Here is a 61,316-nt window from a genome sequence, read left to right as displayed (position 1 = left end):
TGTGTGCCGTGTGCTGTGTGTGCCGTGTGTGCCGTGTGTGCTGTGTGTGCCGTGTGTGCTGTGTGTGCCATGTGTGCTGTGCTGTGTGTGCCATGTGTGCTGTGTGTGCTGTGTGTGCCGTGTGCTGTGTGTGCCGTGTGTGCTGTGCTGTGTGTGCCGTGTGTGCCATGTGCTGTGTGTGCCGTGTGTGCCGTGTGCTGTGTGTGCCGTGTGTGCTGTGCTGTGTGTGCTGTGCTGTGTGTGCCGTGTGTGCTGTGCCATGTGTGCCGTGTGTGCCGTGTGCTTGCTGTGTGTGCTGTGTGTGCCGTGTGTGCTTGCTGTGTGTGCTGTGTGCTGTGTGTGCCGTGTGTGCCATGTGTGCCGTGTGCTGTGTGTGCCGTGTGCCGTGTGTGCCGTGTGTGCCGTGTGTGCCGTGTGTGCTGTGTGTGCCGTGTGCTGTGTGTGCCGTGTGCTGTGTGTGCCGTGTGTGCTGTGCTGTGTGTGCCGTGTGTGCTGTGTGTGCCGTGTGTGCTGTGCTGTGTGTGCCGTGTGTGCTGTGCCGTGTGTGCCGTGTGTGCCGTGTGTGCTTGCTGTGTGTGCTGTGTGTGCCGTGTGTGCTTGCTGTGTGTGCTGTGTGCTGTGTGTGCCGTGTGTGCTGTGTGTGCCGTGTGTGCCCTGTGCTGTGTGTGCCGTGTGCCGTGTGTGCCGTGTGTGCTGTGTGTGCCGTGTGCTGTGTGTGCCGTGTGTGCTGTGTGTGCTGTGTGTGCTGTGTGCTGTGCTGTGTGTGCCGTGTGCTGTGTGTGCCGTGTGTGCTGTGTGTGCCGTGTGTGCTGTGCTGTGTGTGCTGTGCTGTGTGTGCCATGTGTGCCGTGTGCTGTGTGTGCCGTGTGTGCTTGCTGTGTGTGCTGTGTGCTTGCTGTGTGTGCTGTGTGCTGTGTGTGCCGTGTGTGCTGTGTGTGCCGTGTGTGCCGTGTGTTGTGTGTGCCGTGTGCTGTGCTGTGTGTGCCGTGTGTGCTGTGCCGTGTGTGCCGTGTGTGCTTGCTGTGTGCTGTGTGTGCCGTGTGTGCTTGCTGTGTGTGCTGTGTGCTGTGTGTGCCGTGTGTGCTGTGTGTGCCGTGTGTGCCGTGTGCTGTGTGTGCCGTGTGCTGTGCTGTGTGTGCCGTGTGCTGTGTGTGCCGTGTGTGCTGTGTGTGCCGTGTGTGCTGTGCTGTGTGTGCCGTGTGTGCCGTGTGCTGTGTGTGCCGTGTGTGCCGTGTGTGCTTGCTGTGTGTGCTGTGTGCTGTGTGTGCCGTGTGTGCCGTGTGTGCCGTGTGTGCCGTGTGCTGTGTGTGCCGTGTGCTGTGCTGTGTGTGCCGTGTGCTGTGTGTGCCGTGTGCCGTGTGCTGTGTGCCGTGTGTGCCGTGTGTGCTGTGCTGTGTGTGCCGTGTGTGCTGTGTGTGCCGTGTGTGCTGTGCTGTGTGTGCCATGTGTGCTGTGTGTGCCGTGTGCTGTGTGTGCCGTGTGTGCTGTGTGTGCCGTGTGTGCTGTGCTGTGTGTGCCGTGTGTGCTGTGCTGTGTGTGCCGTATGTGCTGTGCTGTGTGTGCCGTGTGCTGTGTGTGCTGTGTGTGCCGTGTGTGCTGTGTGTGCCGTATGTGCTGTGCTGTGTGTGCCGTGTGCTGTGTGTGCTGTGTGTGCCATGTGTGCTGTGCTGTGTGTGCCGTGTGTGCCGTATGTGCTGTGCTGTGTGTGCCGTGTGCTGTGTGTACCATGTGTGCTGTGTGTGCCCTGTGTGCTGTGTGTGCCATGTGTGCTGTGCTGTGTGTGCTGTGCTGTGTGTGCCATGTGTGCTGTGCTGTGTGTGCCCTGTGTGCTGTGTGTGCCGTGTGTGCTGTGCTGTGTGTGCCGTGTGCTGTGTGTGCCGTATGTGCTGTGCTGTGTGTGCCGTGTGCCGTGTGTGCTGTGCTGTGTGTGCCGTGTGTGCTGTGTGTGTCGTGTGTGCTGTGTGTGCCGTGTGCCGTGTGTGCTGTGCCGTGTGTGCTGTGTGTGCCGTGTGTGCTGTGCTGTGTGCCGTGTGTGCCGTATGTGCTGTGCTGTGTGTACCATGTGTGCTGTGTGTGCCCTGTGTGCTGTGTGTGCCATGTGTGCTGTGCTGTGTGTGCTGTGCCGTGTGTGCTGTGCTGTGTGTGCCCTGTGTGCTGTGTGTGCTGTGCTGTGTGTGCCCTGTGTGCTGTGTGTGCTGTGCTGTGTGTGCCGTGTGTGCTGTGTGTGCCGTGTGTGCCGTATGTGCTGTGCTGTGTGTGCTGTGTGCCGTGTGTGCCGTGTGTGCTGTGCTGTGTGTGCCGTGTGTGCTGTGTGTGCCGTGTGTGCTGTGTGTGCTGTGGTGTGAGTTCCCCGCTCCTCTCAGCCTTGACCCACCTTTTCCTTTGTATATCCAGACACTCTTGTTTTCCAGGACCCCTGGGCGGGGACACTTCCTCTTTCCTCTAGGTCTCCCCTAAACTGGCCCTTAGGGTGTTCAGAGGCAGCTGCCAGGTCCACATTCCCCAGGCAGGCCCAAGGGGGCCACAATCCTCAACCTCATCTTGGCAGACGAGGGTATTGCCACCCAGAGAGACCGGGGACTCCGCACAGACAGGCGGCGCGTGGGCAGGGCCAAGGTCAGCCCAGGGCTGGGCGACTCCAGCTCCAGCAAGTGGAGGAGTTGGGTGGGCCAGAGAGGCTGTGGGAGCCACAGAGGGTGTGGGGGCCAGAGAGGCTGTGGGAGCCACAGAGGGTGTGTGGGCCAGAGAGGCTGTGGGAGCCACAGAGGGTGTGGGGGCCAGAGAGGCTGTGGGAGCCACAGAGGGTGTGTGGGCCAGAGAGGCTGTGGGAGCCACAGAGGGTGTGGGGGCCAGAGAGGCTGTGGGAGCCACAGAGGGTGCGGCCCTACCGTGAGCCGCAGGCCTGAGGACAGTGAGGAGCAGAGCTGTTCCCCTCCAGGGCTGCCTCTGTGGGTCTGGCAGGGAGGGTCCTGGGGGAGGGCATCAGGCAGCACCAACCCAGTAAGGTGGGCAATGCCCGGTATAGGCAGGTGGGAGGGCGGGGCCCCCAGGGTCAGGGTCCTTAAGAAGGGGGTGATTCAGGAAGGGGAGGGCTCATCCACATGGGCACTTGTACCAGCCCACGGCTCCTAAGGGTGAATAATTGAAGGGCAGGTCACACGAGCCTGCCCGTCACAGGATGCCTTCCCCGCCAGGTCCGGTTACGCCCCAGATCGCATTCTGACATCCCCAGCTGGTGAATAATTAAGCTGCCACCTCCTCTGAGGCAGGCCTCCATCTCCAGGTCCCACTCTGCAGCTTCCTCATCGCTGGCCAAGCCGTGGGCGCCTGAGAGACCACCCACCACTGCTCCCAGCTGGGCCATCGCCACCTAGCTCCCAGCCTCCTGCTCAGACCAGGCGACAGCTGTCCCATGGCCCCCGAGATGGACCAGTTCTATAGGTCCACCATGGCCATCTACAAGGTGAGCACATGGCAGCTGAGCCAGGGCCCCAGCCCCTCCTCTTAGGGCGCAGAAGTCAGGCCTGCTCTGGAGGACGGAGGGCCAGCCGGGGCTGCAGGTGTCCTTGGAAGGGAAGCCTAGAGCCAGGCTGGGCCAGGGGTGGGTATGGGGGTGAGGATCCCTAAGAGCACTCAGCAGGAATTCCCAACTCCCAGGTGCTGGACAAGGCAGGAGGGGGCCCAGGAACCCATGGCGGGGATTGTTGAGAGTCCCGATGAGAAGGGCCCGGCCGCCGGGCCTGAGAATAAAGACTCTTTCTTTCTCTCACTTCTGAGCCCCTCACTCAGACTTCCTGCTTACCCCAGGGGGTTGCTGGTCTCCACAGACAGTTGTTGAGCACCTCCTGTGTGCACCTGTAAGCCTCACACCACCCACCTGTGAAGTAGAAAATGATCACCCTGTTTGATAGACGAGAAAACTGAGACCAAAGAGGTTAAACAGCTCATTCAAGGTCATGAAGGGAGGAAGAGTTGCTGCTGGGATTTGAACCAAGACCCAAGTCCAAGTCCAAGCCATAGTCCAGGACGGTCTCCACTATCCAGGGAGCCCTCCACTGGCCCCCGCCCGGGGTGGCCCACACTCATCCAGCCACAGTCATGCCCATGGTGGGGTCTTCTTGGAGGAGGGCGAGAGCTGCCCTTGCCGCTGGGGCAACTGTTGGCAGCCCCATGTGTCTGGCTCAGCAAAGCCTGGACCCAGGGTAGGGCTGAGCCGTGCTCAGTGGGGACCATAGCTGGTGGGCCTGCTTCAGCCCAGCGGGAGGAGGGGAACCTTCCTGGTGCATTATCTCAGGAGGCACCTCGGTCCCGCCAGAGCAGGTGTGAGCAGGAGCTGGCTGCGAGGGGACCATAGCTTGGAACAGGACCCCAAAAATGGGATCTGAGGCCCCTGCAGCTGAGAGCCAGGATTCTGGATGAGCCTAGGTTTGTAGGTGGGCTCCCCAAAGTCTGAGGGCTTCTCACTGGGCTGGGGGTGCCCTGCCCCTGATGCCCAGTGACTTGGTTCTGTCCATGGTTTTGTCTCCCTCCCCCATCTCCACCCCTTTTCCCTCCTGGCCCCCGCCTTCCAGAGCATCATGGAGCAGTTTAACCCCGCCCTGGAGAACCTGGTGTACCTGGGCAACAACTACCTGCGTGCCTTCCATGGTGAGTGCCTGCCCGGGCCACCCAGCACCAGCCCTCAGCCGCTGCTGTCCCTACCCCTCCCAGGACCCTCTGTAACCCCAACCCAGAGTCTCTGCACCCCACACCTGTTCGTACTCAGCCCTACACCCTCCTACCCACCACCCCCACCCTCACGCCCCTGCAGCCAGAGAGGCCTTATGCACCCCCACTCTCCTGTGCCCATGCATTCCTGTCCACTCCCAGCACCCCTCATTGCCCCCTCCTTCAGGTGCCCCCAGACACTCCCACGATACAGTACCAGGCCCTGCAGGCCCACACACCCCAGGGCATCCCCTGACGGTGCATACATTTCTAGGTGTCACCTCGATGCCCCCTACTGAACCCACCCCTTATACCAGTCCCACCTCTACACCCAGGCTCACACAGCAGCTGGCTTCCTCACTCTGACTGGCCACCATCCACACACCCTGCAGCTGGCCTTGACACTGCCTCGACCCCCATGCACACCCTTGTACCTGTCCACTGTGCCCACCCATACCTGCCAACGGCAGCCCCCTACCCACCAGCCCTGGTCAACCCTGAAGCTCAGGGCCACCCACCCCCCTGCTTCTTAGACGCCCTCCACGCCACCTCCCTGCCCCAGCCCTCACCCTCTGCCCCTGCACCCGAGCTCCACAGCACAACTGGCCACACCCTCAGGGGCACACACAGATGCCCACACCCCACCCACGACAGACACGGTCCCCTCCAGATGAAAGCAGCCTCCATGAGGGTAAGGCAGATGCAGGGTTGGACTGGACCTGTCCCTTCTGGTCCACAGCCCTGTCTGAGGCAGCCGAGGTCTACTTCAACGCCATCCAGAAGATTGGGGAGCGTGCCCTGCAGAGTCCCACCTCCCAGATTCTGGGTGAGGCTCCCTCTCCATGGCAGACCCCATTCTCGGGCCCTCCTTTGGCACCCTTGCCTTTCCAGGATGTCCTGTGTCCCTGACACAGGCCTTGCAGCCCAGGACCCACAGCCAGACTCTGGGGTCCAGGCTTCCCCTCACCACTCCCTGCCGGGTTGCCCCTGGGCTGGGACACACATGGTGTGGCTCCCAGAGGGCCATATGGGAGGTTCTCGGACTTTGGTCCTGAAACCGAGCCTCGGGCAGGCCCTCTGTTGGTTTCCAGCGGAAGAGGTGGCGGGCGGGCGGGCGGGGCTCCCGGATACCATAGCCACAGCTCCATCCATGCCTCCAGGGGAGATCTTGGTGCAGATGTCTGACACCCAGCGGCACTTGAACTCCGACCTGGAGGTGGTGGTGAGTATGAGACCCCAGGGCCTGGAAACAGGCTGGGTTCCAAGGAGAGGGCCCAGCCTACCAGATGCCCGTCCCAGGGAGGATGGCCAGCCCCGAGCTGGTCCTTAGCACAGCAGTGGCAGCCCTTCCCAGCACCTGGCTTTGTGGGGCACAGTTCCCTGCAATAGTCATTCAAGCTTCTAGCAGCCCTAGGAGGCTGGTGGCGTCTCTGTCATGATTTTACAGAGGAAGAAATGGAGTCTCAAAAAGCCAGTCATTGTCCGGGCGCGGTGGCTCACACCTATAATCCCAGCGCCTTGGGAGGCTGAGGTGGGCAGATCACCTGAGGTCAGGAGCTCGGGACCATCCTGGCCAATATGGTGAAACCCCATCTCTACTAAAATACAAAGATTAGCTGGACATCGTGGTGCGTGCAAGCTACTCAGGAGGCTGAGGCAGGAGAATCGCTTGAACCAGGGAGTTGGAGATTGCAGTGAGCCGAAATCGCACCACTGTACTCCAGCCTGGGCAACAGAGCGAGACTCCATCTCAAAAAAAAAAAAAAAAGCTAGTCATTGCCTGAGATGCCAGAGTGAGTGGAGGCCCAAGGAAGAGAAAGGACCGCTGCCCCCTCCCTGCCCCACAGCCCTGCCCTCCTCCCTGCAGCCTCCCAGGGAGCAGCCACTCAGACCTGACCATGTCATGCCTATGAGGAGAACCCTTCCACGTCCCCACTGCCCGCAGAACTGAACACAGACTCCTCAGTGAGGGGTCCTAGGCCCTGCCAATCCAGCAGCTTCTCCCAACACCCCCAACACAGCCCAACCCCCCCCCCAAAGAGTGGGCCCTCTGCTGGTGTCCCCACTGTGGGGCTGCTGCCCTGCTGGCCTCTAAACCTAGAGCCACCTGTCCCTCCCATTGCTGTCCAATGCAGCTGTTCCCTCCTCCCCAAAGCCTCCTCTGACCCCCTGGGGCAGGTTCAGTCTCCACTCCCCCTGGACTCTAGCAGGTCTTTCTATCCGTCCTTAGCTCGTGGTGGATTCAAAGCTCAGCTTCACCAGTGATTAGTTTTGTGACCTTGGACTCTGTGCCTCTGTTTACCTATCTGAGAAATGGAGATAATCATAATAACTGCCTCCCAGGACTCTTGAGAGGATGAAGTGAATTAATAAGCACAATCCGTCTGCTCTGGCCCCTGCAAGGCCCCTGGGTACCTTAGCTATGATAACTAGAAGTTAGCTCGCCTGCCCCTATCCCTCCCGAGACTGGGAGATCTACAAAGGCCTCCTCTCCATAGCTCCAGGGCCTGGCGCCAGTAGGGCTTCTGTGACTGCAGGGGGAAAGAAAAGAGCTGAGGGGGTGGGCTTGGCTAGATGGAGAGAAGAGAGGGCTTTCCAAGGGAGCCTGGCAGCGGGCAGCGGGCAGATGGGAGCCAGGGCTTGGGGGCAGGGGCTGAGTGGGAGAGGTGGGTGGGGTCTGGTGGCGAGGCGTCTCAGAAGGTTGGGAAGGAAATTTCAACTGTTTTCTCTCCAGCGTGTGAAGGGGAACTGCTGGAAGTCAGGGTGCTCTTTGCAGGGGAACACCATAAAATACTGATCAGTTGGGCATAGGGAACAATCTTTTTTTTTTTTTGAGATGGAGTCTTGCTCTGTCACCAGGCTGGAGTGCCGTGGTGCGATCTCAGCTCACTGCAACCTCTGCCTCCCAGGTTCGAGCGATTCTCCTGCCTCAGCCTCCTGAGTGGCTGGGACTACAGGTGCCTGCCACCATGCCTGGCTAATTTTTGTATTTTTAGTAGAGATGGGATTTCACCATGTTAACCAGGATGGTTTCAATCTCTTGACCTCATGATCTGCCCACCTCAGCCTCCCAAAGTGCTGGGATTACAGGCGTGAGCCACCGCGCTCAGCAAAAATAAAGTTCTTAAGTATCTTAAGTGTTCAGCTCAACAGATATTGGCAGTTGTGTGTCCTATGTGGCCACCGTGTTAAACAGGATTTATTTAGAATGTTTCCATCAACCCAGAAAGTTCTCTTAAGTCCCTTTTGTCAATCTTGCGCTCTAGGGGCAAACACTTTCTGACTTATTTCTCTTATATCTTCATTTGATTTGAATTGTACACTATATATTCATTTGTGTCTAGCTTCTTGCACTCAGCATAGTCTATAAGATTATTTCATGTTGTTGCATTGTATGAATCTGTTTGTGTCACTATCAAGGAATACCTGAGACTGGATAATTTATAAGGAAAAGAGGTAGATTCTGGCTCATGGTTCTCCAGGCTGTACAAGCATGGCACCAACATCGGCTCAGCTTCCCATGAGGGCCTCAGGAAGCTCCCAATCATGGCGAAAGGCGAAGGGGGGATAACAGGTGCATCACATGGCAAGAGACAAGAAAGCTCTTTTGATTGATTGATTGATTTTTTGAGACGGAATTTTGCTCTCGTTGTCCAGGCTGGAGTGCAGTGGCATGATCTTGGCTCACTGCAACATCTATCTCCCAGGTTCAAGCAATTCTCCTGCCTCAGCCTCCCAAGTAGCTGAGATTACAGGCACCCACCACCATGCCTGACTAATTTTTTTTATTTTTAGTAGAGACATGGTTTCATCACATTGGACAGGCTGGTCTCGAACACCTGACCTCAGGCGATCCACCTGCCTTGGCCTCCCAAAGTGCTGAGATTACAGGCGTGTGCTACCGCGCCCGGACGCCAGGCTCTTTTTCAACAGCCAGATATTGCATTAACTCATTACTACAGGGAGGCCGCCAAGCCATCCATGAGGGATCCGCCCCCATGACGCAAACACCTCCCACCAGGCCCCACCTCCTACACTGGGGCTTACATTTCCACATGAGATTGGAGGGGACACAGACCCAATCCGTATCATGTATATATCAATGCTTTTTTTCCCTGTTTTATCTCTTAGTATTCCATTGTGTGAATATCCCACAATGTGTCTATCCATTCTTCTGTCGAGAGTCATGTGGGTCATTTCCAGTTGAAGACTATCATGGAACTATTATGTATTCCTAATGGAACTATTAGGAACATTCTTGTACAAGTCTTTTTATGGATATATGTTTTCATTTCTGTTGGGCACATATCTAGGGGTGGAATTTGCAGGGCATGGGGTTGCCATATTTTTTTTAGAGTTCTCTGGCATTCCTGTGCTATTCTGCATTCCTGCCAGCAATGAATGAAAATTGCTGTTGTTCTAAATTCTTGCCACCGTTCAGCATCATCAGTCTTTTTTATTTTAGTCATTCTCGTGGGTATGGAGTGGCGTCTCCCTGTGGCTTTGATTAGATGACCCTGATGACTAATGACTTTTAATGTGCTTGCTGGACATTTTTACAGCTTCTTCCTTCAGATATTGGTTTAGCCTTTTACTCATTTTTTATTGGAGTATACTTATTGTTGAATTCTTTGTATAGTTAAGATGTGAGTCCTTTGTCAGTAGATGTATGGGGAAATTTTTTTTCAATCTGTAGCTTGCCTATTCATTTTCTTAATACTGTGTCTTTAATGAACATTAATTATAATTTTTTTTGAGACAGAGTCTTGCTCTGTTGCCCAGGCTGGAGTGCAATGGCATGATCTCAGCTCACTGCAACCTCCACCTCCGGGGTTCAAGTGATTTGCCCTGCCTCAGCCTCCTAAATAGCTGGGATTATGGCGCCCTCCATCACGCCCACCTAAGTTTTTGTATTTTTAGTAGAGGTGGTTTTTCACCATGTTGGCCAGGCAGGTCTCGAACTCCTGACCTCAGGTGATCCACCCGCCTCAGCCTCCCACCTGTAAAGGTGTGAGCCACCGTGCCCGGCCAAATTATAAATTTTTATAGCCAGAAATGGCACTGCACACCTATAGTCCTAGCTCCTTGGGAGACTGAGGTGGGAGGGTCACTTGAGCTTAGGAGTGCAAGCTTCTGATCTTCCCACTGCACTCCATTGTGGGCGACAGAGCACGACACTGTCCCTAAAGATAGAAATAAATACATACATACATGTTTATGAAGCCCCGTTTTGCAATTTTTGTGCTTTTATTTTTGGCAATGGTTTGTGCTGTGTCCCATCTAAGCAATCTCTTCCTGCCCCATGGCAAATATATTCTCCTAAGTTTTATTCTCGAAACTCCATTTTATGGACTTTCCATTCCTTTCTATGATTTGTCTTAAATTTATTTTTGTGTATGAAGTGAGATGGAGTCAGAGTTTAATTTTCCCTGGATGAGTATTCAGTTGTTCCCACATCATTTTAAAAAACACTTCCCTTGACTCACTGAAATGACTTGATATCTTGGTCAAAAGTTGATTTTGGGTGGATCACCTGAGATCAGGAGTTCAAGACCAGCCTGATCAACATGGTGAAACCCCATCTCTACTAAAAATACAAAGTTAGCCGAGTGTGAAGGTGTGCGCCGGTAGTCCCAGCTACTCAGGAGGTTGAGACAGGAGAATCCGGGAGGCAGAGGTTACAGTGAGCTGAGATCGTGCCACTGACTCCCGCCTGGGCAACAGAGCAAGACTCTATCTAAAACAAAAATTGATTTTGCATATATGTCTGTGTTTATTTCTGGACTCTTGTTCCATTGGTATGTGTGTCTAACCTTATGCTGATATCACACTGTGTTAATTACTATAGCTTTATAGTAAGTACTGAAATCAAGTAGGCTAAGTACTTTTTCTTTTTCAAAATTATTTTTCCTATTCAACATTCTTTGCATTTTATCTAAATTATGGAATCCATCATCTTGTCAATTTCTTTAAGAAAGGCTTTTGGAATTTTGATAGAGTTGCATTAATCTATAAATCAATGGTATCTTAACAATATTGGGTCTTCCAGACCCATGAATATGGTGTATTTCTCCATTTATTTTTCTTAGCAATGCTTTGTCATTTTTAGCAAGTGACATTTGCAGAGGTGGCAAAAGGATTCCCCAAGAGTTACTGGAGGCTGGACACAGTGGTTCATGCCTGTAATCCCAGCACTTTGGGAAGACAAGGTGAGCCGATGGCTTGAGGTCAGGAGTTCAAGACCAGCCTGGCCAACAGGGAGAAACCCTGTCCCTACTAAAAATACAGAAATTAGCCAGACGTGGTGGTGCACATCTGTAATTCCAGCTCCTCCGGTGGCTGAGGTGTGAGAATCATTTGAACCCAGGAGGCAGAGGTTTCAGTGAGCTGAGATAGCACCACTGCCACTCCAGCTCTGACGACAGAGCAAGACTGTCTCAAAAAAAAAAAAAAGTTACTGGAGTCCCTCTGTCCATAGAGCTTTCGGTGCATGGTCTCAACCACGGCATCCGCTGTCAGCTTCCTGCACTTCTGTACCGAGGTATTCCCAGGACCCTGTAATGAAGTGTGGGCCCCAGGGAGTGGAGATGGGGAGGGCAATCTCTGTCTGATCCATGGGGAATTCCTCAGCCTGCTCCGGGGTTGGTGACTTCCTCTGTCAGAAGCCACCTGCTCACAGACTGTTATCTGCCTGTAATGGACACAGCAAGAGCTCAAAGTTCGCTTCCATTGTCAACCTCTTTTTTTTTTTTGAGATGGAGTCTCACTCTGTTGCCCAGGCTGGAGTGCAGTGCCGTGATCTTGGCTCACTGCAACCTCTGCCTCAGTGGCTCAGTCTTGGCTCACTACAACCTCCACCTCCTGGGTTCAAGGGATTCTCCTGCCTCAGCCTCCTGAGTTTACAGGCATGAACCACCTGGGATTACAGGAATGAACCACCACACCTGGCTGATTTTTGTATTTTTAGTAGAGACAGGGTTTTGCCATGTTGGCCAGGCTGGTCTTGAACTCCTGATCTCAAGTGATCCTCCCACCTCGGCCTCCCAAAGTGCAGGGACTACAGGCGTGAGCCATTATGGCTGGCCCACTGTCAACCTCTTGGTGGACGCATTTCTCCAGGAGCTTGGCAACCTTTCCATTAACCCAGTGATGCCTGGGACCTACCAGCTGGGGGCATCCTGGGTCCGTGTCCTCTGCTTCATTGGTGATCACAGCCAAACCAGGACAACAGGAAGAGCTATGATATGGCTGTTCGCTGAGGCACACATTGCCACCACATGCCTTCGTGCATGCGTGACTGGAAGCAGAAGCAACACGATTGCACAGCACAGGACTCAGCTTGTTCCTAAGTGATTTTTCCTGGGCAAGAGGAGGGCAATGGGCAAAGAGAGTTAGCAGGAAAGGAAAGAGCCCCAGCTTGTCTGCTGAGCTGCCAGCAAGGGCCCTTCAGGCTGTATTTGAAGGGTACCTTATGAGAGCTCCTACACCCAGACCTTCTGGGAAGGGCCCTCCCCATCTCCCAGGGCTCTCAGGGTGGGTGGTGACAGCCCCACTGGCTTGGATCTGCTTCCTCTGGCATCATCCCCATCCCTGTTGCCTCTGCAGGCCGGCCCTGCTGTAACCAAGTATTCTCTGCAGGTCTGTACTTTGAGTTTGTGCATTTAAAATTCATTCTGTGACTTTGGGGTGGTTCAAGTCAGTCTCTCCGGGTGCCACTCACCACCTTTATGAGTGCTCTGGTTACAAGGCTGCCTGGGTTTTGAGGGTCTGCCCCACGCCCTGTGTTTCTATTGTTTATTTTGTTTACCTTGTTATATTGTTTATATAGTGTATATATTTTTGCAGAAGGTGGGGGTTTTCTGGAACATGTGGATTGTGATCCACAGAAATCTTAACTGTCTCTTTATTTTTTATTTTTAAAAATTATTTTATTTTATTATTATTTTTTTGAGACAGAGTCTTGCACTGTTGCCAGGTGCTGGGCTGCAGTGCAGTGGCGCAATCTCAGCTCACTGCAACCTCTGCTCCTGGGTTCAAGCAATTCTCCTGCCTCAGCCTCCCGAGTAGCTGGGACTACAGGTGTACGCCACCACGCCCAGCTATTTTTGTATTTTTTAGTGTAGATGGGGCTTCACCATGTTGGCCAGGATGGTCTCCATCTCTTGACCTCGTGATCCAACCACCTCGGCCTCTCAAAGTGCTGGGATTACAGGCGTGAGCCACCACACCTGGCCTGGTCAAGCCTTTCTTGTTACAGGTGGGGCACCTAAGGCCCAGAGAGAGGTGGCAACTTGTGTAAAGTCACAAAGCAAGTAGGAGGCAGAACCAGAATGAGGACAAAGCTTCTGAGCCTGAGCCCAGCGTCCTTTCCTGTCCTGCCCTGGTGGCCGGACACCCACTGGTCATGGGAACCTGTTCTCTCCCAGGCCAATCTGAGACCTCAACAGCTTCTGAGTGTTTTTGCTGGGCCGTGCCCTGCCCATGGTGCTGAAGACAGAGGCGAGCTATGCCTATAGCAGATCCAAGGGACTATGCATGGGGGCCTGGCCATCAATTCTGTAAACAACTGGAGGAACGAACAACAGAAGAACGAATGGGCGCACATCCCAGAAACAAAACAAGGGAGCAATGGATTCTGCCTGGGGAAATCAGGAAGGCTTCCCAGTGGAGGGGTCACAGAAACTGGCATTGGAAGAAGGGGGGAAATCCCGGGCAGAGGCACAGACTAAGAATAAGACAAAAAATAAGAACCAGAAGACTTTGCCACACTTATCGAGGGTTTGTTTCCAGGTAGTACCACACTAAGTACTGTGAGTGTTTAACCGTTTCTTTTCTTTATTTTTATTTTTGAGACAGACTCTTACTCATGTTGCCCAGGCTGGAGTGCAGTGTTGCGATCTCGGCTCACTGCAACCTCCACCTTCCCAGTTCAAGCAATTCTCCTGCCTCAGCCTCCTGAGTAGCTGGGATTACAGGCGCGCACCACCATGCCCAGCTCATTTTTGTATTTTTAGTAGAGAGGGGGTTTCACCATGTTGGCCTGGCTGGTCTCAAACTCCTGACTTCTTGATCCGCCCCCCTTGGTCTCTCAAAGTGCTGGGATTACCGGAGTGAGCCATTGCACCCGGCCTGAGTATTTCATCTACCCTCCAACCAGGGGCTCTTCTTGTCTCCGTGTCTCAGACAGGTGGGCAGGTGTCTGTATGCGAGGAGCATGGTGGGAAGTCTCTTACAGCAGAAAGTATAAGGGGGTGCTAGGGCCTGGGAACAGTAGGGGGGCCTTGATCACCCTCACCCTGCACTCCACGCAGGTGCAGACATTCCATGGAGACCTGCTGCAGCACATGGAGAAGAACACCAAGCTGGACATGCAGTTCATCAAAGTGAGTCTGACCTCCCCAGTCAGCCTCCAGCCCCTTGCAGGACCTGGGGACCATCTCTCCCGTTTGACAGGTGGGCACACAGAGGCCAGTGCTGAGCGTTGACTGGCCCCAGATTATCCAGGTTCCCAGCTGAGCTCCAGGTCTCCAAACTTCCGGGGCCCTGATCTCTGGAAGGGGTGTCTTGACCTCTCTGATGTAGGGGGATTCTTCCTTCCCCACTCCACCCTCCCCCAGGACAGCCGCCAGCACTATGAGATCGAGTACCGTCACCGAGCGGCCAACCTGGAGAAGTGCATGTCTGAGCTGTGGCGCATGGAGCGCAAGAGGGACAAGAACGTGCGGGAGATGAAGGTGCCAGGGCCGGAAGGGGGAAGGAGGGTGGGCCAGGAAGCCGAGGAGGGCTGGGAAGGGCAGTGGGCAGACCTCGGGGTGAGACCAGGATCTGGGAACCCGGAATGCCCCCCTGAGCTCCCCCACTGAGCACCACCCCAACTGTGAGGAGCATGGTGGGGAGGGCAGCCAGCTCCTGGTGGGGTGGGCATCACTAGCTCCCAGGGCCACACCCAGCACCGCTCCTTGCCCCGTGGCTTCCTGGCCTTCTCCAGAATCCCTCAACCTCTCCTGCAACCCCATCCCACCTCCCCCTTCTCCTATTTCATCGAGAAAATTGCTCGCCTGTGCATGGTGACAAAGGTGTCATCTACCAGCTGCCCACCCTCCTCCCCTCCCTCCTACCAGGCAGAGGTATCCCACCCGGCTAAGGCCATTACCCACTCCAGAGACTGGGGCCCCATCCCTGGCCTCTGTCTTCAAGATCCAAACCTATGGATTAACCTTCTACCTCCCTTCGGGTCTCCTCTCCTGGATCCTAGCTCCTTTAAGTAAGCTCATGTCTCCCTCCTCTGAACCTTCCCCCCAGGTAGGGGCTATTAATCTACTCATCCATATTCTCATTAAACCTGTCCCCCTCCATCCCCCTGCCCACCAATCCCATATCTGGGCTTGTCCTGGGTGCCAGGGACAGAGCGATGGCTCAGACACCCTCAGATGCGTCCAGCCCTGCCTGTGACAAGCACCCAGGCAAGGAGGACGCAGGGCCCAGACTCATAAGGACAAGGATGCCCATGATGGAGCAGGCTCAGGAGCTAGGATGGGCTGGGTGATGGGGGGTGGACTTGGGGAGGGGGCAGTCAGGAAGGGCAGGAGGCTTGAACAGCAGGTGCCTGTGGGGGAGGGGGAGAATGAGACACTCACCCACTGCCCCCAGCCAGAACTCCCGTTCCCCCCAGGAGAGTGTGAACCGGCTGCACGCCCAGATGCAGGCCTTCGTGTCTGAGAGTCAGCGGGCAGCTGAGCTGGAAGAAAAGCGGCGCTACCGCTTCCTGGCGGAGAAGCACCTGCTACTTTCCAACACCTTCCTGCAGTTCTTCGGCCGGGTGAGCTGCACTGGGGCAGCAAGCGGGGCGCTTCTGGGAGCTGCACCTGCGCTGCTGTACGCAGAGATTTCCCTTCCTCCTTCCCTCTTCCCTCCCTTCCTGCCTGTCTGTAGGAATTCATGTTATTTTGCCCTCTCCATGCATTTCTTCCTTTGTTTCTGGCCTTGCTTGTATCACGGTGTATTCACTCATGTATTCACTCATGATTTTGTTTTTTAATGCGTTCACTAATTCACGCATTTATTCACGTGCAGACCATTTTGTAACACCTGCTTGTATATTCTCACAATTCATAAATTCATTAATTGATAGGTTGGTTCAGTTATTGTCTATTAATTTTATTATATTATTTATTTATTTTTGAGACAAAGTTTCGTTCTTGTTGCCCAGGCTGGAGTGCAATGGCATGATCTCGGCTCACTGCAACCTCTGCCTCCCAGTTCAAGCAATTCTCCTGCCTCAGCCTCTCCAGTGGCTGGGACTACAGGCACGCGCCACTATGCCTGGCTAATGTTTGTACTTTTAGTAGAGACAGGGTTTTGCCATGTTGGCCAGGCTGGTCTCAAACTCCTGACCTCAAACAATCTGCCTGCCTTGACCTCCCAAAGTGCTGGGATTACAGGCATCAGCCATCAATCCTATTATTAAACCCGCTACGCTCTTGCTTTGTCCTTCTGCTACATTAGTCAGACCCTGTCCTATTTCATTGTATTTCTAATAGATTCCGCTTTCTGGATTGAGCTGCTATGTTGTTTGGTGCACTTTTGGTTGTGACTATTCTACCTTCTTTGTAAACATTGCCATTTACGTCCTTAATGTCTCTCTTAGTCAAGTTTGATGCTTTTAATTCCGCCTTGTCTGATATTAATACTGCTCTTTCTAGTTTCCCTCCTCTTTGCTTAACTCTTCATGTGTTAAGTGTATCTTCTATTACTAACGTATAGCTGACTTTTTTCCCTGCATTTTCCCAATGTCATTCGTTAGTTGGTTTAGTAAACAGATTTTTTTTGGAGACAGAGTCTCACTCTGTCACCCAGGCTGGAATGCAGTAGTGCAATCTCAGCTCACTGCAATCTCTGCCTCCCAAGTTCGAACAATTCTCCTGCCTCAGCTGCCTGAGTAGCCGGGATTACAGGCTTGCGCCGCCACACCTGGCCAATTATCGTGTTTTTATAAGAGACGGGGTTTGCTGGAAGTTTCACTCTTGTTGTCCAGGCTGGAGTGCAGTGGCTCTATCTCAGCTCACTGCAACCTCTGACTCCCTGGTTCAAGCCATTCTCCTGACTCAGCCTCCCGAGTAGCTGAGTTTACAGGCACACACCACCACACCCAGCTAGTTTTTGTATTTTTTTTTTTCAGTAGAGATGGGGTTTCACCATGTTGGCTAGGATGGTCTCGATCTCCTGACCTTGTGATCACCTGCCTCAGCCTCCCATAGTGCTGGGATTACAGGCGTGAGCCCCCAGGCCAGCCTGTTGCTGTCTTTCTGATGGCAGCCATCCCAGCAGGCGTGAATCGGCATCTCGCTGCATTATGGATTTGCGGTTTTGAGGTGACTACTGACATTGAGCATCTTTTCCTGTGTCTCTTGGCTATTGATATATCTCCTTTGGAAGGAAACTCTTTTTTAACCTGTGTTAAACTCCTTTCTGCCTGTTAAACAGTTAACCACCAACATTAAGAGGAGAGCTGAGCCCCTCCGTGACTGCTTCGGGGTGGGTGAGGCCCTTCAGGAGGGAGCTGCGGCTTGAACATTTTCCCCTACACAAGGGCTTCATCATCGTGCATTGCTTTAAAGGAATGCCTGAGGCTGGGTAACTTATTTTAAAAAGAGGCTTATTTGGCTCTCCGTTCTGCAGGCTGTACAGCAAGTGCATTGCCAGCTCTGCTCCTGCTGAAGCCTCTGGAAGCTTAAAATCATGGCGGAAGGCAAAGGGAAGCTCATAGCCAGAGAAGGAGCCGGTGGGGGTGGGGGTGGGGGTGCCACACTCTTCTTTTGAGATGGAGTTTTGCTCTTATCTCCCAGGCTGGATTCCAATGGCATGATCTTGGCTCACTGCAACCTCTGCCTCCTGGGTTCAAGCAATTCTCCTGCCTCAGCCTCCCACGTAGGTGGGATTACAGGCATGCACCACCACACCCAGATACTTTTTGTATTTTTACTAGACACGAGATTTCACCATGTTGGCCAGGCTGGTCTTGAACCCCCAACCTCAGGTGATCCACCCACCTCAGCCTCCCAAAGTGCTGGGATTACAGGTTGAGCCACCACGACCGGCTGCCACACTCTTTTAAACAAGGAGATCTTCCATGAACTCATACCACTCATTACCGTGGTATAGAGCACCAAGCCATTTAGGAGGGAGCCGCCCCCATGACCCAACACCTCCCCCTAGGTCCTACCTCCGACACTGGGGTTCACATTTCAAGATGAGATTTGGAGAGGACAGATATCCAAACCATATCACATAGTGAGCAAGTAACTTGTCTCAACCAGATATACTTTAGAACATCCAATATATAACTCTTAAGAGAGCTAAGCAAATATATTTACTTACTGTTTTATTTATAAGTAGAAGGCACACTTAGGGCCGGGTGCGGTGGCTCACACCTGTAATCCCAGCACTTTGGGAGGCCAAGGTGAGCAGATCACAAGGTCAGGAGTTCGAGACCAGCCTGGCCAACATAGTGAAACCCTATCTCTACTAAAAACACAAAAATTAGCCGGGCATCGTGGTGGGTACCTGTAATCTCAGCTACTCAGGAGGCCGAGGCACAAGAATGGCTTGAACCCAGAAGGCGGAGGTTGCAGTGAGCTGAGATCGTGCCACTGCACTCCAGCCTGGGTGACAGAGTGAGACTGTGTCTCAAAAAAAAAGAAGGCACACTTAGAATAAGATTTAAAGAACTCTAGGTGCCTGGGCACAGTAAGTTGAACGAGAAATGTCTTTCTTATTCATCTTCAATAATTAGTCTTAGTCCAAGTCTAGTCAATAACATGCCTTCCTACCTTACCCTTAGCTTCTCCAGTTTTTTATATTGTTTTGAGACCGAGTTTCACTCTTGTCGCCCAGGCTGGAGTGCAATGGCACAATCTTGGCTCACTGCAACCTCCACCTCCGGGGTTCAAGCGATTCTCCTGCCTCAGCCTCCCGAGTGGCTGGGACTACAGGCGCCCGCCACCATGCCTGGCTAATTTTTTGTATTTTTAGTAGAGACGGGGTTTCACCATGTTGGCCAGGCTGGTTATAAACTCTTGACCTCGGGTGAACCACCTGCCTCAGCCTCCCAAAGTGCTGGGATTACAGATGTGAGCCACCACGCCCGGCCACTTCTCTGGTTTGCTGCAACTGTGCAAATGTATCTCCAGGATAAATTCCTGGAAGTGGAGTTGATGAGCCCAAGAACATGGTCATTGGTTGCACCAATTTATGCTTCCATCAGTACCGTGTGAGTTTCTGTGCTTCCGTAGCCCTGGACAGCAGTGTGTGAGCAAACTTTCTGATCTCTGCTAATCGGAAAGGTAGAAATCACATTTCAGTGCAGCTTTACCCCATACTTGTCTTAAAGGCGAGCTTGACATCTCCTGTTTCAAAGCCGTGTGGTTTTCTGTGCTGTGACATGTCAGTGTCTTTTCGTCCACTTTTCTTATTAATCTGTAGGAGCTCTTGATATGTTACTAAACCAGCTTTTGCTTGGTGATGAGTTGCAAATATAATAACCAGTTTGCCATTTATCATTTGCCTGTGTTACGGTTGGTTTTGCCGTACAAAAACATTATTTATTTATCTTTTGAGACAGAGTTTCGCTCTTGTGGCCCAGGCTTGAGTGCAGTGGCGATCTCGGCTCACTGCAACCTCCACCTCGCAGGTTCAAGCGATTCTCCTGCCTCAGCCTCCCAAGTAGCTGGGACTACAGGCGTGCACCACCACGCCTGACTGACTTTTTGCGTTTAGTAGATACGGGGTTTCACCATGTTGGTCAGGGTGTTCTCCAACTCCTGACCTGTACCTCAACCTCCCAAAGTGCTGGCATTACAGGCGTGAGCCACCGTGCCCAGCAAAAACATTATTTTTATTTAGTAAAATGTATCAGTCTTTTCTTTTTGAGTTTGTGGGTTTGGTGTCATACTTAGAATGGCTTTTCCACCTCGTATGTATATTTTTAAATTTTTCCCCATGGCATCCTTTATTGGTTTTGAAATTCTATGCAGTGTTTCTTCTCACCTGCCATTTATTTTAATTTTTGTGGTTACATAGTGGGTGTATATATTTATGGGGTACACATTTGATAGGTGTTTCAGTGCAGGCATATAACGTTAGTAATCACGTGCTGGAGAATAGGACGTCCATTCCCTCAAACATTTATCCTTCGTGTTACAAACAATCCAGTGATACTCTCTCAGACCCCTTTTAAAATACAATATGCCGGCCGGGCGCAGTGGCTCAAGCCTGTAATCCCAGCACTTTGGGAGGCCGAGGCGGGTGGATCACGAGGTCAAGAGATCGAGACCATCCTGGTCAACATGGTGAAACCCCGTCTCTACTAAAAAATACAAGAAATTAGCTGGGCATGGTGGCGCGTGCCTGTAATCCCAGCTACTCACGAGACTGAGGCAGGAGAATTGCCTCAACCCAGGAGGCAGAAGCTGCGGTGAGCCAAGATCGCACCATTGCACTCCAGCCTGGGTAACAAGAGCGAAACTCCGTCTCAAAAAAAAAAAAAAAAAATACAATATGCCGAGCCTAATGCTCTCACTTTGCTTATGCCTCTGAAACCTGGGAATGAAGGCCTTTGGGTTTTGTCTTTGTGCTCTTCTGCTAATTGGTTACCGCAAGGAAGCAGAGGGGCTGTCCACTTAGTGACCAGCGAGGTTAGCTGCTCCCATGATGGGAAGCACCGAGCCTTCCCATTATTGCTGCCTGAATTTGATGTGAGGTTGTCGGACATGGGGCCAGGTTCAAGGCAGAAATCACTGAAAGGTGTAATCAGAGGGCGCATCTTCCAGGAAGGACTGAGACAGAGCACTTCGCTGCTTACTGAGTGTGAGACCTCGAGCCAGTCACCTCACTTCTCTGACCCTCAACATCTTTTATAAACTGGAGATAATAATTGCACCTACCATCAGGGCTATTGTGAGAATCAAGTGAGATAATGCAGATAAAGCATTTAAAGCGGGGCCTGGCACAGTCACTGCTCCACAAGGGAAGCTTTTCTTTTTTCTTTTTTTTTGAGACAGAGGTTTGCTCTAGTTGCCCCGCCTGGAGTGCCGTGGTGCAGGATCAGCTCACTGCAACCTCCACCTCCGGGGTTCAAGTGATTCTCCTACCTCAGCCTCCTGAGTATCTGGGATTACAGGCATGCATCACCACACCCGGCTAATTTTTTTTTTTTTTGAGATGGAGTTTCGCTCTTGTTACCCAGACTGGAATGCAATGGCATGATCTCGGCTCACCGCAACCTCCGCCTCCTGGATTCAGGCAATTCTCCTGCCTCAGCCTCCTGAGTAGCTGGGATTACAGGCACATGCCACCATGCCCAGCTAATTTTTTTGTGTTTTTAGTAGAGATGGGGTTTCACCATGTTGACCAGGATGGTCTCGATCTCTTGACCTCGTGATCCACCCGCCTCGGCCTCCCAAAGTGCTGGGATTACAGGCTTGAGCCACCGCACCCAGCCAGGGGGAGCTTTTCTTAAGGTGACAGTCTTGAGCCAGGCCTTCAGGGAGAGGGATTTTGAAAAGAGGAGGGAGAGATCTTTATAGCTGGAGAACAATTCTGATTGTACCTGGGATTTAATTTACGGAGGTGACTGAATGACAACACAGAAAGGTCAACATCACTGACAGAAGTTTTAGGTCATGCGCTGTGGCTCATGCGCCTGTAATCCCAGCACTTCTGGAGGCTGAGGGCAGGAGTTCCAGACCAGCCTGGCCAACATGGTGAAACCCCATCTCTACTAAAAACACAAAAATTAGCTGGGCGTGGTGGCACATGCCTGTGGTTCCAGCTACTCGGGAGGCTGAGGCAAGAGAATCTCTTGAATCCGGGAGGTGGAGGTTGCAGTGAGCTGAGATCCCACCACTGCACTCCAGCCTGGGCAACAGAGCCAGACTCCCTCTCAAAAAAAAAAAAAAAAAAAAAAGCATTTTCCGGTGTGTTACAGGGTAAGTAATGGGACTGGGTTCTTTGGTCGCAGTTTCTGGCTAAGAGCCATCCCTGACCCCATCATTGCAGACAGGAGGATGGGGCCATTGAGTGGCCAGGCCCCGGTGCTCCCCCAGCCCTGAGCTGGGCAGTGAGGACAGCCGCACTCAAAACACTGAGGCGCAGAGGTGGGGGGTCAGGGGAAGCTCTTCAAGGAAAATGGAGGCGCCTTTGCCAAAAATGGAGGGTGCGGGGTATATGGTGAGCTGACCCCAAGTGACACCACAGCGGTCTTCTGGCTCTGTCCAGCTAGAAAATCTGGTCGTCCAGAGCTGGCAGGGACCGAGCTCTCAGGCCGAGGGTGTCATTTTGGGTCCCTAGGATTCAGGGAGCCTGCCGGACCTGGCTGACCCCCGGTGTCCCCACTCGGCCAGGCCCGGGGGATGCTCCAGAACCGCGTGCTGCTGTGGAAGGAGCAGTCGGAGGCCAGCCGCAGCCCGTCGCGCGCCCACTCCCCGGGCCTGCTGGGCCCTGCGCTGGGGCCGCCGTACCCCTCGGGGCGCCTGACACCCACCCGCCTGGACATGGTGAGGACCTGGGCGCCCCCGCCGGCGTTCGTGCCCCCGCCGCCGTTCCCGCCCCCGCCGTCCCCTGTGAGGCCCTGGGGCCTCAGGCCCCCCGCCTGGAGCCTCCTGCCCCCCAGGCTCCCGCTTTACTCCGCGCACCCCGGCCCACCCTTCCGCCCCGGCGCGTTCTCGGCGCCCCCGTGGTGGCCAGGCCTCCGCCCCCAGAACCCCTATACCGACGCCTGGGACTGGGGGTGGGGGCTGGACTAGGGCGCGGCCCCCGCCCCCCCCCGCCCCACCCTCCCCTGCCCGTCTCCCCCGCAGCCCCCGAGGCCCCTGGGAGAGTTCAGCTCCCCCCGCAGCCGGCACAGCTCCGGCTCCTACGGCCCGGAGCCCGACGCGAGGCCCGCGTCCCAGCTGGAGCCAGACCGCAGGTCCCTGCCCCGCACGCCGTCTGCCTGTGAGTGCCCCCACCCCGGGGCGGCGGGAGGGCCGAAAGGGGCGCGGGGTGGGGCTGCAGCAGGAGGGATGGAGGGCAGACGCGAGGGAGAACTTCCCACCACGTGCCGCCGCGCTCTCCCACCCGCAGCCTCGCTCTACAGCATTAGCACCCAGAGCTCGCGCTCCAACTCCTTTGGCGAGCGGCCGGGCGGCGGCGGGGGCGGCGGGGGCGCCAGGAGGGTCCGTGCCCTGGTCTCCCACTCTGAGGGCGCCAACCACACACTGCTGCGCTTCTCCGCCGGGGACGTGGTGGAGGTGCTGGTGCCCGAGGCCCAGAACGGCTGGCTCTACGGCAAGCTGGAGGGCTCGTCCGCGTGAGTGGGAGCCTTGCAGGGGCTGGGGATGGGTTGGGAAGAAGGCCCTGGAGGCCGGGGACCCCGGGACTTGCCAGACTGAGGCTTCCCTGGCCTTCCCTGGAGGCCTCGGACAATGCTCCTCTCCTCCCACCCCTATGCCCTGCCTCAGTTTCCTCATTCATTCAGTGGGAGTAGGAAGAGCCGCCTTACCAAGTTCAGAATGGCGGCTTTTGAGAGGGGGCAGAGGATGAGGAATGGGCAGGTTCTTCCAAAAGTGTGGAAATGGCAGAAATCCTATTCCCGGAGCAGCTCCTATGTGCCCTCCCGCCTCTGGGAGGAGGCTGCCTTCCTCTGCAGAGTCAGCCCTGGAGCTCCCATGCAGGGGCCTGGGCTGGGAGAGGGGGCTGAGATGTGCTCACCTCTTTGCGGTCACGCTCAGTGGAAATCCTTAAAGCACCTAAACCGGGCTGTTTTTACACCCTGCGTGGAAGAGGAGCTGGGGAGTTTCATACAGTGAGGTCACCAGAAAACCTGGAGGACCGCAGGGCCGGCAGCTGGCAGAGGGAATGGGCAGGCACCACTGTCTTGAAGGGGAAAGTGGGGCAGGCAGGGCTGGCAGGAGCCAGGCAGTGCCCCCTTGGGCCTTTATGGGCAGGGGAGTGTGCGGTGCCCCCTCCCACGTCTGCTGTAGAGAGATGACACTCAGGATGAATGTGTGCACCGATGAGCGGGTGGTGGCTGCCCGAACCAGCCCACGGATGGATGGGTGGACCTGTGCCGAGTGGATGGTGGACGGGCAGATGGGTGGACCAGGGGAGGGGCGTGTGGGTAGGTGGAGGTCTGTGAGTGCACGTGGATGGGCATAAACGGGGGGTCACTGACTGGGTGGTTGGGGATATGGGAGGATGCGTGGATGTGGGAGCTAGACACTGATGGGTGATTGGAGAGGTGTGAGTGTCGGGGGGTGCTGGATGGATTCGTGGCTACACAGGGGATGGAGTATAGACAGGTGAGTGGAGGATGGGTGAGGCTTGGAGGGGCTCTTAGTTAAGCACGAAGGTCCATAGCTGGGCAGGTGACCACAGTGACAGGAACGGAAGGGAGTCAGTGGGAAGACAGAACACCAACGACAAGGATGCCTGCTTCACAGACCCACGGCGAGGACGATGTGCCAGATAGGACCTTCTAGACTGCCGCTGTCACACCCCCCTGGGATGTTCTGGGAAAGTCATTATCCATCCTGGGACTCACATCGCCTGTTAGGGAAAGTGATGGTGTGTTTTATCATCAGTAGGCACTCGAAGGTGAAACAGAATTAAACATACAGAATTGATTGTAGTCAGTCAATTCCAGGTGAAGTCGCTTCCAGCGACCCTGAGGGAAGAATGTTTTCTTTTGGTCATTGTCCCTGGGCCTGGCTTGAAGGCCCCTCTGCCTCTGCCCCACAGGAGTGGCTGGTTCCCTGAGGCCTATGTGAAGGCTCTGGAGGAGGGGCCCATGAATCCCATGACCCCCATGACCTCCATGACCCCCATGACACCCATGACACCCATGAAGCCCATGAACCCGGTGAACGAGCTGCCTTCCAGGTACCTGAGTCATCAGGAGTGGGCGGGGGCGAGGACTCCAGTGAGGGTGTCACTGCCCAGCTGGGAGGATCTACAAGGTGCATTCTCGGTTTTGTTTTTGTGTTTGTTTGAGGAGTCTTGCTCTGTCGCCCAGGCTGGAGTGCCATGGCGAGATCTTGGCTCACTTCAACCTCCACCTCCCAAGTTCAAGCCGTTCTCCTGCCTCAGCATCCCGAGTAGCTGGGACTATAGGTGTGCACCACCACGCCTAGCTAATATTTGTATTTTTATTAGAGACGAGGTTTCACCGTGTTGGCCAGGCTGGTCTTGAACTCCTGACCTCAGATGATCCACCTGCCTCAGCCTCCCAAAGTGCTGAGATTACAGGCGTGAGTCACCTTGCCCAGGTGGCAAGGTGCAGTCTTGAGCAGGCCCAGCCCCCTTCAGCCCCTGGAAAGCCACCAGGCCGGAGCCCCTCTCTCTGCACTGAAGGTCACTGTGTCCACCCCTCTGCCTCCTGTCAGTACCTTCCTCCAGTCCACAGTCTCCTTTCACGCAGGTGCGGGGAGGAAGCTATTGGATGCCTCCTCCCTAAGGTGCTGCAGCCACTGGCAGGACAAGGGATTGGCTGGGCCTGCCCCAACTCCCTTTCCTCCCTCCCCTCCTGTCTCTGTACTTAGATCCTACCCACTCCGGGGCAGCCACAGCCTCGATGACCTCCTGGACCGGCCAGGCAACTCCACAGCACCCTCGGAGTACTGGGATGGTCAGTCCCGCTCCCGCACCCCAAGTCGGGTGCCGAGCCGTGCCCCTAGCCCTGCACCTCCACCCTTGCCCAGCAGCCGCCGCAGCAGCATGGGCAGCACGGGGGTGGCCACTGATGTCAAGGTGAGCCCTCACCCACCGTCTCCCAGGGCCTCCAGTGGGTAGGGAGGCAGGACAGCAGGAACCCTGAGGCTGTGTCACTGTGTGTCTGACAGGGGACCCTCGCACCTGGCCTCCGTCTGCTCCTCAGTGCAGGAAGGGGTGGCTCGGGCTGAGTCTGGGGTGGAGGGGAAGACCAGGGTCCCAGGGCAGCGTGTGGGCTGGGGCTGGCTGGCAGGATGGGGCTGGGGGAGGCCAGGGAGAGCATCTTCTCATGGAGCCACCCCAGTCTTATCGTGGAGGCGTGGTTAGTCCTCCGAGGTGATCCTCTGGCCCAGGGGTTTCTAAGATCTGCAACCCACAGAATCCTGAGCTTCAGAACCTCAGGGTCTCATTTCCCAAGAGCCTGGCATGGCAGGGGTTCTCTGGCCCTATCCTCTGCACTATGGGCATGGGGATCGGGAAGGGAGGAGCATGGAATTGCTTGCCCCTCTCCCTACCAAACCAGCCCTTCCCCACCCCACTGCAGAAACTGATGTCCTCGGAGCAGTACCCACCGCAGGAGCTCTTCCCGAGGTGAGTCCTCAAACAGGGGTCAGAACAGTGGCAGTGGGGATGGCAGGTGCGGCAGCACACACTTGTAATCCCAGCTACTAGGGAGACTGAGGCGGGAGGATCTTTTGACTCCAACAGTTCAAGACCAGCTTGGGCAACACAGTGAGACCCCATCTCTCAAAAAAGAAAAAGAAAAAGATTAAATGGGGCAAGGCGTGGGTGGAGATGGAATAGGGGCAGGAGGCAGGACCTGGCACAGCCAGGTGAGGATCATCCGCCCCTCTCATCCCCATCCTCTCCTCCAACAGGGGCACAAATCCTTTTGCCACCGTCAAGCTTCGCCCCACCATCACCAATGACCGCTCAGCGCCCCTCATCCGCTGAGGCAGGGTCTGAGGTCTTACCCCCTAGGACACCTGCCCAGGGACTGTTCGGAGCTAGCAGCGGCAGCGGCGGCAGCAACAGCAGCGGCTACAAGAAATGGGGCGCTGAGACCAGAGGTGGCTGCCCTTCTCCAGAGCACCCCGGCAGTCCGAGCAGCTCTGAAGCACTGGCTTGGGGTCAGAGACCTTCAAAGTAAAGCAGGCAGATTGGGGGGATAGGACAATTTCTTTCCCTCCAGGGGCTCCAGGACTCTCCCTGGGGGACCTACGTCTTGCCCCCCAGCCTCTTTCCCCCTTTTTGCCCCCATGGAGAGGAGCCCCTTGTGCCCTCTCCGTGCCCCACACATGCCCTCTCTGTATGTACGTCTTTTGTAAATGAAAAATAAAGGAAGTGGACGCGGCTGCAGGATTGGTGGTGTCTTATTTGGGGGACGGGGCAGGGGGTGAGGGATGGAGACTCCCCCATTGGAAAATGGGGTCCAGAGAGTACTGAGGTTTCGGCTGTTCTCCAGGAGGCCATCTCACTCCCAGCCCCTCGTTTGGAAAATTCTTTAGGGCAGCCTCAAAGCCCTCGAGCTGCAGCCCCCCGTCTCCACCGCTCATGTCTACATGTGGCTTTCTGAGGAAGTAGTGGCTGCTCGGGTCAAGTGGGGGGGTGGCAGTGGCCGAGGGCTGGGACCACCAGCAAGCTGCCCTCAGGCAGCCTGGACACAGCACCCTTTGTTCTGCCCCCTCCCCCCCAACATTCCCAGGCACAGGCGTGGATTAGCTTCATCCTGGAGAAAGCTGCTAGCCCCTCCTGGAATGTGGCCTGCAGGGGTAGGGGCAGATGAGGCACTGAGGTGATTAGAACTGCTTGGTTCTCTCCAAGACAGGGCTGTGCCCCCAGCACCAGACTAGGACTCCCTGGGCAGGGTCTCTGTGTCCCCCACCCCAGGCTCCAGGAGGTGGAGGGGCTCTCTTCTTGCCTCCTGGACTGGCTGGGGACAGAAAGCCCACCGGAGAGGCCCAGCCTGGCCTGGGGCTCTCAGTCTCTTCTCCCCTCCTGGACAAAAGCCTCTTAGCAGGGGTGGGGTGTGGAGGGGGCACACACGCTAAGCCCCAGGCCTAGGGGAGGGTGCGTCAGGCGGAAGTCAGCCAGAGGCTCAGCCCAGGCTGGTGGGAAGCTGGGGCGTCTGCAGCCCTCATCCGGGTAAGCTTCACAGGGAGCCTCGAAGGTGGCCCCTCCCTGCAGGCCTCAGGAGATGTGAGGCTGGACCCCCCCAAACCCACGAGGCGGGCTCAGGTGAGTGTGAGGTGAGAGCTGCCTGGGATGACCCTCCCGTCTCCACCTTCAAGTGGCTGCCCCTTTGACAAGAGGACAACAGACAGGAAAAGCCACAAACAGGTCCTAGTGAAGGAGGGGCAGAGTTCCAGATGCCCTGGGGGGGGGGGGGGTGGCACTGCTCAGTGCCAGGAGGGACACTCCAGACAGGAGGGGAGGAGGCTATCGCCAGCCCCCGACTCCTGGTGCACCTGTCTCTGAGTCCACCCTCCTCTTCCCTTATGGGGGCGCTTGTAGCCACTGCGAGAGTCCTGGGCGGAGCCCCAGATATGAGACAGGCTTTGGAGCCATTCTGTACACGGAGGGGCTGAGGTTTGGAGGGCAGGCCTCTCTCTCAGTGCTCCTAAGGGCGGCACCTGTCTGGCAGAAGCCAGAGACTTGACCCCTCTCCCCCAAGATTCCCAGTTGGCCTGGGGGTGATCAATCACCCATCTTACATCGGAGGAAACTGAGGTTCAGAGAGGGAAGGGACCGGCCCAAGTCAGGAGCGAATCCATGGCTGAGCTGGGATGCATGGGAACTCAGCTCCCCTGGCTGATATCTGCTGAAGGTGGCTTTTGTCCCCTTAGTGTTCTAATGACAATAGTCATTTCTGATCACTGAGAAACAGGAACATGATGCAAGGCTAAAGAGGAAACAACACTCCACGCACACTGGCCCTTTCCAGAGGCATCTGGCTCTGCGTTTCTTCCGTGATACCGGAGACCCTCCGGCTTACAGGACGACTTCGGCGCTGGACGCCCACTTCCAGGCACACACCTGCTGCCCGAATCTCCACTTCCCCACGCCTTCCACCTGAGGTCCCGAGGGGCCAGGAGTGGCCAGCAGTGTTCTCCAGAGGGAGCCTGTCCGAGGTGCAGAGTCAGGTGGGACCCGTCGTCCTCCCGTTGTCCTTCAGCGTCCTTTGCAGGAGGAGACTTGGGGTGAGAGTCCTACCTTTGTTTCCCCTTTTGGTTCCATGACCTGAGCCACTCTCACGTGGGTAGCCCTGTGCCTCAGTTTCCCCATATGCGTCTCCATCCCCCTCCTTCTCTGGGCTTCCGGCCCAGCCACTCCCTCTTGTCCCCGCCCCCCCCCAACAGAGGCAGCGATGGGCGCTGGCGGCCCCCGGCGGGGCGAGGGCCCTCCAGACGGCGGCTGGGGCTGGGTGGTGCTGGGTGCCTGCTTCGTGGTCACTGGCTTCGCCTACGGCTTCCCCAAAGCCGTCAGCGTCTTCTTCCGCGCGCTCATGCGCGACTTCGGCGCCGGCTACAGCGACACGGCCTGGGTGTCCTCCATCATGCTGGCCATGCTCTACGGCACGGGTCAGTGCCCCCGCCCGACCCTCCGCCTCCCCGGGGCCCCTGGGAACCGGAACCAGCAGACACCCGACCCCCTGAGCGACCCCCTCGGGGCGGCCTCGGAAATCCCTTCCTTCGGGTGGAAACCCTGGCATCAGAAAGAGGGGAAGGGAGGGCGGTAGGGGAACAGCGGCCAGAGGCGGGACCGGCCCTGAGGGCTGCCCTGAGAGCTCAGAGGGCCCCTTCTGAGACCCACACCCGCCCATTGTAGAGGTGGGGAAACTGAGGTCTACAGAAACACCTGTCTTCCCCGCAGCCCTGAACACCTGTAGGTGGGGGCTTGCTGGAGTTCCCATCCTGGGAGGCGGAGCTGAAGGGGAATCCCAGGCTGTGCCTGGCGGGACCTGGAGGCTGCGAAGGTTAAAGGGGTGTGGAAGCCACCCCTCTGCTTGGGGTCTGGATTCTTAGGAGGGGTGGGGATGGGGTGCTCTGGCCAGGACACCTCCTTGCCCTCGCAGGGTGCTGTCCCTTTGGCCTGTCCCCTCCAAGCTGTGTGACCTTGGCCAGACAATTCCCTCCTCTCTGGATCCCTGAGCCAGAGATGACCTTATTTCTTAGCGGACTCAAGCCATTCCAGGGCTCGGGTGGTGACCCTACCCTGCCCACAGGCCCCGTGTCCAGCATCCTCGTGACCCGCTTTGGCTGTCGCCCGGTGATGCTAGTGGGTGGGCTGCTGGCTTCCGCGGGCATGATCCTAGCTTCCTTCGCCACGCGCCTCCTGGAGCTCTACCTGACCGCTGGGGTGCTCACAGGTGAGGACCTCCTGGTCTTCTCCCCGCGGGGTTGGGGGTCGGGGGTGCTTGCTGCAAGATCTGTCCTCGGTTGCCCCACGACGGACGGTCTTCGAAGTCCCTCGGCTGGGTTCCCAGGTCTGCTGAGTTCCCGGTCTGCGGGGTCCCGGGTCTGCCCGTCCCGTCGGGGCCTGGCCCCTCCCTCCTGTGGGGGCCGGGGAGGGGCTCCCCGGGGACCCCGGCACAGCGCCGCCTCGCCCGCAGGCCTGGGCCTGGCCCTCAACTTCCAGCCGTCGCTCATCATGCTGGGGCTGTACTTCGAGCGGCGGCGGCCCCTGGCCAACGGGCTGGCGGCGGCAGGCAGCCCCGTGTTCCTGTCCGCGCTGTCGCCGCTCGGCCAGCAGCTGCTGGAGCGCTTCGGCTGGCGCGGCGGCTTCCTGCTGCTCGGCGGGCTCCTCCTGCACTGCTGCGCCTGCGGGGCTGTCATGAGGCCGCCGCCCGGGCCGGGCCCGCGACCGCGCAGGGACAGCGCCGGTGACCGCGCGGGGGACGCTCCGGGTGAGCCGGAGGCGGACGGCGCGGGGCTGCAGCTGCGCGAGGCGCCCTCGAGGGCCCGGCCCCGCCGGCGCCTGCTGGACGTGGCGGTGTGCACCGACCGCGCCTTCGCCGTGTACGCCGTCACCAAGTTCCTGATGGCGCTCGGGCTGTTCGTCCCCGCCATCCTGCTGGTGAACTACGCTAAGGACGCGGGCGTGCCCGACACCGACGCCGCCTTCCTGCTGTCCATCGTGGGCTTCGTGGATATCGTCGCGCGGCCTGCGTGCGGCGCCCTGGCGGGCCTGGCGCGTCTGCGACCGCACGTCCCGTATCTCTTCAGCTTGGCCCTGCTGGCCAACGGGCTCACGGACCTGAGCAGCGCGCGCGCACGCTCCTACGGCGCCCTCGTCGCCTTCTGCGTCGCCTTCGGCCTCTCCTATGGCATGGTGGGCGCGCTGCAGTTCGAGGTGCTCATGGCGGCTGTGGGCGCGCCCCGTTTCCCCAGTGCGCTGGGCCTGGTGTTGCTCCTGGAGGCCGTGGCGGTGCTCATCGGACCGCCCTCTGCCGGTGCGCCCCGAAGGAAGAGGGGGTGGCGAAGCCTAGTGCCCCTTAGACGGAAGGAAGCTTCCTCCCTGTCTCAGATGGAACTTCCAGGGATGAGGGGAAGGGGCAGCCGGTGGGTGGACTCCCTGGCCAGTTAGTTCCTCCTCCAAGCCAGACCACCTGCTCTGGGTGCGGCCAGAAAAGCAAAGGAAGGTGCAGGGAAGAAAGCAACACTGATACTGGCCGGTTCCACCATGCCAAGCAGTTGACACAAGGCCGTCTGAAGTGCAGGTGCTTAATCTCATGTTGCAGATGAGGAAACTGAGGCACCGAGGCTTAGCGTGAGTTGCAGCCCCCGAATGAGAGCCTCGGTGTGCCTGGTGCTAAATGCCCATGCTTTTAGAACGCTGCTTTTGGGTGCTTTTCAGTTTCCCCAGCCTCCAAGGGCGACTGGAATGGGGACAATATCTTTGTGAAACCCCAGAGTGGGGGTGCTTAGCGGGCAGATGGGAAGAAGGAGAGGTGCTGGTATCTTTCACTGTGCAGACGGGCTGCTGGCATGTCACTGTCACCCTTACAAAGTCATCATTATGAGGGTGGTCAGGGAGGGCTTCCTGGAAGATCCTCCAGGTAAGGGCACAGCATGGACAGGAAGGGTTTGTGTGGGGAACAGTGTCCTTATGCAAGCAAGGCAGGAACCAAAGTTGGAAAGGTGGGAGTGGGGGATGCGGGGGTCTTCCTGGGTTGTCAGGTTATCTTGAAACACCAGGAAGCCTGCCCTTGAGTCCCAGAGGCCAGAGGGCCGTGGGATGGGACAGTGAAGTGGGGTCACCCTGTGGAGGGTCCCAGGCTACACTGAGATAGGATGAGCTGCCTGTCCTTTCTCCAGGGCTGGGCTAGCCAAGTGCCCTCTCCGAGCTCTGTCCAGTGAGAAGGACAAAGCCCCTGAGTCAGTGTGTGGGCAGCCCACAAAACCAGCTGCCCAGGACTCAAGAAACCGTCTTCCATTACTTGTGTGAATAGGGGTGGAATAGGAAAAAATATCTGCAATTGACAGATTTTCCTAGTGGCTCATGCTTGTAATCCCAACACTTTGGGAGGCTAAGCCAGGAGGATCACTTGAGGCCAGGAGTTTGAGACTAGACAGGGCATCATGGCAAACTCCTGTCTCTACCAAACACAACAAAACAAAAATTAGCTGGGTGTGGTGGAATGCACCTGTGGTTCCGGCTACTCAGGAGGCTGAAGTGGGAGGATGGCCTCAGCCCAGGAGGTGGAGGTTGCAGTGAGCCAAGAATGCACCACTATACTCCAGCCTGGGCAATGGAGCAAAACCCTGTCTCAAAAGAATAAATAATTCCAGGGCTGGGTGCGGTGGCTCACATTGTAATCCCAGCACTTTGGGAGGCCGAGGTGGGAGGACTGCCTGAGTTCACAGCCAGCCTGGGCAACATGGTGAAACCCTGTTTTGTACTAAAATACAAAAAATTAGCCAGGCATAGTGGCCTGTGCCTGTAGTCCCAGCTACTTGGGAGGCTGAGGCAGAATTGCTTGAACCCATAAGGTGGAGGTTGCAGTGAGCCAAGATCATACCACTGTACTTGAGCCTGGGACAGAGTGAGACTCTGTCTCAAATAAATAAATAAATAAAAATTAAAAAATTCCTGAGGCTAGGTACAGTGGCTTACACCTGTAATCTCAGCACTTTGAGAGGCCAAGTCAGGAGGATCCCTTGAACTCACCCAGGAGTTCAAGACCGGCCTGGGCAACATAGCAAGACCCCATCTCTAAAAAACATAGTAAAAGAGAGAGAAACTTTCTTAAGTATGAAAGTAGTATGTGCAAGTGACAGACGCCTCGAGAAATAGAGAAGGAAACGAGTCACTGGCCCACAAGCCTGCCTGTGCTGATGACAGCTCCATCTGGGCGCTCATGGGCCTCCTGGGACAGAGGGGTGGGAGGACTAAGCCAAGTCCCTGAGGACCAGGGCATTTACATGGAAACAGCAAGAGGTGGAGGCCCCCAGGAGGGCAGAGCTAAGCCCAGGGCCCCCTCCCTGCTCCCACCCCAGATGCGCCACTGCCAAGCAAGTCACAGGCCACTATTTTGGTGAGGCATCCCCTCAACCCTCTGATGAGCCAGGTGTGGTGGCATGCACCTGTAGTCCCAGCTACTCAGGAGGCTGAGGCAGAGGAATCACCTGAAATGGGAAGTGGAGGTTGTAGTGAGCCGAGATGGCGCCTGTCTCAAAAAAAAAAAAATAGACACAAAATCTATTTCCTCTACGTATTTATGCTCCTCTGCTGGCATGTCACACCTCCTCATTTTTTATTTATTTATTTATTTTGAGACCGAGTCTCCCTCTGTCGCCCAGGCTGGAGTGCAGTGGCATGATCTTGGCTCACTGCAACCTCCACCTTCCTGGTGCAAGTGATTCTTCTGCCCCAGCCTCCTAGTGGCTGGGACTACAGGTGCGTGCCACCACATCCTGGGAATCAGAGGGTGGAGGGGACGCCTCACCAAAAGCCCGGTATCACTTAGGCAATTGAGGTGCAGGGAGAGCAAGTGACATTTTTAAGGTTTCAAATGGCAAAATCCACAGGGGTTTTACATCTGTAAAACAGGAATAAAGAGTGGGCATGTGTGTGTCACCATGAGCCTCACCAAGTCAGTGGCACCACCCTTTACCTGAGAGTGCAGGGAAGGGAGGGGGAACCCCAACGACTCTTACCTCTGCCTCCCCTCCCCCTCCGCAGGCCGCCTGGTGGATGCACTGAAGAACTATGAGGTCATCTTCTACCTGGCCGGCTCTGAGGTGGCCCTGGCCGGGGTCTTCATGGCTGTCGCCACCAACTGCTGCCTGCGTTGTGCTAAAGCTGCCCCGTCAGGCCCAGGCACTGAGGGCGGAGCCAGTGACACTGAGGACGCTGAGGCCAAAGGGGACTCTGAGCCCCTGCCTGCCGTTGAGGAGGAACCCAGCAACCTAGAGGCCCTGGAGGAGCTGAGCCCTCGGGATGGGCCTATGGAACCAGAGGTGGAGGCAGGGCCAAGGCTGGCAGCCGAGTCTGTGTAATTCAGGGTGCACTGGGTGGTGTGGCCCAGTGACTTGAGAACATGGCCTCCTGCCTCAGAGGGCCTGGTATGCTGGGAGGCCGGCCTGGGGTGGTCACTCCCCGGGTCTATGTCTGAGCTCCAGTTGATCCGCCGGGTGTCCGGGAACTGCCTCCCTCATCTGTTCCACAAGCCCCACCAGGCCCCACCCCATTACCTGTGAAGCCGCTACGCAGCAAAAGGACACTGTTGATAAAGCTCAGCTGAACAACAGGAGGTTCTGTTCCTCTGCCTCTGCCCAGGATCCGGCTGCCACCTGAGTTGGGGGGCAGGGGGGTGGGAGGGAGTCTGGGAGGTTCTCTCTCCAGGGCCCCTAAGCTGGCTTCTAGGTGGGCAGGGTTGGGAGGAAGTGTCAGAGCTAGATGAAGAGAGACCCATCATTCCCAGGTGTAGAGACAGCTGGGTGGGCATGGGACACTGAGCCCAGCCCCACTGCTCAAAGCTGTTTGCTGAAGCTCCCTTGCCAGCATCTGCTGTTTTCCGTGGAAGGGATGAGGGGTTGGGAGCAACTAGGGCTCAAGGTTGGGGGCTGCTTGCAGGCAGTAGGGGGTGGCGAGCAGTCTAAGGATCAGGGTCGGTCTGAATCCCAGCCTGGCTGCCTTCTCTGCTCACTGGAGGCTGAGCACATGACTCCACCCCCGAGGGTCCTGGGGGGGGTGAGGCCAGGTGCTCAGTAACAGCATGGGCCCTGCTGCCTTCCACGAGGTGGCCATCCCTCACCTTCCCAGAAGGCATCTGTCCCCCTAGAGGATAAACTTGGGTATCCAGGGCAAGGGGTCTTTGCTCTAGACACTGTGCTGGCAGCCTGGTCATCTGCTGACCCCGGCACCTGCCTTCTCCCCACGGAGTGTCCCAGGATCTCCCTCGGGCTTTGACATCTGACCTGCACTTGGGTCCAGGTACACGAATCTGGCAAGCCGAGATCTACTCCCTCTACTACGTATTTATCCTCCTCCCACACATCACACCCTCTTTTTTTGCAGGGGGGGGGGCAGAATCTTGCTCTGTTGCCCAGGCTGGAGTGCAGTGGTGCAATCTCAGCTCATTGCAACCTCTGCCTCCCAGGTTCAAGTGATTCTCCTGCCTCAGCCTCCCAAGTAGCTGGGATTACAGGTGCCTATCACCATGCCTGGCTAATTTTTGTATTTTTAGTAGAGATGGAGTTTCACCATATTGGCCAGGCTGGTCTCAAACTCCTGACCTCGTTATCTGCCCACCTCGGCCTACCAAAGTGCTGGAATTACAAGCGTGATCACCATGCCCGGCCCACACCCCTTTTCTTTGCCTCCCTTCAAATCATGAATGTGAACAGGCCCCTGCAGAGGAAGCTACCTTCCCTCTGTAAACTCCCCTTGCCTTCCAGCCCAGCCCACGATGACCCCTCCCCACTGGTCCCTACAGGCCCTCATTTTCCATTCAGGCCCCAGGAAGGTCTGGGGAGCCCTGTAGATACCTGGCTGGCTTCTGCTTGTACTGCCTGGGGCTTCCTCTGCGCCACCAGAGCTGCGACTGTGTTTGACTTTATTTAGCCAACACTTAAGAGCGCTTGCTCTGTGCCAAGCCCTGTTCTAAGTCCTCTCCAGATGTTCATTTAATCCTCCTAACAAGCCAGTGAGGTAGGTGCCATATTTCAGATAGGGAAACTGAGGCCCAGGGAGGTCAGGAACCCAGGCTGTCAGTTCCAGCCTGTGCCCTCCACCTCCACTCTGGCTGTCCCCTTCTGGAAGGGGACCCAGGTGGGCTCCTGGTGACAGCCAGCCCTTCCTCCGTGCGCCACCCCTGCTGAGCCTCGCATTCGGGTTTCTGCCCAGCACTGCATGCTCAAAGCTGACGCAGAACCCTTCTTCCACCCTGGACTCAGCCCACCTGGCACACCCTCGTGCCCCCCTCCCATTTTCAGGATGGCCATACTCATGGTCCAAACAGGGACATGTTAGAGTGACAAGGGCCACTATGACTGATCACACCAGGCCTGGGGCTGGCCAGAAGCAGAAGCTGCTGCCCCGTTTCTGCCTCTGTGCACACTCCCCAAGTGTCTCTCCATGGCCCCCTGGGAACACAGACACACCCAGAGTCAGCACCTGCCCCTTACCACCTCCCCTACTTGGGGGCTTAGTCACCCTGACTTAGTTTCTGCCCTCCCCTTCCCCAAAGAAAGGTTCACTTCCTGTCGGAAGCACAGAAAGGTCACAGATTGGTGGGGGCGGGGCAGGGTGGGGGAGCAGATATAAAAGGCTCCACAAAGCAGAAAGCTTTGGAGGCAGGTGGCAAAGTCAGGCTTTCAGGACAGATCTGAGTTAAGTCCCACTCTGTCCGGGTCCCGACACACAGTGTGGCCTTGGGCAAGATGTTTCTCTGTGCCTCAAATCCCCAGCTGTGAGAGGACCAGTGCTAGCCGTGCAGCACTTTGGTGAGGCATAAATGACGCACAGCAAGGGCACTGTCAATAGACTGGGGAGGGGGGTAGATGAGGAGGGTCTGAAGCGCCATCCAGGTTTGTGTTTATTCAATACAGGCCCAGAGCCCAGCCCTCCTTGAGAGAAGTGGCCGAGCTGGGGGAACAGAATAAATAAAGGCCTCGGAGGTGTGATGGGGACCGGCCAATCTGGGGCGAGGCGAGGGTGTCCATTCAACATCGGCCCCAGCCCCTGCTGTCCACCCCCAGCCTCACTCCCGGCAGGCTCCAGGGGCGGTGTGGGTGCCCACAAGGAGCAGGGCCTGGACTCCTACCACCTCCAAGCCCTTTTCCTTCCTACCCTCCCTCTCCTTTCTAAGGCAGGTCCAGAGACCAAGCTCTCCCTCTGGCTGGGGAGGGAAGGGAGGGTGGGGGGCCAGTGTCCAGGTCCCAGGCCATGACCCTGGTGCCTGTCCTAGGCAGGAGCCCAGGTTTGCTGTTCGAGGACAGAGGAAAAGGGAGGCAGGTGCCCCAAGCCAGGAGGCCTTTATGCCTCGCTCCCAGGCTCCGTCCTCCCACACACCCTGCCCCTGGCACCACATCCATCCTCGGGGCGCTCAGGAGTCACACCAGCTTCCACCCTTGTCCAAGGGCCCAGCAGCCCCTCGTGTATCCCTGGACGGTTCTCCAGCAGCCGTGTCCTCCTCCTCCTCCTCCTCCTCCCCGTCGGTGAACTCCTCCTGGTTGAGGCCATAGGCCAGTGTGGTGTGCGCCAGGTCCACCTCGATGGGGAAGACGTCAGCATCCCGAAGCACTGCATAGCAGTCGTTGTAGTACTTGGACATGGTGGACACGAGGCGCTGCAGCTGGAACACGATGTCCTGGACTGGGGTGGGAGGTTGGGGCACAGGCACCAGTCGGCTCTGGCTGCTGCCTCAGGAAGGAGGACACTCTCCCAGCCCACATGGCCCACCTCTCGCCTCCCCTGTGCTTCCAACTCTGGTACTTCCCTGACCCCTCATGCCCTGGCAAGGGGCAGAGGCAGGGGCCACCCAGCCCAGAAGAACCCAGGTCTCCTAGCTCACAGTTCAGGGAACGCAGGAGGCTGTAGGGTAAATGGATCATGGACCACAGCCTGCGGAGCCCACATGGCACAGGCCAGCCCCACCCAGGCCGGGCTCCAGGCAGGTGGCTGGGCTCCTGCAGGGGGTTTACATCTGGGCCGTGGTCTGGCCCTGAGGCCTCAGGTGAGTACCTTGCCCCTCTGGGCCTCAGTTTTCCCACCTCTGAAATGGAGAGCGGATGGAGTGGGGAAGGGCGGTGCTCACCGTGCTTCTGGTCCAGCAGCTCCATCTTCTCCAGCACGTCCTTGCGCATCTGGGAGAAGCGGGCGCGAGCCTCCTGGCGGCAGCGCAGGATCAGGCGGTACTCATAGTTGCCAGTGCTCACCCGGTAAAGGGGCTCACCTAGGGCCTGGGGTGGGGGTGGAACAGGAGGGCCTGCTCAGGGACAGCCTCGCACCAGAACGGAACCGCCCTTTCAAAGCCACGGTGGTTCCTGAGACCTCACTTCTGAGATTTCAGTGTCCCTTAGAAGCACTCAGAGATAGCTCTGGAGGGAGAAAAAAGCAACAAAACCCAAACCTTTGCCACATTAAATAAACATTGGCCAGGAGATGGATCCCGACAGCAAAAACAGCAAAAACTGCCAGGCGCAGAGGCTCACGCCTGTAATCCCAGCACTTTGGGAGGCTGAGACAGACAGATCACGAGGTCAGGAGTTCAAGACCAGCCTGACCAACCCGTCTCTACTAAAAATACAAAAATTAGCCGAGTGTGGTGGCGCACACCTGTAATCCTGGCTACTCAGAAGGAGTAGGAGAGGAGAATCGCCTGAACCCAGAGGCAGAGGTTGCAGTGAGCTGAGATTGAGCCGAGATAGCGCCACTGCACTCCAGCCTGGGCGATGGAGCGAGACTTCATCTCAAAAAAAAAAAATAGAAAACTTAAAAGTGAAGAAAATCTCTTTTTCGCTCCAAGAGCCTCACAGACTCTGGAGGGCAGTGTCCTGGGACAGGCAGAGGGAGTAGTTCCACGCCAGGTAGCTAGCACCCTGAGGCCCAGAGGGACTGGGGAGGATGGCCCCAAATCTCCAGGAACAAGAGTCCAGCCAAGTGGCAAAGGTTTGGGTTTCTCCCGGGTTGGCCCGAGCCACCTGCTATCCCGGCAGCCCAGGTGGGGAAAGTGGGAGCCCCTCCCTGCAGCACTCACGATGCAGCTGTATTCCTCGTCGTCCATCTCCTTCACCTTCAGGCAGTACGACTGTGTGGACAGATGAGGTGTCAGAGTGGCTACCCCCACCCCACGTCCCCAGCTCCACCCCCATCACCCACACGCATCCAGGGAGGCTGGCGCAGGTGCTCAGGGAGGCCCAGAGAGGGCAGCGGCAGGCAACTGAGGCATGAGGCTGGGGGATGGCCAGGGCCTGAGGCTTTGGTGGCCCAGAGTTTACCAAACTCAAGGCCCAAGAGATGCTATGGGAAAAAAGCGGTCTGTGGCCAAAGGAGCTTAGGAAGACCCTTGAAAGTTCACATTGCACATGGGCCTATCAAAGGCTCTGATAAGTCCTGCAGCAAAGGCGCCTTGGCTTGCTTAATGGAGGATTTCCTCTCAATTCCTATTGCTTTGACCATACAATTATTATTATTATTACTTTTTTTTGAGATGGAGTCTTGCTCTGTTGCCCAGGCTGGAGTGCAGTGCCTCAATCTTGGCTCACTGCAACCTCTGCCTCCTGGGTTCAAGCGATTCTCCTGCCTCAGCCTCTGGAGTAGCTGGGACTACAGGCGCCCACCACCACACCCGGCTAATTTTTGTATTTTTAGTAGAGATGGGGTTTCACCATGGTGGTCAGGTTGGACTCGAACTCCTGACCTCGTGATCCGCCCACCTCGGCCTCCCAAAGTGCTGGGATTACAGGCGTGAGCCACCCTGCCCAGCCGACCACAGAATTATTAAATATAAAACTCGCAAAGGTTCACTGGCACCCACTTCACGCTCTCTCACCTAGTCTAACCCATTGTTTAAAGGCAATAAACAAATCCCAAGGGGTCGGCATGCACAGAGCGAGAGCCGTGCCCACCCAGGCTCTCTGACGCTTCTCTGCGTGGCGGCCGCAGGGCTTCGGCTGCACCTCCCCAGGCCCCGGTCCCACACCGTGAGCAGACATGCCGCAGGTTCTGGCCAGCCTTGCTTGCCGAGACGTGGCTGATGGAAAAGGGGAAGCTCTCCAGGGTGGGTGCTCGCTCCAGCGGCCCGGGCGCCTGGACTACTCACCAGGTACTCAAACTTCACATCCAGGTACTTCTTGATGGTGAGGCGAGTGTCCGGGATGGCTTTGTTGAGGTACGTGTTCAGGTCTGTCAGCATCTGAAAGACGGTGGGTGGATGCTGAGGCCCTCACGGCGGCGGGTGCCAGGGTGACAGTAAACATCAGTGATGTGTCACCCCTTCTTGTGGACTCGACTGTCAGAGCCAGACGGTGCCCCGGATGCCTTGTCCCTCCCAAGGATGAGAAGACTAGTGCCAGGCCCAGGGCAAGCTGTGACTCAGTGGCGAGCCAGGGTCAGAAGCCAGCCCAGAGGTCAATGCCAAGGCCCAAGGGGGCGCAGGGACCCACCCACAGTCCACTGTGTGGGTGACTGCGCCAGAGGCTGCACCCAGGCGTTTGGACTCCAGCACAGGTCCCTCCATCTGCCACACTGTCCCCTCCCTAGCCTCACACGCCAAACACACACGTGCAACAGGACCTACCGGCTTGATGGTTTTCAGAAGCCGAATGCCGAACTTCTCGATGCTGCGGTGGGCATCGGCGAACTTCACGAAAGCCTCGCTGGCAGCCGGCTGGGGCTCCCGCACCCCGATCACGGAGAACACGTCCCCAAAGGCTGCATGACAAGTTTCCCTTGAAGGCTGCCCCTACCCGACCTCCTAATGAAGAACCAGGGGTTTTTGTGGGAGAAGCAGGGCAGGGGGCCTGGCAGGCTGGAGGCCAATGTCTGCACAGGGTCTACACCTTCAAGAGAGCTGGTCTAAATCACCTGAAGGAGCTGAGTCTACACCCAGAGGAAACTGGATTGACACCTCCAACAGCTGGTCTATGCCCCTGAAGTCCTGCGTGTACACACCAAGGGAGTTGACCCTCATTCCCCCAGGGACGAGTGAGAGAAGCTGGGTCAGGATCTGAGGCGGTGGCTCTGTCTGGGGCAGAGCACTGGTCTGAGTGGAGATACCTGGGTTCTAACACCAGCTCCACCCCTTGGGAGCGGTGGGGCCCTTTCCCCGGTCTAAGCTTCACATTCCGCAGTAACCGGGGTCAGCTGCAGCTGGGCTGCCCAGAGCTACAGGATTGTCAGAAATATAAGTAAGCAAGGGCCTGTGCACTGCCAGTGGGCAGCTGGATGTCCATGGTTGCGGCCCCTAGGAGGCCAGCTGCTCCCCGCAGCTGATCCAGATGCTCCCCACAGGCCCCTATCGCTACATCCCAGCACCTGGGACCAGGACCAGCCCAAAGCTGGCCTGAGGTCAGGTGCTGTGGGTCTGACCCACCTCAGCATGCATGTGAGAGGCCCCAGGGATTGCCCAGGGTCATGCCACAGGTTTGGGGGATGCCATTACCCCGGTGAGTCTGCGACAGCTCATAAAAGGCCCGTAGGAGGTTCTTGGTGTGTTCCGTCATCCCTGTGGGATAGACCGAGTGAGGCAGAATGTGGACACACGGTGGGGACTGCACTTGCCCAAGGCAAGGCCTCCAACTGCCATGCCACCCAAAGCCTCCAAGTACCCACCCCACCCGAGGCCTCCAACTGCCATGCCACCCAAAGCCTCCAAGTACCCACCCCACCCGAGGCCTCCAACTCCCAGGCCACCCAAAGCCTCCAAGTACCCACCCCACCCGAGGCCTCCAACTCCCATGCCACCCAAAGCCTCCAAGTACCCACCCCACCCGAGGCCTCCAACTCCCATGCCACCCAAAGCCTCCAAGTACCCACCCCACCCGAGGCCTCCAACTGCCCACCCCACCCGAGGCCTCTGCTTGGCCCTAGTGCCCAGCCTTTGCCCGCCACCCAACCAGGGCCCAGGGGTAAAGGCTCAGTCCAGCTCCACCCAGGAGGAGCCTCACCAGACAGGGGCGCCAGGACTTTGTAAGATGCAGGTGCACACAGCCTGCTGTGGACTTTGGCCCTGGGAGAGCATGGGATTCTGGGGGACTCTCACTATGTTTACAGGTGCTATTCTCTGAATGTTTATGGGTATGAGGGTTTTTTTTGAGATGAAGTCTTGCTCTGCTGCCCAGGCTGGGGTGCAGTGGTGTGATCTTGGCTCACTGCAACCTCTGCCTCCCTGATTCAGGTGATTCTTGTGACTCAGCCTCTTGAGTACTGATTACTGGCACCCGCCACCATCCTTGGCTAATTTTTATATTTTCAGTAGAGATGGGGTTTCACCATGTTGGCCAGGCTGGGCTCAAATGCCTGACCTCAAGTGATCCACCCGCCTCAGCCTCCCCAAAGTGCTGGGGTTGCAGGTGTGAGCCACCACACCTCGCCCCTGGGTTATTTTTAAATTAAGAAGAAGTATGTATTCTTAAGAACTCTTAATGCCCATGGTCCTAGGATTTGTAGGCTGGCATTCCTAGTGCCAGCACCCCCACTGCCATTCTGCTAAAAGCAGGCTCCCTGGGGTAGAGCCAGTGCTGGGACAAGGCTGCCCCCACCTTTGTACAGCTCCGCCGTCCGCTCCAGCTCCTCTAGCCTCTTGACAAGACCATCTGTGGGGACCCAGAGAAGAGGGTAGGTCAGCAGGCTTGCAAGCCACAGGAGGCCCAGGCTGGGGAGGGGAGGGGCGGCCCCAGAGGAAAACCAGGATGGGAAAGATCAGGGGTCCGAGGGAAGGGATTTGGCATCTCAGGTCAGCTGGGTTCAAAGGTGTTTTGTAAATGGCTAGGCCTTCCTCATGGCCAGTGGAGGGTTCTTGTCTAGAAGGCAAAGCTCCTGCACTTCTACCTTAAAGCCTGCTGGCAGCTGGGGGGGAAGGCCAGCAGGAGCCATCGTCGGAATGGAGCTGGAGCAGCCAGTCCTCTAGTGCAAGCAGGATGTGCCCCTGCTGCCCAAGCACACAGACGGCTCAGAAGGGGGACTGCAACTTGGGGAGGGAGGGGCAAATTCAGGAAGGCTGAGACAGCTCACACTGAGAAGAGTCCTTGGTGATCATGTCCACTGGCTTAACTAGTGCTTCTTGAGCACCTATTATGTGCCAGCCACCAGGTCAAGCTCACCTTGAGCCCAGTCTTCCTCTCAAGGCTCAAAGTCTGGCAGGGGAGCCAGGCCAGTGGCCGGGCAATGAACAACAGTGTGACGGTGAGGGCTGCAGGGGAGAGGTGGGGCAGCAGCCTCACCTTGAGGAGGAAGCGGATTGCCAGGGACAGGCAGGCATTCTCGATGGAAGGGTGGGCAGAAAGCTAAGGAGCTAAGCTAAGGGCCAGGGCAGAGGCGCGATGACATTTAGTGCTCCTGCCGACCCCGTACGGGACATCCACCCCGAGGAGGATGAGGTAGATATGCACCTCCCCACCAGGAGCCACCAGAGAGTAGGGGCCCTGTGTTGGTGGCCTCCTGGCCCAGCCACCCACCAGGGCAGCAGGGCCTGGCCTTGAAAAGCACCAGCAGCCGCTGACTGAGTCCCTGTGCTATGAGCTGGGCCTGCCGAGGGCTCCCTACACATGTCTTGGTCCCTCCTCAGTCAGCCACGGGACAGGGACAACTCTCTCCATTTCACAGAGAAAACCAAGGGACAGGGAGACAACAAGGTGGCCTGCCCAAAGTCACACAGCCACCTGTGGCAGCTGGGTGCTCTCTGCTCCCAGCCTCCTGTGCTGATCCGGGTCAGGGTTTTTGAGCGGAAGAGGGGAGGAGCGGAGGCTGTGTTCAGGCCTCTCTGGGCAGGGAGGTGGCTGTGGGACAGGCTGTCAGGGGAGGAAGGGGCACTCTGGAGGTCTTGGGGAGGATTTGGCCCCCAGTGGCTTCTAGGCCTGGGCGCCCCAGAGCCTTAGTGCCCTGCCAGCCGGCAGGAAAGGAGCCATGTAAGCCCCACGCTGCTGTTTTCAGCTGGGTCATGGGACATCATGACAGCTTCCATTTTAGAAACCCTATTTCAGGCCAGGAAAATTGCAAGGTTTGGGGGGAAAAACACAACAACCAGTTCTAATTTCATCTCAACGGCTGGTAACTACAGTAACAGGGGTTTATAGGCACCAGGAGGCTGGAAATAGCAGCCGCCACTTCTGTACACCATTGGAACGAACTCAGACCCCACCCCCACTTCCCCAGCCAATAAAGCCCAGTGCGCCCAGCTGAGCCTACAATTTCTACAGGTATTTATATCTACCCGACACGCACACTGCAGAGCTGCTGCTATTTTTAAACTTGCACTGGCGACGGTAGGAATGGGACTGAGTGTTTCATTGGCCACCCCAGGGAGGGAAGGTGTGCGCGCATGTGTGCATGCATGTGTAAGTGTGCGTGTACACGCCTCCCCCCACTCCTGGGCAGCCACCTCCCAGCCGGGAGGACAAGGGCAGCAGCGCCACCTCCTGGACAAAGGAGGCGCGAGGTGGGCAGCGAGAGTGCTGGGGTGAGGGGTAAGGGAGCTGAGGGCAGCGGTTGAGGCACCTCCCCACACAGAGTCTGTTTCCCCATCTGTGACCTGAGGGACGCTGGCTAGGACAGCCCAGCTGACAGCTGTGAACACTCCGGGAGCTGGAGAAGCCTCTGGGGATGTGGAGATGGCGACTTCTCAGCTCCACGGGCAGAGGCTGGGTCAGGCCCGTGGGACCCACAGCAGCTTGGTAGGCAGCCATGGTGCCTCTCCCATTTTCCCAGCATGGGCTTGAGTCCCCAGGGCCCAAGCTGGGTGGGAAGGGACTCACCATTGCACAGGATGGCCCGGCTCAGGCCCAGGGCATCTGCGGTCCCTGAACTCATGTTCTCCACCAGCCGGTGCTTGACTTTCTTCAAAACTGAATGGGGAACAAAGGACGTGGTGAGTGTGTGGCTGCCCAGAGGCCATCCCTGCCTCCAGCCTTATCTCCAGTCACAGGGAGCACCCCACAGGGGCAAAAGGGCTGCTGGGGGTGGCTCTAAAATGGGGAGTGTCCCTGTTCCCTCTGATTCACAGAGCTGCTGGCAGTCTGGGCAGAGTTCAGCATTAAGTGCTTTGCCCAGGGCCTGCTGCGTGACATCAGCTGGTGTCACTGAGAGCCCAGTGCTGCCCCAGCTCAGTACGGGCTGATGGAAGCCAAGGAGGCCTCTTCCCCTCCTCTGTGCCACATCAGGACCTAGGGTGCCCCATACAAGGGGAGGAGGAGAAGGGGTGCAACTGGGCTGATTATGTGAAAGCAATGGGCACTCTCAATGACCATGAACCTCGGACCCCAGACTCAATTACTGCATATAAGCAGCTCCGTCCTGGGAAGGGACCTGTCTTGGAACAAAAGGGTTTGAGAGGAAGCTCCTGGACAGGTCCAGTCTGCCCTGAGTCCCTTGGCCTCTGGCTCCAGGGTGCGGGAGAGGCTTGCTGGACTCTGGAGCCGAGACCTGGGTGTGTGCTCACCAGGGGGCTGCAGCGCCCTCTCTGGGTCTCAGGCTTGGATCCGTCATGTGAGGCGGTTGGTCCAGAGGACTCGAAGCTGCTCTCCAGCTCTTGAGTCTTAAAGTTTCTACAGAACCACGGCTCAGCCCGTCTAACAGGAGGGAACTTATCCCAGGCGTGGGCCTTCTGCCCATAGCCTGAGGTCCAGTTCAGATCCAGTCTCCCTGGGAGCTGACGGCAGGAGGAGCAGAGCGAGGCTGTGCTGGAGGCATGGGGCGCCAGGCCAGGGTTGGGCTGCTCTCCCCTTATGAAGGGCGAGGCCCTGGGCCATGATGAGCCGAGGCGCTGGCCTGCAAAGGACAACCCTAGGGCAGCAAGGTCCCAGGGGAGGTGGCCGAAGTGGGGAGTGGGGGTGAAACAGGACAGTGAGAAACCAGGGACAGACGCAGGGACAGAACTTTGGGTCCTCCCAGGCCTTTCGGGGATTTGCTTGCTCAGAAGTCAGAGCCCACAGCCATGGATGCTCCTGTCATAAGGGGGAGGCCAGGGCTGGCTGTGGCACTTCTCCTTCAGGTGGGGGCCTGTCCAGGGGGGCTGTTGGACGCCCGTCACTACTCGGGCTGGCTTACCAATGTCCAGGGACATGCCCTGCTTGGGGTCTGCCTGCAGCTTGTTGTAGTGGATGGTCACCTCCCCCTGCAAGAGCAGCACACACAGACTTGTGAGGGGGCTCCAGGCCTGAGCCCCTTCCCCGGCAGCACTGTTCTGGACTGAGAATCCTAAGCCCAAGCCAGGCGCAGTGGCTCATGCCTGTAATCCCAACACTTTGGGAGGCTGAGGCAGGCAGATCACTTGAGGTCAGGAGTTCAAGACCAGCTTGGGCAACATAGCAGCCTCCTGGTGAGTGCCCAGGTCTCTCAGCTCCAGAGTCTAGCAAGCCTCTTACTAAAAATACAAAAATTAGCCGGGCATGGTTGCACATGCCTGTAATCCCAGCTACTCAGGAGGCTGAGGCATGAGAATCACTTGAACACAGGAGGCAGAGGCTGCAGTGGCCTGAGATTGTGCCACTGGACTCCAGCCTGGGTGACAGAGCAAGATTCTGTCTCAAAAAAAAAAAAAAAGAAAAAAAGAATCCTAAGCCCCAGTAAGGAACCAGGCTGAGAGCTGTGACATGGCCCCACCTTGTGACCATGTCTGTTCCCAGGTCTCTCCTTTCCCACTCTATGTCCAAGCCCTGGGGAATCAGCAGAGACAGGGCCGACATGGAGCCCACAGCCTGGTGGTCTCTGATGTCCTGTGCTTCAACCAGGTCCGACTCTCCTTCCCTCCCCATGCACACCACACTCCACGCCTTTGCTGTGTCATTTCCCTACACCAATTATTCCCTCCTCCACCCAAACCACCCCCATCCCCAGGAATCCCTCTACTCATTCAACAGATACATCTCAGCACTTGCTCTGTGCCTGGTGCTACGGCTCCAAGGGGAAGGGGCAGGGGCAGCCCCAGACCCCCAAGGCCGATTTGATCCAGGGAATTATGCAAACTGCATTCTAGTGACTGCTCAGGAGACACAGACTTCTCCCAGGAGGACTTCCCTGAGCACAGGAGGCCACCGTGTTCACTCCCATCCTTGCAAACCAAAAGCCCTTGAACTTGGGACCACATTCATCCAATTATAAAACAGGATTTAAAAATCAAGTCCCAAAGGGAAACCAAAATGAGCGATGCAATCAGAGTCAGAGGTGGGGTATGACTCCCTTCTCCAAAATGCAACACAGCCGGCTCAGGGGCCATCCCACACAGAGTAGCTGTAGGCTAACAGCAAGCAGGCTGCAGTGGGAGTCGGACCCGGGCTCCAGTTCAGCTGTGTGACCACAAGCCGGTCACTCCCCAACTCTGGACACCTGTAGGATGGGAGAGTAGGCTGGGTGCGGTGGCTCACACCTGTAATCCTAGCACTTTAGGAGGCTGAGGTGGGCAGATCACCTGAGGTTGGGAGTTTGAGACCAGCCTGACCAAAACGGAGAAACTCCGTCTTTACTAAAAATACAAAAAAGTTAGCCACACATGGTGGCAGGTGCAGGTGCCTATAGTCCCAGCTACTCAGGAGTCTGAGGCAAGAGAATCACTTGAGCCTGGGAGGCGGAGGTTGTAGTGAGCCGAGATCTTGCCATTGCACTTCAGCCTGGGCAACAAGAGCAAAACTCCATCTAAAAAAAAATTTTTTATAAGATGGGAGAGGAATCCCCGCCCAGCACCCAAACAGGAGAGCTGGGCCTATGCTGCATCACCGTCACCGCTGTGTGCAAACACAGAGCTCTTATCCTCACAGGCAACCTGAGGGGCTGGTGTCACCAAGCCTGAGAGAACAGGGAGGGACCTGGAGAGCAGAGATGGGGCGGGGGGACGGAGCCGCTGAACTGGGCACACACCACTCAACTCTGCCAGATGGAGACCCCTGCACCTGTTCCCATGGCCAGCTCCTCTGCCTAACAGGTCATGCTGGGGGCAGTGATACCCAGACCATGTGCAGTGGCAGCTGCAGTCTCAGTGAACCTTGTCGCTTCCTTTTGTACAAGAGAGCTCTGAGCCCCAGCCCCAGGCCGATGTGTCCAATGGCTAAAGGGGCTGGAATAGGAGAACGTGCAGGATTGGACTCTTCCTTCCTACAGCAAGGAAGGAGAGTAGCGGGGATGAGGCAGGAGCAGGGCAGGAGGATAAAGGGAGAGGATGGAGCCGCGGCTGGCCTGGGTTAAGGCAGGAAGGGGGCTGTCAGGGGTGCTAGAACCCGGAGGACAGAAGTGGAACAGAGGGAGAAAGCTGCAACCCTTGGCCAAGCTCAACTCACAATGGGGACCCTTGCCCCGAGACTTTAAACCACCGCACAGCTGTGCACTGCCTCATCAGTTCTTTCATAGAACTGGTTTCCTGAGACTTGCTAGCAGCCTCACTGCTAGGAAATGGCAAAGGGGCTGCATGCTCGCTTCCGGAGAGGCCGGGATACTGTCTGCACTCCAGGACGGAGGGTCCCTGTGGAGAGGCCTGGGCCTGGAGCAACAGGAGTGGGGGAGAGTGGAGGCAGGCAGCGTATGACTCTGCTCTGCAGAGCAGAAGATCAGCTGGCGTGGGGGGCGTGGTCTCTGGGTGTCTATGAGCCCAGGAGGATGCATGGGACGAGAAGTTCCTCCAGGAGGGGAAAGGGCGCTCTTCTTTCCCTCTTAGCCCTCCCAGGCCCAGTGTGGCCCAGCTGACATTATTGGGTGCCTACTGACCTAGCAGGATCACCTTGAACTTTCGGCTTCAGCTCCAGCACTGACTGGGGACACATGGGCTAGCGCTGACTGGGGACACACGGGCTAGCGCTGACTGGGGACACACGGGCTAGCCCTGAGGCATGGTTCCTAGTCTGTCAGCTCCCTGGGAGCTCACAGAGACCTTCTGGTCTTGTTGCCCACTCTCTTGCCAAGGTCCAGCACAAGTCCTGGAGCATGATTACTATTTACTGAATGGATGAGGGATGGATGAGAGAGGCTGGAGTGTGACCCTGACCCTGATGTGCCAAGGAAGGGGGCGGTGAGGGCTGGTTCCCTTTCCAGGCCTGCTGGGGCCTCTGGCAGCCTGGAGGTCTAGAAGCATGTGTGGCCGCCTCTGGACACTCCCTCTGCGGCAGCCCTTACCTTCACCTCCTGAATCATCTTCGCCACCTCCACCTTAGTTTTCCCTTTGATTGATCTGCCATTGACGCCGGTGATCTCATCCCCAGCTGCCACTGTGCCGTCCAAGGCTGCTGGAGTATTGTCAAATACCTGTGGGTGCAGGAGAGCAGTGGGGAGAAGTGGAGGACTGAGATGCAGCCCGAGAAGACACCCCAACCACTGCCCGGCTCTGCCTTCCACTCTACCCTCTGCTCTTGTTTTTTGAGAAAGGGTCTCACCCACCTAGGCTGGAGTGCATGGCATGATCACAGCTCACTGCAGCATTGAACTCCTGTGCTCCGGCAATCCTCCTGCCTCACATAGTCAGATGATTTTTGACAATGGTGTCAAGAACGTTCAGTGGGAAAGGACAGTCATCTCAACAACCGTATGTGAAAAATGAAGTTGACACTTAACCTAACGCCATATATGAAAATTACCTCAAGGCCAGGCGCCGTGGCTCATGCTGTAATCCCAGCACTTTCGGAGGCCAAAGCTGGTGGATCACCTGAGGTCAGGAGTTCGAGACTAGCCTGGCCAATATGGCAAAACTCCATCTCTGCTAAAAATACAAAAATTAGACCAGCATGGTGGTGGGTGCCTGTAGTCCCAGCTACTCAGGAGGCTGAGGCAGGAGAATCACTTGAACCCGGGAGGTGGAAGCTGCAGTGAGCCGAGACTGTGCCACTGCACTCCAGCCGGGGCAACATAACAAGACTCTGTCTCAAAATAATAATAATAATAATAATTAACTCAAAATTGATCTCAACTCACTGCAACCTCTGCCCTCCAGGTTCAAGTGATTCTCCTGCCTCAGTCTCCCAATTAGCTGGGATTACAGGCACACACCACCACGCCCAGCTAATTTTTGTATTTTTAGTAGAGACAGGGTTTCACCATGTTGGCCAGGCTGGTCTCAAACTCCTGACTTCAAGTGATCTGCCTGCCTCAGCCTCCCAACGTGCTGGGATTACAAGCATGAGCCACCACGCCCAGCCCCATCTTGTTCAGTCTGTTTTCCACCCTGCAGCCTCTCCCCCTTGTGCCCTCCTCCTGCCCTGTTCTTTGGATTACCCCATCTCAGGGGTCCCTCTCTCGGTTTACTCCCCTGTCTCCTGTGGAGGGAGTTGAGATAATACCACTGCGCTCCAGCCTGGTGACAGAGCAAGACTTCATTTCATTTCAAAAAAAGAAAAAGAAGAAGAAGATGGGGAACTGTGGAAAACATACTGAGAAAACAAAACAGGAAATTACCCTCTCAAAAAAGAAGAAAAGGCTGAATAGAGAAAAGAAACAGAATCCTCAGAAAGTGAAACATTGAGCTGTTTCGACTAGAAGGAGGGCTCCACAAAGGTGGGGTCTTTGTTTTCCTCAGTTGCTTGTCCCTAGTGCCACAACAGAGCCCAGCCAGGCACTTGGAAAGATTTCCTGAACAAAGTCTCCGTTGTACTAATATTAATGTAGCCGAAAGTGGACAAATAACTATGTTGGAAAGGTGGGATGAGAGGAAACAGACTGGTCACGGAAAGACCTGAATTCTCATCTACCGGACGAGGGAAAGGCAATAGATATTTACAAATGATAGATCAAGAAATAACAGGATAAGCCAGGCAAGGTGGCTCATGCCTGTAAGCCCGACACTTTGAGAGGCCAAGGCTGCTGGATCACTTGAACCCAGGAGTTTGAGATAAACCTGGGCAAAACCCCATCTCTACAAAAAATACAAAAAAATTAGCTGGGTGTGGTGGCACCTGCCTGTAATCCCCAGCTACTTGGAGGCTGAGGTGGGAGAATCACCTAAGTCTGAGGAGGTTGAGGCTGCAGTGAGCCGTGATTGAACCGCTGCGCTCCAGCCTGGGCAAGAGCGTGAGACCCTGACTCTAAAAGATAATAACAACAGGATAAGCGTCCTATTGAGAAAAACGGAAGCTCACGCATGAAGAGACAGTGAAAGCCAGGTGAGGTGCGCAGGGGAAGGGCAGTGGCTTGCTATTATTTGACACAGGGCTTTTAATGCTCTTGACTTGCTAGAAGCAAGTTACTTGGCACTTTGATAAAAACAAAATTGAATTTTAAAAAATCAGTTCTATTATTTTATTGGCCAGTGGTTCACACCTGTAATCGCAGCACTTTGGGAGGCTGAGGTAGGCAGAATCACTTGAGGCCAGGAGTTCAAGACCAGCCTAGCCAACATAGCTAAACCCTGTCTCTCCTAAAAATACAAAAATTACTTGGGCATGGTGGCATACTCGAGGGGCTGAGGCATGAGAATTGCTTGAATCCAGGAGGCAGAGGTTGCAGTGAGCTGAGATCACACCACTGCACTCCAGCCTGGGTGACACAGTGAGACTCTGTCTCAAAAAAAAAAAAAAAATCAACTCTACTATTTTATAATGTGTGTTCATTCTAAGCAAACCTGTCCCCAAGGTAGGGAGAAGGAGGTGGCGAGAGGCTGAGCAGGCACATGGCCAGGAGGCCAGGCCTGGGGAAGGCCTTGCTAATGCCTCCTGGGTTACAGGAGGCCGAATGGCTCATGAAGGAGGCAGCATGTGAGCAGAAGCAAGACCAGGCCAATCTGGGAATCTGTCTTCGAGGCCTAGAAGCAACTCCTTAGCAAGATCCTCGCAGAGGCCCGTTTCCCATCTGCCACCAGCGGCTACCCAGCTGAGAGGACTGGAACAAGTCTTTCCAAGCCTACAGCAAGGTCACTGACTCTGATGAGCCACACAGTGAAGGAGGCCTCACAGCAGGCCGGTCCCCACTCCTGAGTTACAGTGCACAGAATATCACCAGTGCAGCTTCCTCTGCAAGGGACACAAGAGTGTTCCTTACCACGGGCAGAGCAGCTGGGAAAATGTACAGCTGCCTGAAAAATAACAGCAGCTACTGCTTAATGCATGTTTTTGTTTTTGGTTTTTTTTTTTTTTTTGAGACAGGGTCTCACTCTGTTAACCAGGCTAGAACAAGTACAGTGGCATGATTTCAGCTCACTGCAACCTCTCCCTTCCAGGTTCAAGCACTTCTCCTGCCTCAGTCTCCCTAGCAGCTGGGACTACAGGTGTGCGGCACCACGCCCAGCTAATTTTTTGTATTTTTAGTAGAGATGGGGTTTCACCATGTTGGCCACACTGGTCTCAAACTCCTGATCTCAGGTGAACCACTCGCCTTGGCCTCCTAAAGTGTTGGGATTACAGGTGTGAGCCACTGCCTGACCAATGCACATTTCTGCATTTTTCTTGTTTTTGTTTTGTTTTGTTTTTGAGATGGAGTCTTGCTCTGTGGTCAGGCTGGAGTGCAGTGGTGTGATCTCAGCTCACTGCAACCTCCATCATCTGGGTTCAAGCAATTCTCCTGCCTCAGCCTCCCGAGTAGCTGGGAATACAGGTACCCGCCACCATGCCCGGCTGATCTTTATATTTTTAGTAGAGACAGGGTTTCACTATGTTGGCCAGGCTGGTCTCGAACTCTTGACCTCATGATCTGCCCGCCTTGGCCTTCCAAAGTGCAGGGATCACAGGAGTGAGCCACCGTGCCCGGCCAATGCACACTTCTTAAGTGCTAGTGTGTTATGTCGTTTTGTCGACTTTTCACAAGAACCCAAAGACGCTCATGTCTACGTTTTAAAACCCCACTTTCTAGGTGATGGAACTGAGGCCCAAAGAGGTTAAGTGACTGGCTCGTAAGTAGGGAAGAAGCTGTGTTTGACCTCAGGCCATTATTTCACAGAGTTCCTATGACACTGCATTTGCTAGAACCCAAGGCTGATGCTTTTGTTGATTCAATAGTCAATTTCTTTTTTTATCGAATTTTTTTTCTTTTTTTAACTTGGGTTGTCACCAAGATTTAATAGTCCATTTCTAGTGCGGGTCCACTATACGTCAGGCACTGTACCTGGTGCTAACTGCAGTGAAAAGGCAAACCAGGACACTGTCCTCAGTACAAAGAGTCTACTCTCCTAGACAGAGGACAAATAACAAGTAATAAACGCCGAGAAGGAAAAGAACAGAGAGACACAGGGGAGAAGATGGGCCAGACCAATGCAGCGCAGATGGTCAGAAAGCCCCTCGGAGAGGGTCAGACCTCAAGAATGAGAAGGAGTCAGCTATACAGCGTGGAGAAATGAACCTGCCTTTGTCATGCCCAAGTAGGGATGTACCTTGTGCTACCCACCCTCCAGGGTGCCCAATACCTGGACGATATAGAGACAGGGACAGTACTGGGCCCCTCCTCCAATGCTGATCCCGATCAGGTTCTGAGCATCCTTCTGCAGGGTCACCTTCCCAGGCACAGTTGGGATTCCGCTAGAAAGAAAAGCAAGCGAGGCTGACTCTCCTGGAGGAAGGATCACTGGAGGGGGTGGGCCCCTCAAAACTCCTGAGGGGCTCCATTGGCTGCCCAGCTTTTTCTCTCCCTCCCTTGGATAAAACAATAGCACTCTGTGCTGAAACATGCACAGTTCTTGGAGTTCTGCAGATGTGGGATCAAACCCCGTCAAATCTGCCATTTATCAGCTATGGGACTTGGTTTTATTTTTTTCCTCTTTTTTTTTTTTTTGAGACGGAGTTTTGGTCTTGTTCCCCAGGCTGGAGTGCTATGGCACTACCTTGGCTCACTGTAACCTCTGACTCACCGGTTCAAGCAATTCTCCTGCCTCAGCCTCCCAAATATCTGGGATGACAGTCACAGGTGCCCACCACCACGCCCGGCCAATTTTTTGTATTGTTTTATCATTATTATTTTTTTTAAAGACGGGGTTTCACCACGTTGGTCAGGATGGTCCCAAACTCCTGACCTCAGGTGATACATCCACCTTGCCCTCCCAAAGTGCTGGGATTACAGGTGTGAGCCACTGCACCTGGCCAGCTATGGAACTTGGGTAAGTTACCCTCTGTGCATCTCAATTTCCTCATCCATAAAATGGGGATGAGCACCCTTATCCAAGTTCTTCTAACCATGCATGGAGGCCACTAACAGCAACCCAATCCACAGCAGGCACTCCATAAAAATAGGTCCCCCTTCCCTTTCATTCATTCGATCTCTGCGATTTGAGACAGGTTCTGTCCTTGTCACCTTATCAGGCATCTAGGGAATCTGACGGCTACCTGCTGAAGGAGTTAACTATCCACCTCCCACCTCCTCATTACCTCTCAGTTTCCACTATAAACTAGCATTGACTGGTGTTTCATGGTAAGTACTTGCGCTGATTCACTTATTCATTCAAAAAACATTTGCTACCAACCTACTGACATCAAGCCCCTTACTAAGCGCTGAGCGCAGAGAAAGGCATTGCACTCACTCCTTGATCCGAAAGAGGATACATTGTAATGGGAAGACAAATCTAATTTCTGAAAATCTACTAATAACCTATGTTGGGAAGGAAGGTATGTCTACAACATTCCTATCCAACCTTCAAAACCTGGCTCAACTGCCACCTTCTCCATGAAGCTTTCCTTGATCACCCCAGCGGAAGCACTGCTCCATCTGCTTTCTCTCCTTGTCACCAAGTCATGCTAATAGTGCCCTTATGGAACCGAGCTGTGATTATCCCTTTAACTGTCCATAGTCCCCTACAAATAGTGAGCTCCTGGAAGAGCAGGGTGCACTGCTGCTTCAGCACAACACCTGCTCCACCGCTGAGACGCAAGGGTTTGTGGGACTGGCAAGTCCAGGGAAATAAGGGACTTGGGGTTCCCATGCTCCTGGAACTTGGGGGAATAAAATACTCACAGTTTATCCTCCTCGATGTCATAATCCAAGTCTGCAAACATGGTTCCGAGAGTTGGAGCAGGCGGGCTAACTGCCCAGCTCGGTAGGGGAATAGGGGACTGGATCTGGGAGAGAAAGGAACATAGGATTTAGGGAACCGAAGTGCCTGAATGTCAACACCACCCCTTCCTCCACCACCCTCATACGGGACAGCAGGGCCCTCTTCTTCCCCTCTGGAGTGGGATGGGGCAATCTCCGGGTAGGGGGGGCTGGGTAGGTGATTCTTACTAGGTACAAGGGGGGACTCAAGGCCAGGATGATGGGCTCAGATCCCAGAGCCCGGCCCAAGGGTCTCCAGGTCCTGGGGAGCTGCCTCTGTTGCTCACCGGAAGCGTCAGTCCCAGAGCCGGGTTCGGGCCAGGCTGGTACCTGAACCCACCTGCCGTTCCACCTGGCGGTGGCCGCGACTATCACGTCACTTCCAGTAAGACGCGGAAGTCCCGCCCTTTCCCCGCTGGGTGTTTGCCCCAATCCCTGCAGACAATCCTTCCCTCACCCGCTCCCGGGACTCTCGGAACCAAGAACAAGAACAAGTATTGGCAGAGGCTCGCTGTTAGTAGGAACAAGCGGAAACAGAGGAAAAGTCTGGACAGGCTGACAGCGTCTAACCCCGCCCTTTGCCCTGACGCCGCCGCCATCTTGGGAAGGGCAGGGTTTGTCCCAGCTTCCTCAGCGGCACTCAGGGACCCGCGCCGGGTGGCGGTTGCCAGGGCAACGGAAGCATCTCTGAGCTGGGGTTACCTCCCGCGAGGCTCAGTGGAGTATAAACCCCGAGACCTGCCCTTTCACCCCTTAACCACCTGGGCCTGTGACTCCCCTACTAGAAAGGCCCTTTGAGGTCCCAGCGCATCCCAGTTTCGCAGGCGAGGAAACTTAAGTGCCAAAGAGCCGGCAGTGATTTTGTGCAGAGCCACACGCAGTTGGTATAATATCTGGACTGTGGCCTCGAAACTCCCGCCGCCTAGTCTAGTCTAGGGATCTTTGAACATCCGAACACTAAGCAGAGAGCCGGGAGTGGTGTATTCAGTGGATCTTGCTATTAAGATTGGACATGCCCCCTTCCCTCTATGTGCTTGAGTTTCCCCATATGTAAACTAAGGCCATATGGTCAATGCTTTCTATGGTATATGGTGAAACATTTCTCACCCCCCCCATCTCCTTCCTTAGTCCTGAGGAGCAGCCACCCTGGGGTCCCACGGAGGGTCACAGCCCCCATGTACCTGAGGCTCGGGAAACGTCATCAGTGCTCCCCTGTCGAAGCTTTCTCTCCAGCCTCTGCTGCCACTGCTATTGTGTAAAGTGGATTCCCTGCGGGAGGCTGGATCTCCCAGAGCCACAGCCATGCCTCCACCTCATCCCGACAGCACGGGGCCAGGGCCATCCAGCTGGCTTCCCTAGCTGCCCCAGGGGCCACAGAGGAAAGATGCAGAAGGATGGATATCCACATATCCCACGGGCGATGGAAGCCCCACCCTACTCTCTCCTTAGGGAGCTAATCTGAGTCTGGACAGATGTGTAGAATGCCGTGATAGCAACAGCCTTCCCACGTGTCCACTGCTCTCCAGTCAGATCACTTTCACAGGATTTTCAAGCTCACCACCACCCTGTGAGGAGAGACCAAGTCTTGCCAGCCACAGTGTGCAGGCAAGGAAACTAAGGCCCAGAGAAGTCTCTTCCTCTGGTATCCTAGTGGCAAGACTAGGGCTGGGACAACCAAGCTCTGTTTCCAGGCCAGACTTTTGGTTTTAAAAAGCAACAGTCTAAGGCCAGGCATGGCGGCTCATACCTGTAATGTCAGCACTTCAGGAGGCCCAGGCACACAGATCATCTGAGGTCAGGAATTCAAGACCAGCCTGACCAACATGGAGAAACCCTGTCTCTACTAACAACACAAAAATTAGCTGGGCATGGTGGCACGCTTCTGTAATCCCAGCTACTCAGGAGGTTGAGGCAGGAGAATCGCTTGAACCCTGGATAGCAGGAGTTGCGGTGAGCCAAGATTTCACCACTGCACTCCAGCCTGGGTGATAGAGCGAGACTCCATCTCAACAACAACAACAAAAAAGATTAAAAGGAGAAACAGGTATGAGTGCTTTGTAAACAATTTGCATGGCACAGCTGTCACTCTGACCTCAAAACCCCCTACCCACTCTGGCCCCTCTTCCCAGGTGGGGGCAAGATGCCCCTTTTTTCTGCTTCATCCATCCCTTACCTCCAGGCCCCGATCTAATTTGCCTCCTCCCGGCAGTGTCAGCAGACAAGCTTAGCTCATATATGTTGCTCCCTTTCTGAGCTCCTGAGTATTTGCTCTCTGAATCATTCATTCAGCAGTTTGCTATGACTTGGCCTCGTGAGATCGCTCCATGGTTTTCCTGCGCCAATTCTGCGATGAGTAATTTATTGCATGTCTGTGTTTTGTCTGGAAAGGCTTTTTCTCCCTTAAATTTGGGGCTCAGATCTCGTAACTTGACAAATTATAAACTGCTTCTCCCTGTCCCTCTTTTTATTGTGTTCTCTTTCTCTACTTTTTCTTTTTTTTGAGACAGAGTCTTGCTCTTTCGCCCAGGCTGAAGTGCAGTGGCACAATCTCGGCTCACTGCAACCTTTGCCTCTTGGGTAAAGCGATTCTTCTGCCTCAGCCTCCTGAGTAGCTGGGACTACGGGCACCTGCCACCACACTCAGCTATTTTTTTTTTTTTTTTTAAGATGGAGCCTCGCTCTTATTGCCCAGGCTGGAGTGCAAATGGCGAGATCTTGGCTCACTGTAACCTCTGCTTCCTGGATTCAAGTGATTCTCCTGCCTCAGCCTCCCGAGAGGCTGGGGCGATAGGCGCCCACCACCACACCTGGCTAATTTTTTGTATCTTTAGTAGAGACGAGGTTTCACCATGTTGACCAGGCTGGTCTTGAACTCCTGACCTCGTGATCTGCCCAACACGGCCTCCCAAAGTGCTGGGATTACAGGAGTAAGCCACTGCACCTGGCCTAATTTTTGAATTTTTAGTAGAGACAGGGTTTTACCATGTTGGCCAGACTGGTCTCAATCTCCTGACCTCAGGTGATCCACCTGCCTCAGCTTCCCAAAGTACTAGGATTACAGGTGTGAGCCTCCTCGGCCGGCCTCTTTCTCTACTGACTTTCTAATCCCTGGCACTCCCACTTTCCACAGGATACTTGGAATCCATCAACAGGTGTCATTGTGACAAACAAGAAAAAGAAAATCGGATTGCTTTGTAATACCTATTGGTGTGAAAATGTCATGACCCGCTAAGGTTTTTAGCAGAGGGGTCACCTGAATCAGCCCGCACAGCACAGGAACATGCCCCAGTCAATTCAGGGGGTCTGGTTGGGACCAGGAATCTATTTGAGAACAAAGACAGTTCAAATACCTTATTCTATCACCCAAGTAAGCACTTCTTGTCTTTCCAGCTAGACAGGAAGTCCCTGATGGGGGTGGGCGAGGTGCCTTGTTTTGCTCTTCTCTGAATCGTCCACGGTGTCCAGCACATACCTGGCCGCAAATCTAGCGCTTGCAGAAGTAGCTGCGGCTTTAGTGTGAGATGAGGCTTTCTTTGGGTCCGGGAGGGAGGACTTGGATGGGCAGAGGGATCAAGAGGGTCAGATGTCTCAGGGAGGAGATGAGGGTCTGAACAGGGATGGTGGCAGTGACCCAAGTTTCCTCCACAGGGCTGGAGTCACCAGGCTGTGTCTAGGTTCTGAACTTTGGTTTTGGAAAAACAGCATTCTTCAAATCCAACAGCTGTAACAGAGACTGGAGCTCCCGAAGCCCAGGGTGGCTCCAGCTCAAATCCCAGCTCCTCTCTTTTGGCTGGAGGACCTTGGACAAGTCACCCTTTGTCTCTGAGCCTTGGTGTCTGTAGAGTTAGGATGACGATCCTCCCAAAACAGTAGCTAAAAAGAGGAAGACAGGCTGGGAGTGGTGGCTCACGCCTGTAATCCCAGCACTTTTGGAGGCCGAGGCAGGCAAATCACCTGACGTCAGGAGTTCAAGACCAACCTGGCCAACATGGCGAAACCCCGTCTCTACTAAAAATACAGAAAATTAGCCAGGTGTGGTGGCACATACCTGTATTCCCAGCTACTTAGGAGACTGAGGCATGAGAATTACTTGAACGCAGGAGGCGGAGGTTGGAGTGAGCCGAGATCACGCCACTGCACTCCAGCCTGGACAATAGAGTGAGACTCCATCTCAAAAAACAGATAAATAAATTAAATGGGGAAGACAAAAAAGGAGAGCCATGTGTGAAAATGTTTGGTGAATGATTCACATAACACAGATGTCAGAGGTTTTTATGGTCCTTAATAGTTACTTTGCTGAAACCCTGCAGAGAGCGGGGCCGATGGTATATTTATAGGACTCTAAGATGCTCAGGCCTCTGCATCAGATTGGCTGGGAAGTGTCTTAAATGCAGATTCCTGGGCTCCAGCTCAGACATGTGGGATCAGAATCTCTGGGGAAGGGGAGGGCTTGGGGACTGCATTTCACAACGCTCTGCAGGTGATGCCAGTGCCTCCCGAGGACCACCGTGTCAGAGGCTGTGAGCATGCACACTCAAGTGGGCCTGTGCAAGGCACCAGCAATCCCTGCCCCAGGGCCTCACCATCCCCAATAATCCAGGGTGTTGCGCGGACCCAGAGAAGGGGATCCTGCCCAACCAAAGGCCAGAGAGGGCTTCCTGGAGGAGGTACTGGTGATGCCCAGGCTGAGAGGGAAAGGTGCAAAGCCTTCGGGGTTCCCAGGGCAGGTGGTGGAAGGGACAAGGCAGAGTCCCAGTCCCCAGGGAATCATAGTCTGGCAAGGGAGACACTGGGGGGCAGCGACTGGCAAGGGCCTCGGAGGGGAGCCCCTCCCAGTTTCCACCCCATGGTTCCCAGTCTCAGATTCAACCCATAAGGGCTGGCTCTGCTGCCCACATTCCTGGGGAAGTGCTGCCACCTGGTGGCCATTACGAGAAACAGCTCCTGGAGCTCGCAGCCAGCCACAGAGCCCCCAGCTTTCCACACCTGCCACTGCTGACTCAGGGCTGCGGGGAGCTCATGGGTCCGTACACTTTGTGGACAGCGGGTGAGCTGGTCTTGCGCACGTTGAGCTGTGCCTGGCTGCCCGCTCTGCAGCCACCGCTGTCCCCCCAGTCCAGGCCTGTAATCCACCCTACTTAAAGGTCCAGAAGCCGGAGTGGGTTGCTGGAATTCAGCTCAGTTCGTGGTCAGCAGGGAGATTTAAAGTGTGAGCTTTCAGGTCAATCAGACGACAGTGACCCTGGCAGCTAAGGCTGGGCGCCTCCTGTGCACAGGCCCAGTACCGAGCCATGTGGTGGTCCCACCGTCACTCATTCATTCACTCATTCATTCAGTACGTATTTACTGAGTGCCTACTACGTCCAGGTCACACACCGGGGAGTAAAGAAGAAAACACCCTGCCTTGACAGAGCCCGCATGAGTGGGAGGAGCAGGCAATCAACTCGTAAGTAAAGAATTGGCTGCTTCCAGCTGGTGGCAGATGCCAGAGATTCTATAAAAAGGAGGGGCAGGACGGCGTGTGGTGGCAGACGCCTGTAATCCCAGCACTTTGAGAGGCTGAGGCGGGCAGATCATGAGGGCAGGAGTTCGAGACCAGCCTGGCCAACATGGTGAAACCCTGTCTCTATTAAAAATACAAAAATTAGCCAGGTGTAGTGGCACACACCTGTAGTCCCAGCTACTCAGGAGGCTGAGGCAGAAGAATCATTTGAACCCAGGAGGCAGAGGTTGCAGTGAGGTGAGATTGTGCCACTTCATTCCAGCCTGGGCGACAGAGCAAGACTCCAACTCAAAAATAAAATAAAAAAATAAAAAGAGGGGTGGCAGAGGTGATGGGAGCAGGGGGTTCTTTAGACAGGCTGGGCTGAGAGGGTCTCTCTGCAGCAGTGCCCAGGGATGCCAGGCAGGAGGCAGCAGGGCGTCCCTGCAGCAGATGTACACTGTCACCCTTGAGTGGCTGGAGAGGAGGCGGTGCAGCCAGCAGGTGCCAGTCCTGAGACCTTGTGCCCCGCATTTCACAGATGCTCAGAGTGGCTGGTGATGGGGCCCACATTTCACAGATGCTCAGAGTGGCTGGTGATGGGGCCCGCATTTCACAGATGCTCAGAGTGGCTGGTGATGGGGCCCGCATTTCACAGATGCTCAGAGTGGCTGGTGATGGGGCCCGCATTTCACAGATGCTCAGAGTGGCTGGTGATGGGGCCTGCATTTCACAGATGTGCAGACAGTGGCTGGTGATGGGGCCCGCATTTCACAGATGCGCAGACAGTGGCTGGTGATGGGGCCCGCATTTCACAGATGTGCAGACAGTGGCTGGTGATGGGGCCCTGCATTTCACAGATGTGCAGACAGTGGCTGGTGATGGGGCCCGCATTTCACAGATGCGCAGACAGTGGCTGGTGATGGGGCCCGCATTTCACAGATGTGCAGACAGTGGCTGGTGATGGGGCCCGCATTTCACAGATGCGCAGACAGTAGCTGGTGATGGGGCCTGCATTTCACAGATGTGCAGACAGTGGCTGGTGATGGGGCCCGCATTTCACAGATGCGCAGACAGTGGCTGGTGATGGGGCCCGCATTTCACAGATGCTCAGAGTGGCTGGTGATGGGGCCCGCATTTCACAGATGCGCAGACAGTGGCTGGTGATGGGGCCCGCATTTCACAGATGCTCAGAGTGGCTGGTGATGGGGCCCGCATTTCACAGATGCTCAGAGTGGCTGGTGATGGGGCCTGCATTTCACAGATGTGCAGACAGTGGCTGGTGATGGGGCCCGCA

The 61,316-nt window shown here is 55.8% G+C and overlaps 3 protein-coding genes across 9 annotated transcripts; 2 read left to right on the top strand and 1 right to left on the bottom strand.

The window, feature by feature from the left end:
• The first annotated feature begins 3,288 nt into the window (after positions 1-3,288).
• BAIAP2L2 (BAR/IMD domain containing adaptor protein 2 like 2) lies at positions 3,289-26,808 on the top strand. Of its 4 annotated transcripts, XM_035272479.3 has the most exons (15): positions 3,289-3,463; positions 4,321-4,425; positions 4,572-4,647; positions 5,447-5,533; positions 5,868-5,929; positions 14,019-14,090; positions 14,325-14,441; positions 15,380-15,526; positions 22,107-22,259; positions 22,563-22,698; positions 22,828-23,053; positions 24,484-24,624; positions 25,284-25,491; positions 25,997-26,043; positions 26,331-26,808. In XM_035272479.3, the coding sequence occupies exons 3-15, from the start codon at positions 4,578-4,580 to the stop codon at positions 26,404-26,406; spliced, it is 1,542 nt and encodes a 513-aa protein (XP_035128370.1). In that variant the 5' UTR covers positions 3,289-3,463; positions 4,321-4,425; positions 4,572-4,577; the 3' UTR covers positions 26,407-26,808. The 4 variants fall into 4 exon arrangements, with proteins under 4 accessions (XP_035128370.1, XP_035128365.1, XP_054097356.1 ...); XM_035272474.3 differs by lacking the exon at positions 4,321-4,425 and having other exon boundaries at positions 26,331-26,804; XM_054241381.2 differs by lacking the exons at positions 4,321-4,425; positions 24,484-24,624 and having other exon boundaries at positions 22,841-23,053; positions 26,331-26,729.
• Positions 26,809-28,819: 2,011 nt separating this feature from the next.
• On the top strand, positions 28,820-34,204 carry SLC16A8 (solute carrier family 16 member 8). The gene is made up of 4 exons (XM_017963644.5): positions 28,820-29,033; positions 29,678-29,821; positions 30,065-30,904; positions 33,637-34,204. The coding sequence occupies exons 1-4, from the start codon at positions 28,820-28,822 to the stop codon at positions 33,951-33,953; spliced, it is 1,515 nt and encodes a 504-aa protein (XP_017819133.2). The 3' UTR covers positions 33,954-34,204.
• A 2,271-nt stretch (positions 34,205-36,475) lies between these two features.
• On the bottom strand, positions 36,476-56,003 carry PICK1 (protein interacting with PRKCA 1). Of its 4 annotated transcripts, none has more exons than XM_035272435.3 (13): positions 55,719-56,003; positions 54,460-54,563; positions 52,922-53,033; positions 48,715-48,843; positions 45,664-45,730; positions 44,373-44,462; positions 42,162-42,215; positions 41,063-41,125; positions 40,199-40,332; positions 39,722-39,814; positions 38,657-38,707; positions 37,715-37,859; positions 36,476-37,272 (listed from the first exon to the last, which is right to left on the bottom strand). In XM_035272435.3, exons 1-13 carry the CDS (start codon positions 55,839-55,841, stop codon positions 37,004-37,006), a joined length of 1,434 nt encoding a protein of 477 aa, XP_035128326.2. In that variant the 5' UTR covers positions 55,842-56,003; the 3' UTR covers positions 36,476-37,003. The 4 variants fall into 4 exon arrangements, with proteins under 4 accessions (XP_035128326.2, XP_035128340.1, XP_035128332.1 ...); XM_035272449.3 differs by lacking the exon at positions 55,719-56,003 and adding an exon at positions 54,727-54,912; XM_035272441.3 differs by lacking the exon at positions 55,719-56,003 and adding an exon at positions 54,825-54,912.
• Between the last annotated feature and the right edge of the window lie 5,313 nt (positions 56,004-61,316).

Source organism: Callithrix jacchus, chromosome 1, assembly GCF_049354715.1.
Source record: "Callithrix jacchus isolate 240 chromosome 1, calJac240_pri, whole genome shotgun sequence".
In the NCBI taxonomy this organism is placed as follows: domain Eukaryota; kingdom Metazoa; phylum Chordata; class Mammalia; order Primates; family Cebidae; genus Callithrix; species Callithrix jacchus.
The sequence above is the reverse complement of the archived record's forward strand: the minus strand, read 5'-3'. Positions and strand labels throughout refer to the sequence as shown.

Excerpts from the sequence above, each read along its gene's own strand:
- SLC16A8 (XM_017963644.5), top strand. The coding sequence starts at position 28,820 with ATGGGCGCTGGCGGCCCCCGGCGGGGCGAGGGCCCTCCAGACGGCGGC. Across the intron at positions 29,822-30,064 it reads GACCGCTGGGGTGCTCACAG|GCCTGGGCCTGGCCCTCAAC; the intron begins GTGAGGACCTCC and ends CCTCGCCCGCAG. Across the intron at positions 30,905-33,636 it reads CATCGGACCGCCCTCTGCCG|GCCGCCTGGTGGATGCACTG; the intron begins GTGCGCCCCGAA and ends CCCCCTCCGCAG.
- PICK1 (XM_035272435.3), bottom strand. The coding sequence starts at position 55,841 with ATGGCTGTGGCTCTGGGAGATCCAGCCTCCCGCAGGGAATCCACTTTA. Across the intron at positions 38,708-39,721 it reads ATGTGAAGTTTGAGTACCTG|TCGTACTGCCTGAAGGTGAA; the intron begins GTGAGTAGTCCA and ends CTGTCCACACAG. Across the intron at positions 37,860-38,656 it reads ACGAGGAATACAGCTGCATC|GCCCTAGGTGAGCCCCTTTA; the intron begins GTGAGTGCTGCA and ends CCCCCACCCCAG.
- BAIAP2L2 (XM_035272474.3), top strand. The coding sequence starts at position 3,413 with ATGGCCCCCGAGATGGACCAGTTCTATAGGTCCACCATGGCCATCTAC. Across the intron at positions 22,699-22,827 it reads GCCCCGCACGCCGTCTGCCT|CCTCGCTCTACAGCATTAGC; the intron begins GTGAGTGCCCCC and ends TCCCACCCGCAG. Across the intron at positions 25,492-25,996 it reads GGGTGGCCACTGATGTCAAG|AAACTGATGTCCTCGGAGCA; the intron begins GTGAGCCCTCAC and ends ACCCCACTGCAG.